Genomic DNA, 72,089 nt, shown 5'->3' with positions numbered 1-72,089 from the left:
CCATAGTTCACATCGATATGTGATCAACACCCAAAGGGTTTACTAGAGTCAGTAATCTAGTTCACATCGCTATGTGATTAACACCCAAAGAGTACTAATGTGTGATCATGTTTTGCTTGTGAGATATAATTTTAGTCAACGGGTCTGTCACATTCAGATCCGTAAGTATTTTGCGAATTTCTATGTCAACAATGCTCTGCACGGAGCTACTCTAGCTTATTGCTCCCACTTTCAATATGTATCTAGATCGAGACTTAGAGTCATCCAGATCTGTGTCAAAACTTGCATCGACGTAACCTTTTACGACGAACCTCTTTGTCACCTCCATAATTGAGAAATATTTCCTTATTCCACTAAGGATAATTTTGACCGCTGTTCAGTGATCTATTCTTAGATCACTATTGTACTCCCTTGCTTAACACAGTGTAGGGTATACAATAGATCTGGTACACAGCATGGCATACTTTATAGAACCTATGGCTAAGGCATAGGGAATGACTTTCATTCTATTTCTATCTTCTGCCGTGGTCGGGCTTTGAGTCTTACTCAATTTCACACCTTGCAACACAGGAAAGAACTCTTTCTTTGATTGTTCCATTTTGAACTACTTCAAAATCTTGTCAAGGTATGTACTCATTGAAAAATTTATCAAGCGTCTTGATCTATCTCTATAGATCTTGATCCTCAATATGTAAGCAGCTTTACCGAGGTCTTTCTTTGAAAAACTCCTTTCAAATATTCCTTTATGCTTTCCAGAAAATTATACATTATTTCCGATCAACAATATGTTGTTCACATATACTTATCAGAAATGTTGTAGTGCTCCCACTCACTTTCTTGTAAATACAGGCTTCACCGTAAGTCTGTATAAAACTATATGCTTTTATCAACTTATCAAAGCGTATATTCCATCTCCGAGATGCTTGCACCAGTCCATAGATGGATCGTTGGAGCTTGCATTTTTGTTAACACCTTTAGGATTGACAAAACCTTCTGGTTGCATCATATACAACTCTTCTTTAAGAAATCCATTAAGGAATGCAGTTTTGTTTATCCATTTGCCAGATTTCATAAAATGCGACAATTGCTAACATGATTCGGACAGACTTAAGCATATATACAAGTGAGAAAATCCCATCGTAGTCAACACCTTGAACTTGTCGAAAACCTTTTGCGACAATTCTAGCTTTGTAGATAGTAACACTACTATTAGCGTCCGTCTTCCTCTTGAAGATCCATTTATTTTCTATGGCTTGCCGATCATCGGGCAAATCCTTCAAAGTCCATACTTTGTTCTCATACATGGATCATATCTCAGATTTTTATGGCCTCAAACCATTTCGCGGAATCTGAGCTCATCATCGCTTCCTCATAGTTCGCAAGTTCGTCATGGTCTAGTAACATGACTTCCAGAACAGGATTACTGTACCACTCTGGTGCGGATCTCACTCTGGTTTACCTACGAGATTCGGTAGTAACTTGATCTGAAGTTACATGATCATCATCATTAGCTTCCTCACTAATTGGTGTAGTAGTCATAGGAACAGATTTCTGTGATGAACTACTTTCCAATAAGGGAGCAGGTACAGTTACCTCATCAAGTTCTACTTTCCTCCCACTCACTTCTTTCGAGAGAAACTCCTTCTCTAGAAAAACTCCGAATTTAACAACAAAAGTCTTGCCTTCGGATTTGTGATAGAAGGTGTACCCAACAGTCTCCTTTGGGTATCCAATGAAGACATATTTCTCCAATTTGGGTTTGAGCTTATCAGGATGAAGAATTTTCATATAAGCATCACAATCCCAAATTTTAAGAAACGACAACTTTGGTTTCTTGCCAAACCACAGTTCAGATTGTGTCATCTCAACGGACTTAGATGGTGCCTTTTTAAACGTGAATGCAGCTGTCTTTAATGCATAGCCCCAAAACGATAGTGGTAGATCGAAAAGAGACATCATAGATCGCACCATATCTAATAAAGTACGGTTATAATGTTCAGACACACCATTATGCTGTGGTGTTCCAGGTGGCGTGAGTAGTAAAACTATTTCAGATTGTTTTAATTGAAGACCAAACTCGTAACTCAAATATTTTACCTCTGCGATCATATCGTAGAAACTTTTATTTTCTTGTCACGATGATTTTCCACTTCACTCTGAAATTCTTTGAATTGTTCAAATGTTTCAGACTTATGTTTCATCAACTAGATATCCCCATATCTGCTCAAATCATCTATGAAGATCAGAAAATAATGATACCTATCGTGAGCCTCAATATTCATCGGACCACATACATCAGTATGTATGATTTCCAACAAATCTGTTGCTCGCTCCATTGTTCCGAAAAACAGAGTTTTAGTCATCTTGCCCATGAGGCATGGTTCGCAAGCATCAACTGATTCATAATCAAGTGATTCCAAAAGCCCATCAGCATGGAGTTTCTTCATGCGCTTTACACCAATATGACCTAAACGACAGTGCTACAAATAAGTTGCACTATCATTATTAACTTTACATCTTTTGGTTTCAATATTATGATTATGTGTATCACTACGATCGAGATCCAACGAACTATTTTCATTGGGTGTGTAACCATATAAGGTTTTATTTATGTAAACAGAACAACAATTTATTCTCTTACTTAAATGAATAACCGTATTACAATAAACATGATCAAATCATATTCATGCTCAACGTAAACACCAAATAACACTTATTTAGGTTCAACACTAATCCCGAATTTATAGGGAGTATGCGATGATGATCATATCAATCTTGGAACCACTTCCAACACACATCGTCACTTCACCCTTAACTAGTCTCTGTTTATTCTGCAACTCCCGTTTCGAGTTACTAATCTTAGCAACTGAACTAGTATCAAATACTAAGGGGTTGCTATAAACACTAGTAAAGTACACATCAATAACATGTATATCAAATATACTTATGTTCACTTTGCCATCCTTCTTATCCGCCAATCACTTGGGGTAGTTCCGCTTCCAGTGACCAGTCCCTTTGCAGTAGAAACACTTAGTCTCAGGCTTAGGACCAGACTTGGGCTTCTTCACTTGAGTAGCAACTTGCTTGCTGTTCTTCTTGAAGTTCCCCTTCTTCCCTCTGCCCTTTTCTTGAAACTAGTGGTCTTGTCTACCATCAACACTTGATGTTTTTCTCGATTTCTACCTTCGTCAATTTCCGCATTACGAAGAGCTTGGGAATCGTTTCCATTATCCCTTGCGTATCATAGTTCATCATGAAGTTCTACTAACTTGGTGATGCTGACTAGAGAATTCTGTCAATCACTATCTTATCTGGAAGATTAACTCCCAGTTGATTCAAGCGATTGTAGTACTCAGACAATCTGAGCACATGCTCACTAGTTGAGCGATTCTCCTCCATCTTTTAGCTATAGAACTTGTTGGAGACTTCATATCTCTCAACTCGGGTATTTGCTTGAAATATTAACTTCAACTCTTGGAACATCTCATATGCTCCATGACGTTCAAAACGTCTTTGAAGTTCCGATTCTAAGCCATTAAGCATGGTGCAGTAAACTATCAAGTAGTCATCATATTGAGCTAGCCAAACGTTCATAACGTCTGCATCTGCTCCTGCAATAGGTCCGTCACCTAGCGGTGCATCAAGGACATAATTCTTCTGTGCAGCAATGAGGATAAACCTTAGATCACGGATCCAATCCGCATCATTGCTACTAACATCTTTCAACACAATTTTCTCGAGGAACATATCAAAATAAACACAGGGAAGCAACAACACGAGCTATTGATCTACAACATAATTTGCAAAATACTACCAGGACTAAGTTCATGATAAATTTAAGTTCAATTAATCATATTACTTAAGAACTCCCACTTAGATAGACATCCCTCTAATCCTCTAAGTGATTACGTGATCCAAATCAACTAAACCATGTCCGATCATCACGTGAGATGGAGTAGTTTCATTGGTGAACATCGCTATGTTGATCATATCTGCTATATGATTCACGCTCGACCTTTCGGTCTCCGTGTTCCGAGGCCATATCTGTATATGCTTGGCTCATCAAGTATAACCTGAGTATTCTGCGTGTGCAACTGTTTTGCACCCGTTGTATTTGAATGTAGAGCCTATCACACCCGATCATCACGTGGTGTCTCAGCACGAAGAACTTTCGCAACGGTGCATACTCAGGGAGAACACTTCTTGATAACTAGTGAGAGATCATCTTATAATGCTACCGTCAATCAAAGCAAGATAAGATGCATAAAAGATAAACATCACATGCAATCAATATAAGTGATATGATATGGCCATCATCATCTTGTGCTTGTGATCTCCATCTCCGAAGCACCGTCGTGATTACCATCGTCACCGGCGTGACACCTTGATCTCCATCGTAGCATCGTTGTCGTCTCGCCAAGCTTGTGCTTCCACGACTATCGCTACCGTTTAGTGACAAAGTAAAGCATTACAGCGCGATTGCATTGCATACAATAAAGCGACAACCATATGGCTCCTGCCAGTTGCCGATAACTCGGTTACAAAACATGATCATCTCATACAATAAAATTTAGCATCATGTCTTGACCATATCACATCACAACATGCCCTGCAAAAACAAGTTAGACGTCCTCTACTTTGTTGTTGCAAGTTTTACGTGGCTACTACGGGCTTAAGCAAGAACCAATCTTACCTACGCATCAAAACCACAACGATAGTTTGTCAAGTTGGTGCTGTTTTAACCTTCGCAAGGACCGGGCGTAGCCACACTCGATTCAACTAAAGTTGGAGAAACTGTCACCCGCAAACCACCTATGTGCAAAGCACGTCGGGAGAACCGGTCTCGCGTAAGCGTACGCGTAATGTCGGTCCGGGCCGCTTCGTCCAACAATACCGCCGAACCAAAGTATGACATGCTGGTAAGCAGTATGACTTATATCGCCCACAACTCACTTGTGTTCTACTTGTGCATATAACATCATCATATAAAACCTAGGCTCGGATGCCACTGTTGGGTTTCGTAGTAATTTCAAAAAATTTCCTACGCACACGCAAGATCATGGTGATGCATAGCAACGAGGGGAGAGTGTGATCTACGTACCTTGTAGATCGACAACGGAAGCGTTTGGTTGATGTAGTCGTACGTCTCCGCGGCCCAACCGATCAAGCACGGAAACTACGGCACCTCCGAGTTCTAGCACACGTTCAGCTCGATGACGATCCCCGGACTCTGATCCAGCAAAGCGTCGGGGAAGAGTTCCGTCAGCACGACGGCGTGGTGACGATCTTGACGTACTACTGCTGCAGGGCTTCGCCTAAGCACCGCTACAATATTATCGAGGACTATGGTGGCTGGGGGCGCCGCACACGGCTAAGGAATAGATCACGTGGATCAACTTGTGTCTCTGGGTTGCCCCTTGCCTCAGTATATAAAGAATGAAGGAGGAGGAGGCTGGCCAAGGCAATTGGTGCGGCCAGGATGTGGAGTCCTACTAGGACTCCAAGTCCTAGTAGGAGTCCACCAAGAGGGGAGGAAGGGAGAAGTAAGTGGAGGAGAAGGAGAGGTGGCCGGCCCCCTTTTCCCTAGTCCAATTCGGACCATAGGGGAGGGGGGGCGCAGCAGCCCCTTGGCCCTTTCTCCTCTTCCCACTAAAGCCCATCAAGGCCCATTGCTTCTCCCGTAACTACCCGGTACTCCAAAAAATACCCGAATCACTCGGAACCTTTCCGATGTCCGAATATAGTCGTCCAATATATCAATCTTTACGTCTCGACCATTTCGAGACTCCTCGTCATGTCCCCGATCTCATCCGGGACTCCGAACTCCTTCGGTACATCAAAACTCATAAACTCATAATATAACTGTCATCGAAACCTTAAGCGTGCGGACCCTACGGGTTCGAGAACAATGTAGACATGACCGAGACACGTCTCCGGTCAATAACCAATAGCGGGACCTGGATGCCCATATTGGCTCCTACATATTCTACGAAGATCTTTATCAGTCAGACCGCATAACAACATACGTTGTTCCCTTTGTTATCGGTATGTTACTTGCCCGAGATTCGATCGTCGGTATCCAATACCTAGTTCAATCTCGTTACCGGCAAGTCTCTTTACTCGTTCTGTAATACATCATTCCGCAACTAACTCATTAGTTGCAATGCTTGCAAGGCTTAAGTGATGTGCATTACCGAGAGGGCCCAGAGATACCTCTCCGACAATCGGAGTGACAAATTCTAATCTCGAAATACGCCAACCCAACATGTACCTTTGGAGACACCTGTAGAGCTCCTTTATAATCACCCAGTTACGTTGTGACGTTTGGTAGCACACAAAGTGTTCCTCCGGCAAACGGGAGTTGCATAATCTCATAGTCATAGGAACATGTATAAGTCATGAAGAAAGCAATAGCAACATACTAAACGATCGGGTGCTAAGCTAATGGAATGGGTCATGTCAATCACATCATTCTCCTAATGATGTGATCCCATTAATCAAATAACAACTCTTTTGTTTATGGTTAGGAAACATAACCATCTTCGATTAACGTGCTAGTCAAGTAGAGGCATACTAGTGACACTTTATTTGTCTATGTATTCACACAAGTATTATGTTTCCGGTTAATACAATTCTAGCATGAATAATAAACATTTATCATGCTATAAGGAAATAAATAATAACTTTATTATTGCCTCTAGGGCATATTTCCTTCACCACAAGCTATTATGGGCTCTAGCATAGTTGATTAAGTCGTGTGAACTCTTACAGTGGTAGACTAGCAGATGTAGGGGTTGTAGGTGGTACGGTCTACCCATCGTAAGGTGCAAACGCTTCTGAAAGACTATGTCTCGGTCATCCGTTTCTCAAACACCATGTAGTGCGAGAAATCCAACAGAGGAGATCGAGTCTTGTGGGGAAAAGTACGCAAACCTCTGCAGAGTGTATAAACTAATCATGATTAGCCGTGTCCCCGGTTATGGACATTTTGAGTATCTAGTACTTGGATTATCATGTGAATCTCATCATGTTACTTTAAATTAAGTTGTTGGGTTTAATGATGTTACTTAATTAGGATTGAGAATGCTGTAAACCATTCTCAATGTTCAACAACCACCATGATAGTTAAATAAAATTTATTCCTTTGCAGTAGGGAAAAATTGGCTTTTCGCAAAAACCTTATAACCATAGAGCTTTTCCACCAGCCATATATGCATGTAGTGATAGCCATTGTTCATCATTTCTCTCTATGGTGTGAATTTGCCAGTACATTCAATGTACTGACCCTTTGTGGCTGCAACGTCTCATGTTGCAGGAATCTTACGACGAGTACGTGATACGTTAGGGTTACTATTTCTACACTCAAATTTGCCGTTGGTGTTGATGGGAATCCACAACCTTGTTACTTCCGCTATTTGGATTGAGGTAATAGTATTTACGCTACTTTTTACATGTGATTTACCTCTGTTATAAATCCTCGAGTACTGTGTGTTTCAGCATACCGATCCAAGGATGACACTTAAGCACAGAGACTTGACCGTCTGAGGTCGAGTCGCTACAAATAGGGGTTAATCATAAGTGGGATGCTTGTACAAGGAAGGGCAGTACCCAAGCACCGGTCCACCCACATATCAAATTATCAAAGTACCAAATGTGAATCATATGAACGTGATGAAAACTAGCTTGACGATAATTCCCATGTGTCCTTGGGAGCGCTGTCCTTTATATAAGAGTTTGTCCAGTCTTGTCCTTTGCTACAAAAAGGATTGGGCCATCTTGTTGCACCCTATTTACTTTTATTACGTGTTACCCATTACAAATTACCTTATCACAAAACTATCTATTACCGATAATTTCAGTGCTTGCAGAGAATACCTTACTGAAAACTGCTTATCATTTCCTTCTGCTCCTCGTTGGGTTGGACACTCTTACTTATCAAAAGGACTACGCTAGATCCCCTACACTTGTGGGTCATCAAGACTCTTTTCTGGCATCGTTGCCGGGGAGTGAAGCGCCTTTGGTAGGTGGAATTTGGTAAGGAAAAATTTATATAGTGTGCTGAAATTCTGTCACTTGTTACTATGGAACATAATCCTTTGAGGGGCTTGTTCGGGGTATCTTCACCCCGACTAGTAGAGCAAAGAGTTGCTCCTCAACCTACTGAACCTACTGAAAATGTTTACTTTGAAATTCCTTCGGGTAAGATAGAGAAACTGCTAGCTAATCCTTTTACAGGAGATGGAACATTACATCCCGATTTGCACCTAATCTATGTGGATGAAGTTTGTGGATTATTTAAGCTTGCAGGTATGCCCGAGGATGTTATCAAGAAGAAGGTCTTCCCTTTATCTTTGAAGGGAAAGGCATTGACATGGTTTAGGCTATGTGATGATATGGGATCATGGAACTACAACCAATTGAAATTGGAATTTCACCAGAAGTTTTATCCGATGCATCTTGTTCATCGTGATCGTGATTATATATATAATTTTTGGCCTCGCGAAGGAGAAAGCATCGCTCAAGCTTGGGGGAGGCTTAAGTCAATGTTATATTCATGCCCCAATCATGAGCTCTCAAGAGAAATTATTATTCAAAATTTTTATGCTTGGTTTTCTCTTGATAATCGCTCCATGCTCGATACTTCTTCTACTAGCTCATTTATGATGAAGACTATTGAATTCAAATGGGATTTATTGGAAAGAATTAAACACAACTCTGAAGATTGGGATCTCGACGAAGGTAAGGAGTCAGGTATAACACCTAAGTTTGATTGTGTTAAGTCTTTTATGGAGACCGATGCTTTTCGTGAATTTAGCACTAAATATGGACTTAACTCTGAGATAGTAGCTTATTTCTGTGAATCCTTTGCTACTCATGTTGATCTCCCTAAGGAGAAGTGGTTTAAATATAATCCTCCCATTGAAGTAAAAGTAGTTGCACCTATTAAAGTTGAAGAAAAGACTATCACTTATAATGATTCTGTTGTTCCTACTGCTTATATTGAGAAACCACCTTTCCCTGTTAGAATAAAGGATCATGCTAAAGCTTCATCTGTTGTTCGTAAGAGTAATACTAGAACACCTACTCCCTCTAAGAAAATTAAAGTTGAACCTAGTGTTGCTATGGTTAAAGATCTCTTGGCCACTAATATTGATGGGCGTGTTATTTACTTTTCTGATGAGCTGCTATAATTGCTAGACCCGATACTAAAAATATACATAGACCTGTTGTAGGCATCCCTGTTATTTCTATTAAAATAGGAGATCATTGCTATCATGGCTTATGTAATATGGGTGCTAGTGCAAGTGCAATACCTCATTCCTTATACAAAGAAATTATGCATGATATTGCACCTGCTCAGATAGAGGAAATTGATGTTACAATTAAGTTTGCCAATAGAGACACTATTTCATCAGTTGGGATTGTCATAGATGTTGAAGTCTTGTTTGCGGAAGTTAAATATCCTGCTGATTTTCTTGTCCTTGGTTCCCCACAAGATGACTTTTGTCCCATTATATTTGGTAGACCCTTCTTGAATACTGTTAATGCTAAGATAGATTGCAAAATGGATGTTGTTACTATTGGTTTGGGGGATATGTCCCATGAGTTTAATTTTGCTAAATTTCGCAGACAACCCCATGATAAAGAATTGCCTAGTAAAGATGAAATTATTGGTCTTGCTTCTATTGCCGTGCCTCCTAATGATCCTTTAGAACAATATTTGCTCGACCATGAAAATGATATGTGAATGAAATAAGGGAAATAGATGAAGTATTCTTTAAACAGGGACCTATTTTGAAACACAACTTGCCTGTTGAAATTCTAGGGGATCCTCCTCCACCCAAGGGTGACCCCGCGTTTGGGCTTAAACCTTTACCTGATACTCTTAAATATGCTTATCTTGATGAGAAAGAGATATATCCTGTTATTATTAGTGTTGACCTTTCAGAGCATGAAGAAAATAAACTATTGAAAACTCTGAAGAAGCATCGTGCTGCTATTGGATATACTCTTGATGATCTTAAGGGAATTAGTCCCACTCTATGCCAGCACAAAATAAAATTGGAGAAAGACGCGAAACCGTTTGTTGATCACCAACGACGGTTAAATCCTAAGATGAAAGAAGTGGTAAGAAAAGAAACATTAAAGCTTCTGGAGGCAGTTATAATTTATCCCGTTGCTGATAGTCAGTGGGTAAGTATTGTCCATTGTGTCCCTAAGAAGGGAGGTATTACTGTTGTTCCTAATGATAAAGATGAACTGATCCCACAAAGAATTGTTACAGGTTATAGAATGGTAATTGATTTCCGCAAATTAAATAAAGCTACTAAAAAGGATCATTACCCTTTACCTTCTATTGATCAAATGCTAGAAAGATTATCCAAACATACACATTTTTGCTTTCTAGATGGTTATTCTGGTTTCTCTCAAATACCTGTGTCAAAAGAGGATAAAGAAAAGACAACTTTTACTTGCCCTTTCGGTACCTTTGCTTATAGACGTATGCCTTTTGGTTTATGCAATGCACCTGCTACCTTTCAAACATGTATGACTGCTATATTCTCTGACTTTTGTGAAAAGATTGTTAAGGTTTTCATGGATGAATTTTCTGTATATGGAACTTCTTTTGATGATTGCTTAAGCAACCTTGATCGAGTTTTGCAGAGATGTGAAGAAACTAATCTTGTCTTGAATTTAGAGAAGTGCCACTTTATGGTTAATGAAGGTATTGTCTTGGGGCATAAAATTTATGAAAGAGGTATTGAAGTGGATAAAGCTAAGGTCGATGCTATTGAAAAGATGTCGTGTCCTAAGGACATTAAAGGTATAAGAAGTTTCCTTGGTCATGCTAGTTTTTATAGGAGATTCATTAAGGACTTCTCTAAAATTTCTAGGCCTCTAACTAATCTCTTGCAAAAAGATGTTCCTTTTTCTTTGATGATGATTGTGTAGAAGCATTTGAAATACTTAAGAAAGCTTTGATTTCTGCACCTATTGTTCAACCTCCTGATTGGAATTTACCATTTGAAATTATGTGTGATGCTAGTGATTATGCTGTAGGGGCTGTTCTAGGACAAAGGGTTGATAAGAAATTAAATGTTATCCAGTATGCTAGTAAGACTCTGGATAGTGCCTAGAGAAATTATGCTACTACTGAAAAAGAATTTTTAGCAGTTGTATTTGCTTGTGATAAGTTCAGATCTTATATAGTTGATTCTAAAGTAACTGTTTACACTGATCACGCTGCTATTAAATATCTTATGGAAAATAAAGATGCTAAACCTAGACTTATTAGATGGGTTCTCTTGCTATAAGAATTTGATTTGCATATTATTGATTGAAAGGGAGTTGAGAACCCCGTTGCAGACAACTTGTCTAGGTTAGAAAATGTTCTTGATGACCCACTACCTATTGATGATAGCTTTCCTGATGAACAATTAGCTGTCATAAATGCCTCTCGTACTGCTCCATGGTATGCTGATTATGCGAATTACATTGTTGCTAAATTTATACCACCTAGTTTCACATGCCAACAAAAGAAAAAGTTTTTCTATGATTTAAGACATTACTTTTGGGATGACCCACACCTTTATAAAGAAGGAGTAGATGGTGTTATTAGACGTTGTGTACCTGAGCATGAACAGGAACATATCCTATGCAAGTGTCACTCCGAGGCTTATGGAGGACACCATGCTGGAGATAGAACTGCACATAAGGTATTGCAATCCAGTTTTTATTGGCCTACTCTCTTCAAAGATGCCCGTAAGTTTGTCTTGTCTTGTGATGAATGTCAAAGAATTGGTAATATTAGTAGACGTCAAGAAATGCCTATGAATTATTCACTTGTTATTGAACCATTTGATGTCTGGGGCTTTGATTATATGGGACCGTTTCCTTCCTCTAATGGGTATACACATATTTTAGTTGCTGTTGATTATGTTACTAAGTGGGTAGAAGCTATTCCAACTAGTAGTGTTGATCATAACACCTCTATTAAGATGCTTAAATAAGTTATTTTTTCGAGGTTTGGAGTCCCTAGATACTTAATGGCTGATGGTGGTTCACATTTTATTCATGGTGCCTTTCATAATATGCTTGCTAAGTATGATGTTAATCATAGAATTGCATCTCCTTATCACCCACAGTATAGTGGTCAAGTAGAATTGAGAAATAGAGAGCTTAAATTAATTTTGCAAAAGACTATTAATAGATCTAGAAAGAATTGGTCCAAGAAACTTGATGATGCACTATGGGCTTATAGAACTGCATACAAGAATCCTATGGGTATGTCTCCATATAAAATGGTTTATGGAAAAGCATGTCACTTACCTCTTGAACTAGAACATAAGGCATATTGGGCCATTAAAGAGCTCAATTATGATTTCAAACTTGCCGGTGAGAAGGGGCTTTTTGACATTAGCTCACTTGATGAATGGAGAACCCAGGCTTATGAGAATGCCAAACTATTTAAAGATAAGGTTAAAAGATGGCATGACAAAAGGATACAAAAATGTGAGTTTAATGTAGGTTATTATGTATTGTTATACTTCTCTCTAAATGGGAAGGTCCTTATGTTATCGAGGAGGTTTATCATTCCGGTGCCATAAAAATCAAAAACTTCGAAGGCACACATCTGAGGGTGGTGAACGGTCAAAGAATCAAACATTATATCTTAGGAAATCCCATAAATGTTGAAACTAATGTTATTGAAACCGTAACCTCGGTGGAATACATAAAGGACACTTTCCAGAACCTTTCGGACTCCCAAAAGGAATAGGTATGAGATACGGTAAGTAAACCGATTCCAAAACAGTTCTAATAGCAATTTTTCTCCGTTTTGGAATATTTAAGAAAGTAGGAAAATAAGAAGCAGTCCAGGAAGGACACGAGGCGTCCACAAGGGTGGAGGGCGCGCCCCCTGCCTCGTGGGCACCTCGTGTGCTCTCCGGACTCCGTTTTCTTGCACGATACTTCTTTTGGTCAGTAAAAAATCATTATATAATCTCCCGAATGTTTTGATCACCGTACCACACAAATATCTCCTATTTTTGTTTCGAGCTATTTTCTGCCAGGGTTGTCGAGGCCAGGCATCATGTCGTCTCCCTCCTCCTCCAACAATGAGGGCAATGATGCCTGGCTAATGAAGACAGAGCTGAAGAGAGATGAGCCCAGAGAGATCAACAAGGATGATGGGATCAAGAAGGCCATGGGGGATTAAGTTCCAGCAGTAGTAGACGAAGACATCCTTCATCCTCATCATAATCTCTTTACCCAAATGGAGAGTGATGCTTTCAAGATGATTGAGTTAGCTCGCTTTCAAAACAAGTATCTCACAAGTGAAATTTTTTTGTTGAAGGAGCATATCATCGCACTCAAGGGCATTATCCGCAAATTGGAGGATCTCCTACGCTCGATGTGCGATTATCCATCATCACCAACACCTTCTTCACCAACAAAGAAGAACTGAGTATCGGGTATGTGCACTCCCCTTGGCAACTGCCAAGCTTGGGGGAGTGCCCCGATATCGTATCACCATCACACTTTTATATTTACCGTTTTTCTAAGTTCGACCCTTTTGATAATATCTTGATCTAGTAGAATAATATTTTAGTATGATCTAGTTTTGAGTTTTGCTTTATGATCCTTCTATGTAATCAAGTCCGTGAGCTATATATAATAAAGATTAGTGTTGAGTCAAGGGCTTGATTATCTTGCTATGATCTTGAGGGAATAAAAGAAAAGAGATAGAATAAAAAGAAATAAAGAGATCATATGGATCTTATGGGGAGTAATGACTTCACATATAAAGAGTATGATGAATAAAAATTGTTGAGCGTTGACAAGCATAGTTTTGGTCATCGTTGCAATTAATAGGAAGTAATAAAGAAATAGAGGTTTTCACATATAAATATACTATCTTGGACATCTTTTATGATTGTGAGCACTCATTAAAATATGACATGCTAAAAGGCTGAGGTTGGACAAGGAAGACAATGTAATGGGTTATGTTTTCTTACATCTGAAATAAATTATATTGTCATGGATCATCCAACATGTTGAGCTTGCGTTTCCCTCTCATGCTAGCCAAATTCTTTGCACCAAGTAGAGATACTACTTGTGCTTCCAAATATCCTCAAACCCAGTTTTGCCATGAGAGTCCACCATATCTACCTATGGATTGAGTAAGATCCTTTAAGTAAGTTGTCATTGTTGCAAGCAATAAAAATTGCTCTCTAAATATGTATGATTTATTAGTGTGGAGATAATAAGCTTTATACGATCTTGTGATGTGGAAGAAAAAACCGACGGACTGCATAATAAAGGTCCATATCACAAGTGGCTATATAAAGTGACGTTCTTTCGCATTAAGATTTTGTGCATCCAACCATAAAAGCACATGACAACCTCTGCTTCCCTCTGCGAAGGGCCTGTCTTTTATTCTTGTCTTATACTTCATGCAAGAGTCACAGTGATCTTCACCTTTCCTTTTTACATTTTATCCTTTGGCAAGCACAATGTGTTGGAAAGATCCTGATATATATGGCTAATTGGATGTGAGTTTCCATGAACTATTATTGTTGACATTACCCTTGAGGTAAAAGGTTGGGAGGCAAAACTATATAAGCCCCTATCTTTGTATGTGTCAGACTAAAACTTCATAACCATAAATATTGTGTGAGTGTTAGCAATTATGAAAGACTAAATGATGGTTGAGTATGTGGACTTGCTGAAAAGCTCTTATATTGACTCTTTCCTATGTCACGATAAATTGCAATTGCTTCAGTGACTGATATTATAGTTTGTTAGTTTTCAATGAAGTTTCTGATTCATACTTGAAATTGTGAATGAATTGTTACTTTAGCATAAGAAATCATATGGAACTAACCCGGACTGACGCTGTTGTCAGCAGAATTGCCATGGTGTTATTTTTGTGCAGAAATAAAAGTTCTCGGAATGACCTAAAAATCAACGGAGAATTATTTTGGAATATATAAAAAATACTGGAAGAAAGATCCACGTCAGGGGGACCACACCCTGTCCATGAGGGTGGGGGGAGCGCCCTACCACCTGGGCGTGCCCCCTGCCTTGTGGGCCCCTTGACGCTCCACCGACCTTAACCTTGACTCCATATATTCACTTTCGAGGAGAAAAAAAATCAGAGAGAAGGATTCATCGCGTTTTACGATACGGAGCCGCCGCCAAGCCCTAAACTCTTTAGGGAGGGCCGGTATGGAGTCCGTTCGGGGCTCCGGAGAGGGGAATCCATCGCCATCGTCATCATTAACCTTCCTCCATCACCAATTTCATGATGCTCACCGCCGTGCGTGAGTAATTCCATCGTAGGCTTGCTGGACGGTGATGGGTTGGATGGGATTTATCATGTAATTGAGTTAGTTTTGTTAGGGTTTGATCCCTAGTATCCACTATGTTCTGAGATTGATGTTGCTATGACTTTGCTATGCTTAATGCTTGTCACTAGGGCCCGAGTGCCATGATTTCAGATCTGAAGCTATTATGTTTTCATCAATATATGAGAGTTCTTGATCCTATCTTGCAAGTCTATAGTCACCTATTATGTGTTATGATCCATTAACCCTGAAGTGACAATAATCGGGATACTTACCGGTGATGACTATAGTTTGAGGAGTTCATGTATTCACTATGTGTTAATGCTTTGGTCCGGTACTCTATTAAAAGGAGGCCTTAATATCCCTTAGTTTCCAATAGGACCCTGCTGCCACGGGAGGGTAGGATAAAAGATGTCATGCAAGTTCTTTTTCATAAGCACGTATGACTATATTCAGAATACATGCCTACATTACATTGATGAACTGGAGGTAGTTCTGTGTCACCCTAGGTTATGACTGTTACATGACCGATCGCATCCGGCATAATTCTCCATCACCGATCCAATGCCTACGAGCTTTTCCTATATTGTTCTTCGCTTATTTACTTTTCCGCTGCTACTGTTACAATCACTATAAAACCCAAAAATATTACTTTTGCTACCGTTACCTTTTGCCACTGTTACCACTACTATCATATTACTTTGGTACTAAATACCTTGCTGCAGATATTAAGTTTCTAAGTGTGGTTGAATTGACAACTCAGCTGCTAATACTTGAGAATATTCTTTGGCTCCCCTTGTGTCGAATCAATAAATTTGGGTTGAATACTCTACCCTCAAAAACTGTTGCGATCCCCTATACTTGTGGGTTATCAAGAACATTTTCTGGCGCCGTTGCCGGGGAGCATAGCTCTATTCTTTGAGTCACTTGGGATTTATATCTGCTTATCATTATGAAGAACTTGAAAGATCAAAGAACCAAGATTTTTCCCTCAACTACGAGGGGAGGTAAGGAACTGCCATCTAGCTCTACACTTGATTCACCTTCTGTTATGAGTAAACTTGCGACACCTACACATGCTATTGATTCTGATAGGTCGCATGTTATTGATGATGCCACTTCTGCTTTGCATGATACTTATGATGAAACTACTTCTATGCTTGAGACTATTGTGCCACTTGGTGAATTTCTTGATGAACAACTTGCTAGGGCTAGGGAGAATGAATTTATTGAAACTGATAATATTGATGAAAGTGGTGATGAAGATTCTCCCCTAGATATGAATTGCCTGTTGTTCCTGAGGGTTATGTTATGGATGAAGAAACCGCTAGAGACTTTCTTGCTTGCAATGATAGAAGTGATCTTAAGAAACTATTAGCTAAGCTTAAAGAAAAATCTCTAAATGCTAGAATGAAATATGATCCTGCTTATGCTACTTCACCTATCTTTATTACTGATAAGGATTATGATTCCTCAGTTGATCCTGAGTTAATTACTTTGGTTGAATCTGATCCTTTCTATGGCTATGAATCTGAAACTGTTGTGGCACATCTTACTAAATTAAATGATATAGCTACCCTGTTCACTAATGATGAGAAAACTCTCTACTATTATATCCTTAAATTATTTCCGTTCTCATTAAAGGGTGATGCTAAGATATGGTTTAATTCTCTTGATCCTGGTTGTGTGCGTAGTCCCCAGGATATGATTTACTACTTTTCTGCTAAATATTTCCCCGCTCATAAGAAACAAGCTGCTTTAAGGGAAATATATAATTTTGTGCAAATTGAAGAAGAGAGTCTCCCACAAGCTTGGGGGAGGCATCTCCAATTTCTTAATGCTTTGCCTGATCATCCTCTCAAGAAAAATGAAATACTTGATATCTTTTATAATGGACTAACCGATGCTTCCAGAGATTACCTGGATAGTTGTGCTGGTTGTGTTTTCAGGGAAAGAACAGTTGATCAAGCTGAAATTATATTGAATAATATGTTGACTAATGAAAATAATTGGACACTTTCTGAACCAACTCCTAAGCCAACTCCGAAGAAAAGGGGTATTCTATTTCTCAGTCCTGAAGATATGCAAGAGGCAAAGAAATCCATGAAAGGAAAAGGTGTAAAAGCTGAAGATGTTAAGAATTTACCTCCCGTTGAAGAAATACATGGTCTTAATTCATCACCTATTGAAGAAACACGTGGTCTTGATAACCCAACACATGTAGTAAAGGTAAATTATCTCTATAGATATGATAAAGCTGAAATCCCTCATGCTAAGTTTGCTAGCCAATGTTTGGATGAATTTGATAACTTTATGGTTAAGCAAGAAGATTTTAATGCTTATGTTGGCAGACAATTGAAACATAATGCTTATATGATTGAACACTTGAGTGATTATATGGCTAGTGTTAAAGGTGAACTTAAACTTATTAGTAAACATGCTTCTATGGTTACCACTCAAGTAGAACAAGTACTTAAAGCTCAGAATGATTTGCTCAATGAATTAAACAATAAGAATGATAATGCTGTTAGAGTTATGACTAGAGGTGGTAAAATGACTCAGGAAACTTTGTATCCTGAGGGCCATCCTAAGAGAATTGAGCAAGATTCTTAGATAATTAATATAGATGCACCTAGTCCTTCTAAAATGCACCTAGTCCTTCTAAAAGGAAGAGAAAGAAAAATGATAGGACTTTGCATGCTTCTAGTGAACCTGTTGTAGACACACCTGAGAATCCCAATGATATTTCTATTTCTGATGCTGAAACACAATCTGGTAATGAACATGAACCTAGTGATAATGTTAATGATGATGTTCATGTTGATGCTCAACCTAGCAATAATAATGATGTAGATATTGAACCTGCTGTTGATCTTGATAACCCACAATCAAAGAATCAACGTTATGATAAGAGAGACTTTGTTGCTAGGAAGCACGGTAAAGAAAGAGAACCATGGGTTCAGAAACCTATGCCTTTTCCTCCTAAACCATCCAAGAAAAAGGATGATGAGTATTTTGAGCGCTTTGCTGAAATGATTAGACCTATCTTTTTGCGTATGCTTTTGACTGATATGCTTAAAATGAATCCTTATGCTAAATATATGAAGGAAATTGTTACTAATAAAAGAAAGATACCGGAAGCTAAAATTTCCACCATGCTTGCTAATTATACTTTTAAGGGTGGAATACCAAAGAAACTTGGAGATCCAGGAGTACCAACTATACCATGCTCCATTAAAATAAACTATGTTAAAACTGCTTTATGTGATCTTGGAGCCGGTGTTAGTGTTATGCATCTCTCTTTATATCGTAGACTTGATTTGAATAAGTTGACACCTACTGAAATATCTTTGCAAATGGCTGATAAATCAACTGCTATACCTGTTGGTATTTGTGAGGATGTGCCTGTTGTGGTTGCAAATGTTACTATTTTAACGGACTTTGTTATTCTTGATATTCCCGAGGACGATAGTATGTCTATTATTCTTGGAAGAACCTTTTTGAATACTGCAGGGGCTGTTATTGATTGCACCAAAGGCAATGTCACTTTTCATGTTAATGGTAATGAGCATACGATACACTTTCCGAGGAAACAACCTCAAGTCCACAGTATTAATTCTATTGGAAAAATTTCAAGAATCACTATTGGAGGTTTTGAATTTCCTCTTCCTACTGTCAAGAAGAAATATGATGTTCTTATTCTTGGGGACATGCATATCCCCGTTGAGGTAACCTAGTGTTATCCGAAATTTCTCCGGTTCCATGTTATTCGGAATGAGTTTGTTAACAAGACTTGATCAACCTTGTTAGTGGATTCCTTTTGATGAGCATGAGATGGATGAATTTAGAAAACACAACTCTCTGTACCCCCTTTCACTTTCTGTTATTTATATTAAATAAAGAAAAAATAGTATTTTTCTTTCAGTTTTCTGAATTATCCATGCAATAAAAAATACCCCGAAAATAAAAGTTCTCCAAATGCCCTGAAAATTAAATATGATTTTTTCTAGAATATTTGAGAATATCTGGCACTGAGAACACAAGAGGGGGAGCAAGCACTTGGCCATGAGGGTCCAGGGCGCGCCCACCCCCCTAGGCGTGCCCCTGCCTCGTGGGCCCATGGTGGATCCCCTCCACTTATTCCAGCTACCACACACTCCTTCTTCCTCCCAAAAAATCACCAACCAGCTCAAGCACGAGTTCTAGCTCATCTTGCTGCCATTTTCGATCTCCTAGCTCAAAGCTCCATTCACAAAACTGCTTTGGGGGATTGTTCTTCGGTATGTGAATCCTCCAATGGTCAATTAGTTTTTGTTCTAGTGCTTTATTCATTGCAATTTTTTTGCTGCTTAGGTGACCCTATTCTTGAGCTTGCATGTAAAATTTATATGGTCAAAAGTAGTTTTAATGCATGATATTGCCTCTAGGCACTTGTAGGAGTAGTTGCTATCAATTTTGTTGAGTTTGGTTCACTTTTATTTTGAGTTACTAAAAATTTCAGAAATTTTTCAAAGGAAGAAATATGTTTAGGAAAATGTACCAAGGTGGTTCTTCAAGGAAGCAAGGACCCAGACCCGCAATACGCGATGCGGACGAGGAACCACCAAGGGATGCTCAAGTGCGGCCTTGTGAATGGTCGTCAGAGGACTTCATGGTTCAAGCAGGAATCAAGGAGTAATTTGAAGCATATGTGCGTAATGCTGATCTTGAGAGCTTCGAGGCAGATAAGTGTCGTCAATACCTCTATTTAACTGATTCATCTGAGAGAAGGTTTAAATTTTCATCATCACGCAATTCTCAAACTGTCCTATTCGATCTTTATGATAAATCTTATACCATGGACTTAGAAGATTTTAACACTGCTTGTAAACTCCCACAGTGGGGTAATGTTAGTGAACCTCGCAAATCTGAATCTAGAGATTTTCTTTCTAGTATTACAGTGGGGGAATCTAGAGGTGTAACACAAGCCACCATAGGGAGCATTCATTTTCCTGCTATACATTATTTTGCTCTCTTCATAGGTAGATGCATAAATGGTAAAGATGAGGCTTTTCACATGTGTGTACCTGATCTTAGCGTTCTCAGGACCGTTGTTTTAGGAGATAAACAATACAACTTGGGAGCTATTGTTGCATGTATGTTGCATAATAATCGTATTCATGGAGATTTCTTTGGTGGAATTTATGAAACCTGTATAGCTAACTTTCTTGAGATACCCATATGTGGAGATGATATTGAGTTGCATCCTTCTTATCTAGATTATGATGCTATGGTTCGTCATCAGTTTGTTGAGAGGAACGATTAGTTCCTCCAGTACCGACTAATCTTTGACAGACGACGAACCTATCATGTTGCTCTCCCTGCTCCTACTTTCTTTGACTTTTAGGCAAAGGGGAGATATGTTATAACCAGGGAAGAGGCGGTTGAGTACGAGAGGAGGGCAGAGACAGCTCGCCTCCAAGCTGCAGCTCATCAGGCAATTGCCGCTGCATCTCAGTACGACCCCAGCTACAACTTTGGATATCCGCCAGGCCAGCCGTGGCCATAGACCAACTTAGGCCAAAAGCCTAAGCTTGGGGGAGTATGTATCTCTCACCGACATTACATTCATGCTCACACACTCATGCTAGTTGTCGGTGCTCATACTTTTTCATTGTAATATCCATGCTAGTTTATTTTCCTTTTTATGCTTTCTTCTTGTGTGTTGAAAAACCTTAAGAAAAACAAAAAAATTAGTTGTAGCTTTTAGTTAGTTTACTTTCCATGCCTGTAGTAGTAGTAATTAAAGAGAAAACCCAAAAATATTTCTTATTCTTCTTTTGCTTGTTGGGAGCTTTCCCATGTAAATAGTTTTATTTCTTTTCTTGTTCCTTGGGGGTCGAGAGGAGAAGACCATAATGAAAATGTTGAGTGGCTCTTATATGCATTATTGTTGATCTAACAAAGAGCCCATATTACCATGTCTTCTCTCTTGAATTAAATGCTTGCAGATTCCAGCTTAGTCCAATGCACGTGCACTATTATTATTATCCACACTATTCGGTCGTGCAAGTGAAAGGCAATAATGATGATTATATGATGAACTTATTGAGATGAGAAAAGCTGGTATGAATCGACCTCTCTTGTTTTTGTAAATATGATTAGTTCATCGTTCCTGATTCAGCCTATTATGAAAGAAACATATTTGCAATGACAATTAGAGATTGTAGTTGCTTATGCCATGCTTAATTAGCTAGGAGCTTATAATGGTTTACCTTGCGTGCCAACATGCTATTAAAATGGTTGTGATGTGGTGTGATAGGGTGGTATCCTCTTTTGAACGATTCGAGTGGCTTGACTTGCACATGTTGACGCATGTAGTTGAAACAAAATCAACATAGCCTCTACGATATTTATGTTCATGGTGCATTATATCCTACTCATGCTTGCATTCGGTGTCGATTAATTTTAATGCATGTTCATGACTGTTGTCGCTCTCTAGTTGGTCGCTTCCCAATCTTTTTCTAGCCTTCACTTGTACTAAGCGGGAATACTGCTTGTGCATCCAATTCCATAAACCCCAAAGTTGTTCCATATGAGTCCACCACATGTACCTATATACAGTATCTACCTGCCGTTCCAAGTAAATTTGTATGTGCCAAAACTATAAACCTTCAAATAAACATTCTGTTTTGTATGCTCGAATAGCTCATGTATCAGCTAGGGCTGTCTGTATCTTCCATGCTAGGCGGGTTATTCTCAAGAGGAGTGGACTCCGCTCCTCACTCACAAGAAAATGGTTGGTCACCGGGATGCCCAGTCCCATGCTTTATGCAAATCAAATGAAAATAATTGCAAACAAAACTCCCCCGAGACTCTTGTTAGTTGGAGGCACTCGTTGTTTCGAGCAAGCCATGGATTTATGCTTGTTGGTGGAGGGGGAGTATAAACTTTACCATTCTGTGTGGGAACCGCCTATAATGTGTGTAGCATGGAAGATATCGAGATCTCTCGGTTGTTATGTTGACAATGAAAGTATACCGCTCAAAATATTATTCATATCTATTTCAAAACCGAGCTCTGGCACCTCTACAAATCCCTGTTTCCCTCTGCGAAGGGCCTATCTATTTACTTTTATGTTGAGTCATCATCCTCTTATTAAAAAGCACTAGTTGGAGAGCACCGCTGTCATTTGCATCCATTACTGTTACTTTACATTGAGTATGACTTGACTGGATCTCTTTTACCATGAATTACAATGTCTAGTCAGTCCTTGATCTTTAAAGGTGCTCTGCATTTATGTTTTGTGGTCTCAGAAAGGGCTAGCGAGATACCATCTTGTCCTATCATATCATGATTATTTTGAGAAAGTGTTGTCATCTGAGATTTATTATTATTGCTTGCTAGTTGATTATGTCATTGATATGAGTAAACATGAGACCTAAGTGTTACTGTGAATATGGTTAGTTCATAATCTTTGCTGAAAACGTGAATGCTGGCTTTACATATTTACAACAACAAGAGCAAACAGAGTTTGTAAAAGTTTTTCTTCATCACTTTCAGTTTATCAACTGAATTGCTTGAGGACAAGCAAAGGTTTAAGCTTGGGGGAGTTGATACGTCTCCGTCGTATCTACTTTTCCAAACACGTTTGCCCTTGTTTTGGACTCTAACTTGCATGATTTGAATGGAACTAACCCAGACTGACGCTGTTGTCAGCAGAATTTTCATGGTGTTATTTTTGTGTAGAAATAAAAGTTCTCGGAATGACCTGAAAATCAATGGAGAATTATTTTGGAATATATAAAAAATACTGGAAGAAAGATCCACGTCAGGGAGCCCACACCCTGTCCACGAGGGTGGGGGCGCACCCCCTGCCTCGTGGGCCCCCTGACGCTCCACCAACCTCAACCTTGACTCCACATATTCACTTTCGGGGAGAAAAAAATCAAAGAGAAGGATTCATCGCGTTTTACGATACGGAGCCACCGCCAAGCCCTAAACTCTCTGGGGAGGGCTGATCTGGAGTCCGTTCGGGGCTCCGGAGAGGGGAATCCGTTGCCATCGTCATCAACAACCTTCCTCCATCACCAATTTCATGATGCTCACCGCCGTGCATGAGTAATTCCATCATAGGCTTGCTGGACGATGATGGGTTGGATGAAATTTATCGTGTAATCGAGTTAGTTTTGTTAGGGTTTGATCCCTAGTATCCACTATGTTCTGAGATTGATGTTGCTATGACTTTGCTAAGCTTAATGCTTGTCACTAGGGCCCGAGTGCCATGATTTCGGATCTGAACCTATTATGTTTTCATCAATATATGAGAGTTCTTGATCCTATCTTGCAAGTATATTGTCACCTATTATGTGTTATGATTCGTTAACCCCGAAGTGACAATAATCGGGATACTTACCGGTGATGACCGTAGTTTGAGGAGTTCATGTATTCACTATGTGTTAATGCTTTGGTCCGGTACTCTATTAAAAGGAGGCCTTAATATCCCTTAGTTTCCAATAGGACCCCGCTACCATGGGAGGGTAGGACAAAAGATGTCATGCAAGTTCTTTTCCATAAGCACGTATGACTATATTCGGAATATATGCCTCCATTACATTGATGAACTGGAGCTAGTTCTGTGTCACCCTAGGTTATGACTGTTACATGATCGATCACATCCGGCATAATTCTCCATCACCGATCCAATGCCTATGAGCTTTTCCTATATTGTTCTTCGCTAATTTACTTTTCCGTTGCTACTATTAGAATCACTATAAAACCCAAAAATATTACTTTTGCTACCGTTACCTTTTGCCACTGTTACCACTACTATCACATTACTTTGCTACTAAATACCTTGCTGTAGATATTAAGTTTCCAGGTGTGGTTGAATTGACAACTCAGCTGCTAATACTTGAGAATATTCTTTGGCTCCCCTTGTGTTGAATCAATAAATTTGGGTTGAATACTCTACCCTCGAAAATTGTTGCGATCCCCTATACTTATGGGTTATCAAGGGGGGCCACCCACAATCCACGAGGGTGGGGGCGCGCCCTATCCCCCTAGGTGCGCCCCCTACCTCGTGGGCCCCCTGGCAGCCCTCTGATGCCCATCTTTGGAGTCTTTCATCAAGGAAAAAATCATAAGGTAGCTCACGGAACGAAACTCCGCCGCCACGAGGCGGAACCTTGGCCGAACCAATCTAAGGCTCCGATGGAGTTGTTCTACCGGGGAAACTTCCCTCCAGGAGGGGGAAATCATCACCAACGTCATCACCATCGATCCTCTCATCGGGAGGGGGTCAATCTCCATCAACATCTTCACCAGCACCATCTCATCTCAAACCCTAGTTCATCTCTTGTATCCAATCTTTGTCCCAAAGCCTCAGATTGGTACTTGTGGGTTGCTAGTAGCGTTGATTACTCCTTGTAGTTGATGCTAGTTGGTTTATTCGGTGGAAGATCATATGTTCAGATCCTTTGTGCATATTAATACCCCTCTGATTATGAACATGAATATGATTTGTGAGTACTTACATTTGTTCCTGGGGACATGGGAGAAGTCTTGCTATAAGTAGTCATGTGAATTTGGTATTTGTTAGATATTTTGATGAGATGTATGTTGTCTTTCCTCTAGTGGTGTCATGTGAACGTCGACTACATGACACTTCACCGTTGTTTGGGCCTAGAGGAAGGCATTGGGGAGGAATAAGTAGATGATGGGTTGCTAGAGTGACAGAAGTTTAAACCCTAGTTTATGAGTTGCTTCGTAAGGGGCTAATTTGGATCCATATGTTTCATGCTATGGTTAGGTTTACCTTAATACTTCTTTTGTAGTTGCGGATGCTTTCAATAGGGGTTAATCATAAGTGGGATGCTTGTCCAAGGAAGGGCAGTACCCAAGCACCGGTCCACCCACATATCAAATTATCAAAGTACGAAACGCGAATCATATGAACATGATGAAAACTAGCTTGACGATAATTCCCATGTGTCCTTGGGAGCGCTGTCCTTTACATAAGAGTTTGTCCAGGCTTGTCGTTTGCTACAAAAAGGATTGGGCCATCTTGCTGCACCTTATTTACTTTTATTACTTGTTACCTGTTACAAATTACCTTATCACAAAACTATCTGTTACCGATAATCTCAGTGCTTGCAGAGAATACCTTACTGAAAACTGCTTATCATTTCCTTCTGCTCCTCGTTGGGTTCGACACTCTTACTTATCGAAAGGACTAGATAGATCCCCTACACTTGTGGGTCATCAATGTGACAAAGATTGTTCTCAGAATTGTGAGATGGGAAGAGAGTCTGAAGTGCATCAATGATACTATCCTTGTTTTAATTCCAAAGGTGAAAAATCCGACTCTTCTCTCTCAGTTAAGACCAATTAGTTTATGCAATGTGCTCTATAAAATAGCCTCAAAGGTTGTAGCAAATAGGCTGAAGCTGGTACTACCAGACATAATCTTGGAGGAGCAGTCGGCCTTTGTGCCAGGTAGACTGATAACTGACAACATAATTTGTGCCTATGAGTGTCTCCATTTTATGAAACGAAATAGGTCGAAGAGCAATAGCTATTGTGCTTTAAAGCTGGATATGATGAAAGCTTATGACCGTTTGGACTGGCCATATCTGAAGGCAATTATGGGGAAGCTAGGGTTTGCACAATCATGGATTGATACAGTTATGACTATGGTTTCCTTAGTTAGTTTTCAGTTATTTTTAATGGTGAAAAACTAGAGAAGTTCACACCATCGAGAGGGATTCGGCAGGGAGATCCAACCTCCCCTTACCTTTTCTTGATAGAAACAAAGGGCCTTTCGTGCCTCCTAAAATCTAGTACTCATTCATCTTTGTCAGGTATCAAGGTGGCCATGACAGCTCTGGCTGTTAACGACCTTCTATTTGTAGATGACAGCCTGTTGCTTTTCAAGTCAAGTGTGGAGGGTGCAGAGCAAGTATCGTACCTACTGAACATTTATTGCAGTGCTTCGGGTCAAATAATTAATAATGAGAAACCATCAATTTTCTTCAGCAGAGGGTGTCCACAGGACATGAGAGAATGAGTAAAGTATAGAATACATGTTTAGAATGAGTCTCTCAGTGAGTGGTATTTGGGCATGCCAACTGATGTGGGTCACTCAAAGAATGGCACTTTTAAATACTTACGTGACAGAGTTTGGGAAAAGCTGAAGGGCTGGATGGAGAAACTTTTGTCAGTGGTGGGTGAGGGAGTCCTGGACTAAGGGGTCCTCAGGCGTTCGACCTGTTAACTATGGGCCGGACTGATAGGCTATGAAGATACGAAGACCGAAGACTGCACCCGTGTCTGGATGTGACTCTCCTTGGCATGGAAGGCAAGCTTGGCGACCAAATATGTAGATTCCTTTCTATGTAACCAACCATGTGTAACCCTAGATCCTCCCGGTGTCTATATAAACCGGAGGACTTAGTCCGGAGGGAAGATAGATTCATTACCATAGCCATACAAGCTAGACCTCTAGGGTTTAGCCATTACGATCTCGTGGTAGATCAACTCTTGTAATACTCGTATTCATCAAGATCAATCAAGCATGACGTAGGGTATTACCTCCATAGAGAGGGCCCGAACCTGGGTAAACATCGTGTTTCATGTCTCCTGTTACCATCGACCTTAGACGCACAGTTCGGGACCGCCTACCCGAGATCCGTCAGTTTTGACACCGACATTGGTGCTTTCATTGAGAGTTCCACTGTGACGTCGACGACAGGGTCGATGTCTCGCCTTGTTCTCAAGGATAATATCACTGCCGGAGGAGCACTGGCTCCAGGCCAAACCCTCCAGCTGGGCAGCTTTACCATGGCCGCCTGTTCGGTCATTAAACCAACAATGACCTCTCGGGTCATCGAAAACCCCCTTCGTATTGACTCCAAACACACCAGCAGATGGATCCATCGGAGCTTTCGTCCTTAAATGAGCTCCTAGATCGCATCGCCGCCCTGGGGGTCGCTACATACTACGAACGAATTGGGCTTAAACCCGATCAGAGAGAAATCAAATCTCCACCGATCACCCACCAGATAGCGGTAGTCGAGGAGCGAGACGACATCTCTGCCCCCATACTAAGGACGAACTATGTCCGGATCTCCGGTTTTGAAGAGCCGTACACCCACCTGTGAGGAGACGCATCCTGCCCTCTGAACATAGAATCGGACGACGGGCCTAAGAAATCAGTGGATATCTCGAAGCCTGATCTGTTAAGTTCGGAAATCCTTCAGACTCCGGATCCAAAATTGGGTCAGGGTTCAGATTTAAATCCACCCACCCACTCGAATACAAGCGCTCTCATGAGCATACAACAGCAGTCTCAGGAAACGATCCACCACTTCTGGACCAGATTCCTTGTCAAAAAACAAGATCAGAGAATACCGCAACGAGGAAGCGATCTTAGTATTCCGCAACAATTGCAGGGACGAGGGAATCCTCAACGCCATCAACCGCCGTCGCATACTACACTTCGCTGACTTGGCAACTATCGTACAGAAGTACAATGCAATGGAAAGCGCCTGGAAAACTCAAGCAGCCCGTTGGGAACCATCGGTCCCCACTCAACCCCTCATTCAGGCGAAAAGGGCCCACCCTTGCAACACGCCCAGTTCAATAGTAAAGAAATATAAGTCCAGTATGGGGCACAGAACCATTCTGGAAGGATGGCTCGATGGGCCATGCAAAATACACACAACACCGGATAACATACCAACACATAGCCTTAGAGCATGTTGGATACTCCGGCAAGTGGCCAAGAGCGGCGAGGATATCCTCACCAAGAATAACCCGGAACAACACCCCCAGAAGACGACGACCCCAAAGTACTGACGGTCTTCGAGACATTCCCCTCAAACAATAGGCACAAAAGAGCACTACACGGACTCGCCGAAGTCTGTCAAATAGCAGCAATAAACCCTTGGGATGACACGGCTATAACTTTTAATGCCGGTGACGAACCAACATACAGGACAGTCCGAGCACCAGCCGCCTTGGTCCTCAGTCCAATCATGGACGGCTTTCGGCTCACCAAGGTTCTCATGGACGGCGGCAGCGGACTAAACCTCATCTACGAAGATACACTCCGCAAAATGGAAATAGACAGGAGCCGCATTGAGCAAAGCAGCACGACCTTCCGAGGAATTATTCCTAGGCGAGAGGCGCGTTGTGCGGGAAAAATAACACTCGGCGTGGTATTCGGCACGTCGGAGAACTATCGGTCCGAAGAAATAACCTTCCAAGTGGCCCCTTTCAATAGCGGATATCACGCCCTCTTGGGACAGGAGGCCTTTACGTGCTTCCAAGCTATACCTCATTACGGGTACATGAAGCTTAAGATGCCCGGGTCCAACGGCATAATCACTCTCACCAGTGATCCGGACATAGCACTCCGCGCCGAAAATAAAACCGCATCCCTGTTCCTTGAGGCATTATCTGAAGCCCTCGCGGCCGAAGAATTATCCGCACTGCGCTCCACAGTGGACAGAGACGATGTAATCTTAGACAAACGCCCCAAATCCACCTCCTTCAAGCCAGCGGAATAAATAGTCAAATTCCAGGTCCATCCAACGGACCCCAAGAAGACAACATCTATTGGGGCACAGCTAGACCCAACGGTCGATGCTGCGCTACGGGATTTTCTTCGCAAAAATTGGGATATATTTGCCTGGCATCCTTCTATCATGCCAGGAATCCCACGCGAGCTGGCCGAACACAGCCTCAACATATTAAAGGGATACAAACCAGTCAAACAAACACTGTGGTGCTTTTCCGAACCCAAATGTCAAGCCATGGGAGAGGAGCTAGCCAAGCTAATAGAGGCCGGATTCATTAGAGAAATAAAACATTCGGACTGGCTGGAAAACCTGGTGATGGTACCAAAGAAGGATAAATCCTAGCGCGCCTGTGCGTCGATTTTAAAGACCTCAATAAGGCATGCCCTAAGGATCCCTTCCCCTCCCCCGCATTGATAAAATCATTGATGCTACCGCAGGACACGACTCACTATGTTTCCTCGATGCATATTTCGGATACCATCAAATCAAAATGAAGGAATCTGATCAAGCTGCAACATCATTCATCACCCCATATGGGCCATTCTGCTTCAACACCATGCCCTTCGCGCTCAAGAACACCGACGCCACTTACCAACGCATGATCCAAACATGCCTGGAGAAACAGATCGGAAAGACAGTTGAAGCCTATGTGGATGACTTCGTAATCAAAACAAGGCACGTCGAAACACTAATAGACGACCTACGTCTAACATTTGACAACCTCCGCGCATATGACATTAAGCTCAATCCAGAAAAGTGTGTTTTCGGCGTCCCGGCGAGAAAGCTGCTGGGCTTCATCGTTTCCAATAAAGGAATTGAAGCAAATCCAGCCAAAATCCAAGCTCTATCACAATTGGCTATGCCAACAGACCTTAAACAACTCCAAAAACTCATGGGTTGCGTGGCAGCTCTAAGCCGCTTTATCTCCAGATTGGGAGAAAAGGCACTGCCACTCTATCGCCTTCCACGACGAACCGATCACTTCGAGTGGATGGACGTGGCAACAGCCGGACTGGAAGAAATAAAAACCCTTCTAGCAAGCAACCCAATCCTAGCCGCACAAAACGTCAGTGAACCCATGTTGCTATACATATCGGCAACACATCAAGTGGTGAGCGTCGTGCTCATTGTTGAACGAGAATAGGACGGACATAAATTCCCGCTTCAGAAGCCAGTATACTACGTATCCACTCTCCTTACACCATGCAAATCGCGGTACCCCCATTATCAAAAGATAGCATACGCAGTCTTCATGGCATCCTGAAAGCTACGACACTACTTCCAGGAGTGTTCGATCATGGTGGCTTCCTAAGTACCACTCAATGATATAATAAACAACCGCGATGCCACGGGCTGGATTGCCAAATGGGCGATTGAGCTCCTTCCATTTGATATTACATACAAACCACGTCGAGCTATTAAATCCCAAGTACCGGCTGACTTCGTCGCCGAATGGACAGAGGCCGAACTCCCTAAAGAGTATGGCACATATTCCAACTGGGTTATGTACTTCGCTGGCTCCAAAATGTTGGCAGGGCTAGGAGCGGGCGTCGTTTTGACGCCCCCACAGGAGATGTCGTTCAGTACATACTCCAAATACTATACACAGACTCCAATAATGCATCCGAATACGAGGCCTTATTGCATGGTCTCCGGATGACTGTCTCCATGGGCATACAGCGCCTGGAAGTGTGCGGGGACTCAAACCTTGCAATATCTCAAATAAATGGAGACTTCGATGCCAAAGATCCGAAGATGGCGGCTTATTGTAATGTCGTCCTAAAAATGTCGGCTCGGTTCAAGGGACTCGAGTTTCATCACGTGGCCCGAGAAAGTAATCAAGCGGTGGACGTTCTTGCTCGTATCGGCACCAAGTGCGACCCAGTCCCACCTAACATCTTTCTGGAAAGGCTTTTCAAGCCATCCATGGTGTGGCAGGGGGAAAGCGGCAACACTAGTCCGGATCCGAACACAACCGATATCATCGGAGGCTCAGCCACCGAAATAACACTGTCGGCCCATCTCATTATGGCAGTCATTGCCCCATGGACCGAACCCTTCTTGGCCTACCTTAATAAGAAGGAACTTCCTAAGGATCAGAATGAGGCCCGCCGCATTTTCCGGCGTTCGAAGGCCTACAAGGTTCATGACGGAGAACTCTATAAGAAAAGCACTACCGGAGTCCTTCAAAGATGCATCTCCGAGGAGGAGGGGCAGCAGCTCCTGGCTGAGATTCATGTCGGTCTCGGCGGGCACCACGCTGCAGCTCGGGCCCTTGTTAGCAAGGCCTTCCGTACAGGGTTTTATTGGCCGACGGCCCGAACAGATGCACAGGACCTTGTCCAACGTTGTGTCGGATGCCAACTCGCCAATCAAAGCCATATGCCCCCACTGCCCTACAAACAATCCCCACCACTTGGCCTTTTGCGGTCTGGGGACTGGACATGGTCGGACCCCTTAAAGGAGGAAACCATAAGAAAAAAAATATCTGCTGGTCATGGTGGATAAATTCACTAAGTGGATAGAGGCCAAACCAGTTAAAACGGCCGAGTCCAGACCGGTGATAGAATTCATACCCGGCGTCGTACACCGTTATGGTGTCCCACATAGAATCATCACTGAGAACGGCTCTAATTTCATAGCCGACAAAGTGAAAACCTGGTGCGCTAATCTGGGCATCAAGCTCGATTATGCCTCTGTCTATCATCCGCAGACAAACGGTCAAGTCGAACGGGCCAACGGTCTTATAATGAGCAGCATCAAACCCAGGATGGTGCGGTCTTTGAAGGAATCATATGCACACTGGGTCGAGGAGCTTGACTCCGGACTCTGGAGGCTGCAGACCACGCCCAACCGAACTATCGGATACACACCCTTTTTCATGGTGTACGGCGCAGAGGTTGTGCTACCCTGCGACATTATACATGACTCACCTTGGGTGCGCATGTACGAAGAGAGAGAGAGAGAGAGGCCGAGCTCGATCAGTAGGACAACCTAGACACCCTGGAGGAGGAGCGTGACGTCGCAAAAGCCCGTTCCGCACTTTATCAACAACAGGCCCGCAAATATCAAAGCAGAGAATTATGGGCCAAGACTTATAACGTTGGCGAACTCGTTCTACGCTTGCCATAGAAGAAAAAGGAGAAACTAAAGCCCAAATGGGAGGGTCCCTTCATCATTGACAAAGTTCTCACCGGAGGAGCGTACCGCCTGCGTGATGAGTCAGACAATCGCCTCGAGCCAAACCCCTGGAACGCGGCCAGACTCCGAAGATTCTATGCCTAAGCGCCGAACTCTTTGTTCGTCTCCTTCTCCCTGCTGTTTCCATAATACTTTTTTTCTTCCTTTCTCCCTCTTTTAGTTTTTCTCTTTAGCCTTAAAGCTTTCGTGCGGTTAGACGGCGCACCCCGGACGCACACATATGCCTTCAAATATGTACGTCCATTATTCCTGGGGGCTTCTTGTACAGAAGCTTGCTATTATTCTTCGGGCATCAAGCTCATCTCATACACATTTTCCCATATGTACCTTTGCTTCGCCATTATATGCATTGATATGACTTCAGTTTTGGCCAAGATGGGTTGTCTGGCTCCTGTGCTTATGCCCTACATTCCCGTTAGTTCGGCTAGGGCATAAAGTGAGCACCTCTGCGATTGTTACTGCCGGGTCATCCGGATGTGTACCTCAGACTGGGTGAAGCCGAAAGCTAGTGTTCTTAAGGGAATATCCGGTCGGTGAATTAAAGAAGTTTTTGCATTCGCTGAAGGAAATATGCCCTAGAGGCAATAATAAAGTTGTTATTTATATTTCCTTATATCATGATAAATGTTTATTATTCGTGCTAGAATTGTATTAACCAGAAACATAATACATGTGTGAATACATAGACAAACAAAGTGTCACTAGTATGCCTCTACTTAAATAGCTCGTTAATTAAAGATGGTTATGCTTCCTAACCATAGACATGAGTTGTCATTTGATAAACGGACCACATCATTAGGAGAGTGATGTGATTGACTTGACCCATTCCGTTAGCTTAGCACATGATCATTTTAGTTTACTGCTATTGCTTTCTTCATGACTTATACATGTTCCTATGACTATGAGATTATGCAACTCCCGATTACTGGAGGAACACTTTGTGTGCTACCAAACGTCACAACGTAATTGGGTGATTATAAAGGTGCTCTATAGGTGTCTTCGATGGTACTTGTTGAGTTGGCATAAATCGAGATTAGGATTTGTCACTCCGATTATCGGAGAGGTACCTTGGGGCCCTCTTGGTAATGCACATCACTATAAGCCTTGCAAGCAATGCAGCTAATGAGTTAGTTGCGAGATAGTGCATTACGAAATGAGTAAAGAGACTTGTCGGTAACGAGATTGAACTAGGTATTGAGATACCGACGATCGAATCTCGGGCAAGTAACATACCGATGACAAATGGAACAACGTATGTTGTTATGTGGTTTGACCGATAAAGATCTTCGTAGAATATGTAGGAGCCAATATGAACATCCAGGTTCTGCTATTGGTTATTGACCGGAGACGTGTCTCGGTCATGTCTACATAGTTCTCGAACCCGTAGGGTCCGCACGCTTAATGTTCGGTATTATGAGTTTATGTGATTTGATGTACCGAAGGTAGTTTGGAGTCCCGGATGAGGTCGGGGACATTATGAGGAGTCTCGAAATGGTCAAGACATAAAGATCGATATATTGGACGACTATATTCGGACATCGGAAAGGTTTCGAGTGATTCAGGTATTTTTCGGAGTACCGGGGAGTTACGGGAATACAGGGAAGAAGTATTGGGCCTCATGGGCCAAGTGGTGGAAGAGAGGAGGTAGGGCGCGTGGCCCACCTAGCCCAAACCGAATTGGACTAGGGGGCCGGCCCTCCTTTCCTCCTTTCCTCCCTCTCCTTCCTTCTCCCCTTCCCCCTTCCTTTCCTCCTCCTAGTAGGAGTAGGAAAGGGGAGTCCTACTCCTACTAGGAGGAGGACTCCTCCTCCTGGCACGCCCTAGGAGGGCCGGCCGTCCTCCCCCCTTGCTCCTTTATATTCGAGGGCAGGGGGTCACCCTAGAACACACAAGTTGATCATTGATCCCTTAGCCGTGTGCGGTGCCCCCCTCCACCATAATCCACCTCGATCATATCGTAGTGGTGCTTAGGTGAAGCCCTGCATCGATAGCAACATCATCACCGTCATCACGCCGTCGTGCTGATGGAACTCTCTCGTGAAGCTCTGCTGGATCAGAGTTTGTGGGACATCATCGAGCTGAACGTGTGCTGAACTCGTAGGTGCCGTGCGTACGGTACTTGGATCGGTAAGATCGTGAAGACGTTCGACTACATCAACCGCTTTCTCATAACGCTTCCGCTTACGGTCTATGAGGGTATGTGGACGATATTCTTCCCTCTCGTTGCTATGCATCACCATGATCTTGCATGTGCGTAGGAATTTTTTGAAATTACTACGTTCCCCAACAGTGGCATTCGAGCCATGTTTATGCATAGATGTTATATGCACGAGTAGAACACAAGTGAGTTGTGGGCGATACAAGTCATACTGCTTACCAGCATGTCATACTTTGGTTCGACGGTATTGTTGGATGAAGCGGCCCGGACCGACATTACGTGTACGCTTACACGAGACTGGTTCTACCGACGTGCTTCGCACATAGGTGGCTGGCGGGTGTTAGTTTCTCCAACTTTAGTTGAACCGAGTGTGACTACGCTCGGTCCTTGTTGAGGGTTAAAACAGCACTAACTTGACGAAATATCATTGTGGTTTTGATGCGTAGGTAAGAACGGTTCTTGCTCAGCCCGTAGCAGCCACGTAAAACTTGCAACAACAAAGTAGAGAATGTCTAACTTGTTTTTGTAGGGCATGTTGTGATGTGATATGGTCAAGACATGATGAGATATAAATTGTTGTCTGAGATAATCATGTTTTGTTAAAGTTATCGGCAACTGGCTGAAGCCTTATGGTTGTCTCTTTATTGCATAAGATGCAAGCGTCATACAATTGCTTTACTTTATCGCTATACGATAGCAATAGTTGCAAGAGCAATAGTTGGCGAGACGACCATGTGACGACACGTTGATAGAGATCAAGATGATGGAGATCATGGTGTCATGCCGGTAACAATAGAGATCATGACGGTACTTTGGAGATGGAGATCAAAGGCACAAGATGATGATGACCATATCATGTCACATATTTTTGATTGCATCTGATGTTTATCCTTTATGCATCTTATTCTACTTTGATTGATGGTAGCATTATAAGATGATCTCTCACTAAAAATTTCAAGATACAAGTGTTCTCCCTGAGTATGCACCGTTGCAAACGTTTGTCGTGCCGAGACACCACGTGATGATCGGGTGTGATAAGCTCAATGTTCTTATACAACAGGTGCAAGCCAGTTTTGCACACGCAGAATACTCGGGTTAAACTTGACGAGCCTAGCATATACAAATATGGCATCGGAACACTGAGACCAAAAGGTCGAGCGTGAATCATATAGTAGATATGATCAACATAGTGATGTTCACCATTGAAAACTACTCCATTTCATGTGATGATCGGTTATGGTTTAGTTGATTTGGAGCACGTGATCACTTAGATGATTAGAGGGATGTCTATCTAAGTGGGAGTTCTTAAGTAATATGATTAATTGAACTTTAATTTATCATGAACTTAGTCTTGGTAGTATTAGCATATCTATGTTGTAGATCAATAGCTTGCGTTTAGCTCCCCTATTTTATTTCTGATATGTTCCTAGAGAAAACTAAGTTGAAAGATGTTAGTAGCAATGATGCGGATTGGATCCGTGATCTGAGGATTATCCTCATTGCTGCACAGAAGTATTATGTCCTTGATGCACCGCTAGGTGACGGACCTATTGTACGAGCAGATTCAGACGTTATGAACGTTTGACAAAGCTCGGTATGATGACTACTTGATAGTTTAGTGCACCATGCTTTACGGCTTAAAACTGGGACGTCAAAAACGTTTTGAACGCCACGGAGCATATAAGTTGTTCCAAGAGCTGAAATTGGTATTTCAGACTCATGCCCAAGTTGAGAGGTATGAGACCTCTGACAAGAACTTTGCCTACAAGATGGAGGAGAATAGCTCAGCTAGTGAGCATGTGCTCGGAATGTCTGAGTACTACAATCACTTGAATCAAGTGGGAGTTAATCTTCTAGATAAGATAGTGATTGACAGAGTTCTCTAGTCACTATCACCAAGTTACTAGAACTTCGTGATAAACTATAATATGCAAGGGACAACGGAAACGATTCCCAAGCTCTTTGTGATGCTGAAATCGACGGAGGTAGAAATCAAGAAAAGCATCAAGTGTTGATGGTTGACAAGACCACTAGTTTCAAGAAAAGGGCAAAGGGAAGAAGGGGAACTTTAAGAACAACGGCAAGCAAGTTGCTGCTCAAGTGAAGAAGCCCAAATCTAGACCTAAGCCTAAGACTAAGTGCTTCTACTTCAAAGGGACTGATCACTGGAAGCAGAACTACCCCAAGTATTTGGCGGATAAGAAGGATGGCAAAGTGAACAAAGGTATATTTGATATACATGTTATTGATGTGTACTTTACTAGTGTTTATAGCAACCCCTTAGTATTTGATACTAGTTCAGTTGCTGAGATTAGTAACTCGAAACGGGAGTTGCAGAATGAACAGAGACTAGTTAAGGGTGAAGTGACGATGTGTGTTGGAAGTGGTTCCAAGATTGATATGATCATCATCGCACACTCCCTATACTTTCGGGATTAGTGTTGAACCTAAATAAATGTTATTTGGTGTTTGCGTTAAGCATGAATATGATTTGATCATGTTTATTGCAATAAGGTTATTCATTTAAAGTCAGAGAATAATTATTGTTCTATTTACATGAATAAAACCTTCAATGGTCTTACACCCAAGGTGAATGGTTTATTGAATCTCGATCATAGTGATACACATATTCATAATATGAAGCCAAAAGATGCAAAGTTAATAATGATAGTGCTACTTATTTGTGGCACTGCCGCTTAGGTCATATTGGTCTAAAGCGCATGAAGAAAATCCATGATGATGGGCTTTTGGAATCACTAGATTATGAATCAGTTGATGCTTGCGAACCATGCCTCATGGGCAAGATGACTAAGACTCCGTTCTCTGGAACAATATAGCGAGCAACAGACTTGTTGGAAATAATACATACTGATGTATGCAGTCCGATGAGTGTTGAGGCTCGCAGCAGGTATCGTTATTTTCTGACCTTCACAGATGATTTGAGTAAGATATGGGTATATCTTCTTGATGAAACATAATTCTGAAAACATTTGAAAAGTTCAAATAATTTCAGAGTGAAGTGGAAAATCATCGTAACAAGAAAATAAAGTTTCTATGATCTGATCGTGAAGGAGAATATTTGAGTTACGAGTTTGGTCTTCATTTGAAACAATGCGGAATAGTTTCGCAACTCACGCCACCTGGAACACCACAGCGTAATGGTGTGTCCGAACATTGTAACCGTACTTTATTAGATATGGTGCAATCTATGATGTCTCTTACCGATTTACCACTATCGTTTTGGGGTTATGCATTAGAGACAGTTGCATTCACGTTAAATAGGTCACCATCTAAATCCGTTGAGACGGCGCCATATGAATTGTGGTTTGGCAAGAAACCAAAGTTGTCATTTCTTAAAGTGGGGTTGCGATGCTTATGTGAAAAGTTTCATCCTGATAAGTGTTGACACATGAACACGTCCAGTGTACCCTCGACGCCGGGGGTGATGCACCGTAGCTCACGTCGAAGGAGACCCGACCGACAGCGCGATACACAGGACAGTCGGTGGGCGCTTTTGCAGACCCGAAACCCCGCGCACCAGGGAGGGACCCCGTCAGGGATTGCGGCGGCTATGGGCTGCCCTAGATCGATTTGCTCGCCCCTAGAGCCTCGTGGATTGCTGCCCTCCAATGCGAAGAATGAACGAAGAACGAGAAAGAAAGATACAAGGGTAAGGGATAACAGTAGATGAACACAAAAGTGTAATTGATAGATTGGTTCGATTGGTGTTGTTCAATCGGCCGTCACCCCCAACATATATAAGAGGCGGCTGGACTTCCCGTACAAGCAAAGGATTCATCTAGGCTTTCCTTACAAGAAAATTACATCAATTCATGACGTAGAGTCCTAGTTTTGGTCCCACTTGGATTCAGCCCGAATCTGATCCAATCTTCTGTCTTGCTCCTTGCGCGGGCCGTGGAATCTGCATATGACTTCCGATGGAGACGGTTCAAATATCAATTTTGTACGCTTCGATGAGGCCAACAATCCATATGTTGATCACTTTTCCAAATAAGGCCATCTTGAATACTCCACGGGGCCATCTTTAATTTTGAGTCGGACTCGGTCATGTAGCTGACTGGACCATCCGACTCTTGTAGCGTCTCTGCAGGTCGTATACTACGTCGGATGATGATGACTCCAAAAGCAAAGTTGACCGTTTCGACGTTACGAATAACTTTCATGTTGAACACTTCTTCATCCGAGTCCATCTAGATAATCATTTGAGCCCATCTTCAGCTTTTGGTCGGATTGGCCTTGACAGTTTCCACCCAGCAAGCTCTTTCCCGGCAAGCTTTCAGCCCCGGCAAGGTCTTCGCCCGGCAAGCTTTTTCCCCCGGCAAGCTTTCCTCCCCGGCAAGGTTTCACATCGGCAATATTTCCACGCCGGCAAGCTTTCCACACCGGCAAGCCCTCACATCGGCAAGGTTTTACCCCGGTAAGGTTTCATTCAGTCGGCAAAGGCCGAATACTTTCTCACTCAGGGCCGGCCCGCGAAGTGTTGCCTCTAACTTTTGCATATGAACTCGGATTGAGATGATTTATATATCAAAATCGATTGCCTCGGCGAGACGAAGACAATTCCTTAAGAGTGCTCCTTCATCCGAGGTCATCTTGAAGACGTGATTGGCCAAAAACCATTCGGAACATTGAATTATGCCACTCGGAGTATAGTTTTGGTCCATAAGATAAGGTCGAATGAATATTACCGAAACATCAAAGTTGTTCCACTCAGTGACATGAATCATTTCATGCTGAAAACCCATTCACTCGAGACCATCTTCATTGCAATCTGTATCTTTCCAAAATCAGATGTCAACAATAAGCTCAAACCCAAATTAGAGAAATGTGTCTTCATAGGATACTCAAAGGAGACATTTGGGTACAACTTCTATCACAAATCCTAAGGCAAGACATTCATTGCTAAGAATGGATCCTTTCTAGAGAAGGAGTTTCTCTCGAAAGAAGTGAGTGGGAGGAAAGTAGAACTTGATGAGGTAATTGTAGCCTCTCCCGAATTGGAAAGTAGTTCATCACAGAAATCAGTTCCAGTGATTCCTACACCAATTAGTGAGGAAGCTAATGATGATGATCATGAAACTTCAGATCAAGTTACTACCGAACCTCGTAGGTCAACCAAAGTACGGTCCGCACCAGAGTGGTACGGTAATCCTGTTCTGGAAGTCATCTTACTAGACCATGACGAACCTACGAACTATGAGGAAGCAATGATGAGCCCAGATTCCACGAAATGGCTTGAGGCCATGAAATCTGAGATGGGATCCATGTATGAGAACAAAGTATGGACTTTGATTGACTTGACTGATGATCGGTGAGTCATTAAGAATAAATGGATCTTCAAGAGGAAGACAGACGCTGATAGTAGTGTTACTATCTACAAAGCTTGAATTGTCGCAAAATGTTTTCGACAAGTTCAAGGTGTTGACTATGATGAGATTTTCTCACTCGTATTGATGCTTAAAAGTCTGTCCGGATCATGTTAGCTATTGCCGCATTTTATGAAATCTGGCAAATGGATGTCAAAATTGTATTCCTTAATGGATTTATTAAAGAAGAGTTGTATATGATGCAACCAGAAGGTTTTGTCAATCCTAGAGGTGCTAACAAAGTGAGCAAGCTCCAGCGATCTATCGTGGACTGGTGCAAGCATCTCGGAGTTGGAATATATGCTTTGATAAAGTGATCAAAGCATATGGTTTTATACAGACTTGCTGTGAAGCCTGTATTTACAAGAAAGTGAGTGAGAGCACTACATCATTTCTGATAAGTATATGTGAATGACATATTGTTGATCGAAAATAATGTAGAACTTTTTGGAAAGCATAAAGGAGTGTTTGAAAAGAGTTTTTTCAAAGAAAGACCTCGATGAAGCTGCTTACACATTGAGCATCAAGATCTATAGAGATAGATCAAGACGCTTGATAAGTTTTTTCAATGAGTACATACCTTGACAAGATTTTGAAGTAGTTCAAAATAGAACAGTCAAAGAAGGAGTTCTTGCCTGTGTTGCAAGGTGTGAAGTTGACTAAATACTCAAAACCCGACCACGACAGAAAATAGAAAGAGAATGGAAAGTCATTCCCTATGCCTCAGTCATAGGTTCTATAAAGTATGTCATGCTATGTACCAGACCTATTGTATACCCTGCCCTGAGTTTGGCAAAGGAGTACAATAGTGATCTAGGAGTAGATCACTGGACAGCGGTCAAAATTATCCTTAGAGGACCAAGGAAATATTTCTCGGTAATGGAGGTGATAAAAGAGTTCGTCGTAAAGAGTTACGTCGATGTAAGCTTTTTACATCAATCTAGATGACTCTAAGTCTCGATCTGGATACATGTTGAAAGTGGGAGCAACTATCTAGAGTAGCTCCGTGCAGAGCATTATAGACATAGAAATTTGCGAAATACATACAGATTTGAATGTTGCAGACTCGTAAACTAAACTTTTCTCACAAGCAAAACATGATCACTCTTTGGGTGTTAATCACATAGCGATGTGAACTAGATTGTTGACTCTAGTAAACCCTTTGGGTATTAGTCACATGGAGATGTGAACTAATCACATAAAGATGTGAACTAGATTATTGACTCTAGTGCAAGTGGGAGACTAAAGGAAATATGCCTAGAGGCAATAATAAAGTTGTTATTTATATTTCCTTATATCATGATAAATGTTTATTATTCGTGCTAGAATTGTATTAACCAGAAACATAATACATGTGTGAATACATAGACAAACAGAGTGTCACTAGTATGCCTCTACTTAACTAGCTCATTAATCAAAGATGGTTATATTTCCTAACCATAGACATGAGTTGTCATTTGATAAATGGGATCACATCATTAGAAGAATGATGTGATTAACTTGACCCATTCCGTTAGCTTAGCACTTGATCGTTTTAGTTTACTTCTATTGCTTTCTTCATGACTTATAAATGTTCCTATGACTATGAGATTATGCAACTCCTGATTACCGGAGGAACACTTTGTGTGCTATCAAACGTCACAACATAACTGGGTGATTATAAAGGTGCTCTATAGTTCGGACATGCGCTCTAACGCATGCACACCCAGGGAAAGGAACCCTTCATGGAACTATTCTCTCTGGAAGATGTTTCTTACGTAATGTAATATAACATAACTAGCCGGATACAACTTGTCTGTTCAAGCAACTAGGACCCCTACGCCTGGTTTCCACGCATACCCCAGTCTATTCGGCCGCACTGGTATTCGGAAACACTCCGCGCCTTCGGGCCCAGAGGGCAAAGCGAAAAGGTCTGCCATGACAATCGTTTTACAATTCAGCTAGACTGAAAAATACACAGTCATTCGACTCAAAAATTTCCTCCTCTATACCCTCTAGCAGGTTATCTAACTTACAATCCTGCTGGGAATATTTGGCAGCTACTGCTACTTGGTCATACACCAAATTAATGGGAACTTCCTTCCCGTCTGACCCTAGAGGTCCGACCCGAGCCATATGATTCGGGTCAAGCTTGGTGTACCGTGTCTTCACCATGGCCTAGGCTTCTCGAGCCCCTTCCCGGCAGGCCAATATTTTCCACAATCGAAAGCGTCGCTGCGCCCCCTTGAATAGCTCTAGGAGCTCCTCCATCTTTCCTGGAGGGGAGGCACCTGGCCACAAGGCTTTGGCAACGCTTCGCATCGCCTGCCGAGCTTGCTCATGAATACGCGACAACTCTTGTAGCATATCGCCTAAGAATCCGGACATCTCATCTTCGGGACGGCCGGTCAGCATACCTACAGATATAACTCTGTCAGTTTCTGATATCTTCGAACTATTATAAGGTAAATTCGGCCACATACTGAACATGCCGCCGCGCAGCCTTTTATTCTCCTTCACGGAGTCGGCTAGTTGGGCCCGTTCATCTTTCAGATCCTCGCCCAATCGGGTATTCAAATCCTAGAGCTTTTTCTTCTCTAGTACGACCTTTGTGAGCACACCCTCGCCCGCGGCTAGCAGCTTCTTGGCTTCTCGTTCTCCGTCTTGGGAAGCTTTCAGTTGTTCTTGCAGTTGACCTAGTGATCCTGACAGGAGGTGAGCAATCGTGTTTAACATTATTGGTATACCATTCTGTTTTCTTGATGGAGGGGAACATTACCAGGAGATGCCTTCTCGGATTTCTCCAGTTCGGCATGGGCAGCAGTTAGCTGCGTCTGGCACTTTTCTTGCTCTTGGGCTAACAGGTCGTTCTTCTCCGTAAGAACCTGGTTATACAACGATACTTAAATCAGTTGTACCAACTGCTTCATGTCTCGGGGGCTACTGGCATATGGTTATCATAGTCAGACAAAGTAAACTTACCCGCACATCTTTTAAATGCTGCCTTGTGGCTCTGTCCAGCCCATCTCGAGCAGCTCGGATGTATGCATCAGCCAAGCTGAAAGCGTTAAATGCCTCTTCTAAAAAGCTGGGGTCTTGTAAAACGGCCCTGCGGTGCTGATGATTCATGGCGCTCTCCACTTCCGAGTTAGTGACAGATACATCCTCCAAATCCTTGGCTGGAGGATAGACCGGCGTTACCCCGCATCAGCCCCCATATTTACGACATGATCTGGATCCTGGCTGTGGGAAGTATGACCAGCCAGACTCTCGGGTATAGTCCGGCCCACTTTTTTCCTGATACAAGGTAAACATAAAGGTCACAGTTGGATGCGACTGCCAAGGTGCATATTTGCAAATCCATACCTCTTTGATGAAGGCTCGGCCGTATCTTTGTTTGCCTTCCTCTTCGAAGGATTACCCGACGTAGGGGCCACTCTCTTCGAAGATGCCCCTGGGGCAGCATGACGCGCCGAGCACCTCCCCTTTTGAGCACAGGACAATGTGGTGGGTGAGGCAGTATGAGGAAACTTTTTTGGATGAAATATCTCCAGATTACTTATGCGTGAAGCGGGGAGAAGACCGGGATAATCAGCGATGATAGCCACTTCTGTGCCGTCATAGCTTGTTTGGTAAAACATCCCATTCGTGAGCACCATGAATATATCCGGATCCTCTTCGAATCTGGGGCCAAGGTCCCGATTGTGGCCCTCGAGCTACGGGGCAGGGTTGTAAAGCCCCTCGGAAATCTTTTGCCAGTGCAGTTGTAAATGGATGGGTTAATGTTCATTGAACATAGCTCAGGGAGTAGAATGAGTAGAGCAGAGGAGTTGGGAACTTACCCAGCTAGGAGGACTATACATGGAATATCCTTCCCTGTGCTTGATGCGCAGGAACTCCTCTTCCTCCCCTTTGAACAGTTCGGCCAATATTTTGGCCAGGGCGGCAGGGGTGTCTGGACCCTTCCTGCCGCAGCGGGAAGCGTCATCTTCCCCATTGTAGTGCCACATGGGAAGTCCTCTGTATTGGAGTGGCTAGACCCCCCGCACTATGGAGGTCGCCATTACTTCGACCATCGTATATCCGGACTGGGCGAGCATCCTTATCTTGCTCAAAAGTTGGCGAACCTCTGCACTATCTTCCTCCTCGAGGCTCCGAGGGCGCCGGCTGTGATGTTCCTTCAAGGGAACACTTGTGAACTCATGAAGGCCCCTCCGGGCCGGGTCTGGGAGTACGACGTCTTCGATGTAGAACCACTCGGAAGTCCACTCTTCAGACGCCTTCTTTGGTGTGCCGGATAGGTATCTGGTCTCGGCAATACGCCATATTTCGGCTCCGTCCACTTCAAATATCGATCCCTCATGATTACGCGAGACAAGGCAGAATAGCTTTCTCCATAGTTCAAAATGGGCCTCACAACCCAGGAATAGTTCACATAAAGCGACATAACCCGCAATGTGCAGGATGGAGGCTGGAGTAAAGTTATGCAGCTGGAGGCCATAATATTCCAGAAGCCCTCGGATGAATGGATGAATTGGAAATCCTACGCCCCTTAGCAGATAGGAGACGAAACACACTCGTTCCCCCCGGATGGATTGGGTAAATCCTCTGCCTGGGTTTTGCCATCAAAGGAGGCTAACCCTCTCGAACAGGGACCAGAACCGTAGGTGGGAGAAACCCCTGCGTTTGTAGCTCCACCAGCTCACGGTGGGATACAGAGCACTTCTCCCATTCGCCTTTTTCTGGGCCGAAGGGACGGGAGGAAGGGCTGGGGACGCTAGACATGTTGGAGTCTTCTTTCCTAGTGACCTTTGAGGATTTTCTCCGCAAGATGATTGAATGGATCTGGTATCCAATCTCGTTAAATAAACGTTGTCCCTCGTGTGTTCGGGGTGTTATGTGCAAAAATACCCCGACCTCTCGTATTCACTCGACACGTGGAAGCTGAAATTGTTGATACACAGAAGCCGAGGGGTACCACATCAAATGGAAGGTCGAATACACTACTTGGAGGTCATTGGTGGAGGAACCCGCCTTGCAATGCCGAAGACAATCTATGCACCGAAAACCTCGCCATTGAAGACTAGTTCGGGGGCTACGGAGGGAGTCCTGGACTAAGGGGTCCTCAGGAGTCCGGCCTGTTAACTATGGGCCGGACTGATGGTCTATGAAGATACGAAGACCGAAGACTGCACCCGTGTCTGGATGTGACTCTCCTTGGCGTGGAAGGCAAGCTTGGCTTCCAAATATGTAAATTCCTTTATTTGTAACTGACCTTGTGTAACCCTAGATCCTCCTGGTGTCTATATAAACCCGAGGACTTAGTCCGGAGGGAAGATAGATTCATTACTATAGCCATACAAGCTAGACCTCTAGGGTTTAGCCATTACGATCTCGTGGTAGATCAACTCTTGTAATACTCATATTCATCAAGATCAATCAAGAATGACATAGGGTATTACCTCCATAGAGAGGGCTTGAACCTGGGTAAACATCGTGTCCCCTGTCTCCTGTTACCATCTACCTTAGACGCATAGTTTGGGACCCCCTACCCGAGATCCGCCGGTTTTGACACCGACAGTGGGGAAGGAGGTTCTGATAAAATCTGTAGCTCAGGCGATCCTGGTTTACTCTATGTCTTGTTTTCAACTGCCAAGAGGGCTCTGTGAAAGTGTTACTTTGATTATTCGTCAGTTCTGGTGGGGGAGCAAGGGAGGTAGACGTAAGCCAGCATGGGTCGCATGGGATATCATGACCACACCGAAGTACATGGGGGGCTCAGTTTCCGTGATTTCGAGATCTTTAATCTAGCACTCCTGTCAAGACAAGCTTGGCGGTTACTAAATGAGACAGATTCATTGAGTGCAAGGATTCTAAAATCGGTATACTACCTTGATGTGTCACTACTGGATGCAGAGTTAGGGTCACACCCTTCCCAAATATGGAGAACAATCCTGGATGGTAGAGATGTGCTGGCACATGGTATAATTAGGAGGATAGGAGATGGTGAATCTACGAATATTTTGGCAAGCAACTGGTTACCGAGGGAAAGTTTTAAATGACCCATTACGTCCCTGATCCCAACACCACCACAACTTGTATCTTGTTTGGGAACACAGTAATTTCAAAAAAAATCCTACACACACGCAAGATCCATCTAGGTGATGCATAGCAACAAGAGGGAAGAGTGGTGTCCACGTACCCTCATAGACCGAAAGCGGAAGCATTATGACAACGTGGTTGATGTAGTCGTACGTCTTCACGATCCGACCAATCCTAGCACCGAAGGTACGGCACCTCCGCAATCTGCACACGTTCAGCTCGGTGATGTCCCACAAACTCTAGATCCACTTGAGTGTCAAGGGAGAGTTTCGTCAGCACGACGGCGTGATGACGGTGATGATGAAGTTATCGACGCAGGGCTTTTCCTAAGCTCTACAACGATATGACCAAGGTGGAAATCTGTGGAGGGGGGCACCGTACACGGCTAAACAATCAACTCGTGTGTCTACACTACAAAAAAAGACACTTCCGTGATGATTGATACGTCTCCAACGTATCTATAATTTTTGATTGTTCCATGCTATTATATTATCTGTTTTGCATGTTAATGGGCTTTATTTTACACTTTTATATTATTTTTGGGACTAACCTATTAACCCAAGGCCCAGTGCAAATTGCTATTTTTTTGCCTATTTCAGTGTTTCGCAGAAAAGGAATATCAAACGGAGTCCAAACGGAATGAAACATTCGGGAGCATGATTTTTGGAACAAACATGATCCAGAGGACTTGGAGTGGATGTCAAGAAACGAACGAGGTGTCCACGAGGCAAGGGGCGCGCCCTCCCCCTCGTGGGCCCCTCGTGGCTCAACCAACCTACTTCTTCCTCCTATATATGTTCACATACCCCGAAAACATCCAGGAGCACCACGAAACCCTATTTCCACCACCGCAACCTTCTGTACCCAAGAGATCCCATCTTGGGGCCTTTTCCGAAGCTCCGCCGGAGGGGGCGTCAATCACGGAGGGCCTCTACATCAACTCCATGGCCCCTCCGATGATGTGTGAGTAGTTTACTTCATACCTTTGGGTCCATAGTTATTAGCTAGATGGCAATACAAAGTTCTCCTCGATCTTCTTGGAGATCTATTTGATGTAACTCTTTTTGTGGTGTGTTTGTCGAGATCCGATAAATTGTGGGTTTATGATCAAGTCTATCTATGAACAATATTTGATTCTTCTCTGAAATCTTTTATGTGTGATTGGTTATCTTTGCAAGTATCTTTGAATTATCAGTTTGGTTTGGCCTACAAGATTGATCTTTCTTGCAATGGGAGAAGTGCTTAGCTTTGGGTTCAATCTTGCGGTGCTCGATCCCAGTGAAAGAAAGGGAAACGACACGTATTGTATTGTTGCCATCGAGGATAAAAAGATGGGGTTTATATCATATTGCTTGAGTTTATCCATCTACATCATGTCATCTTACCTAATGCGTTACTCTGTTCTTATGAATTTAATACTCTAGATGCATGCTGGATAGCGGTCGATGTGTGGAGTAATAGTAGTAGATGCAGGCAGGAGTCGGTCTACTTGTCACGGACGTGATGCCTATATACATGATCATGCCTAGATATTCTCATAATTATTCGCTTTTCTATCAATTGCTCGATAGTAATTTGTTCACCCACTGTAATACTTATGCTATCTTGAGAGAAGCCACTAGTGAAACCTATGGCCCCGGGGTCTATTTTCCATCATATAAGTTTCCAATCTATTTTATTTTGCAATCTTTACTTTCAATCTATATCATAAAAATACCAAAACTATTTATCTTATCAGTATTATCTCTATCAGATCTCACTCTCGTAAGTGACCATGAAGGGATTGACAAACCCTTTATCACATTGGTTGCGAGGTTCTTATTTGTTTGTGTAGGTACGAGGGACTTGCGTGTGGCCTCCTACTGGATTGATACCTTGGTTCTCAAAACACTGAGGGGAATACTTACGCAACGTTGGTGCATCACCCTTTCCTCTTCAAGGGAAAACCAACGCAGTGCTCAAGAGGTAGCAATGATACGTGTTTGTCACAGTAGGTCGCGTTTTCTGTCATGCATGTACATCCATGACAAATTTATGATAGAATCAAGATAGTCATACATGTGCTGTCGTAGAAGTGTTCCATGACATTACCAAAATTATCATCACGGAAGTGTCCACTTCCATGACGATAAATCACGCGTCATGGAAGTGCTTTCATCAAGGGTGACCAACACGTGGCATCCACCATAACGGAACGTCGTTAAGCTATCGGGTCTGGTTTTGGATCCGATAACCCGCTAATAGCCTGGACCAATGAGGATTTTCCACGTGTAAAATTCTCATTGGCCGGAGGAAACATGGGTTGGCTCACCGTTCGGATAGATGTCATCCATTCATTCGACAGGAGGCGCCTATGATACGTCGACACATGGCCCGGTCCAACAGAGGCCCATTCCGGTGAAAAGGCTAGCCCGTTTGACTTGGTCAAAAGGTAACGGGCCGGCCCACGGAAAGCCTGTTAACGGCATGTTCGTATATAGCCCATTTACGGCCCGCTAACTCACGGCCCGTTACGGCCTATCCAAATTAAGCCTAGTAGCTTCATCTGGGCCTCCCAATATGACTCCAGCCCATTGTAACTTCTGGCCCATGTATGGCCCATGATGTCTTTTGGCCCATACGAGACCATTTGTAACTCTTGGCCCATTAACGGCCCATGGTGAATATGGCCCGCAATGAACAGTGTACCCCTTTATACCCATTAATGGCCCATTATTCCATTGGGCCGTTTCCAACCCGTGTTATCTTTCGGCCTTCTCAGGGCCCATTTATCCTTGGGCTCATTTCTAGAATTCGGTTAGATACGGTCTGTTACTGGCCTGTTCCGTTTGTGGGCCAAATACAATCCGTGGTTACATTCGGACCGTTTGTGGCCCGTTAACCCGTTGGGCTGTTTTCATAGTGTTATCAAATATGGCCTATTAACGGCCCGTTATGGTCCATGAATAGTATGGCCCATGTCTGGCGAAATGATTATACGCCCCGTAGAAGGCCCATGGATCCTACGGCCCGTAGAAAACCAATGGATCCTACGACCCGTAGAAGTTCCATGGATCATACGGCCCATAGAAAGTCCATGGGTCCTACGGCCCGTAAAAGGCCCATGGATCCTACGGCCCGCAGGAGGCCCATGGTTACAACAGTCCATGTGTTGCCATGATTATTGTGGCCTAGTTACTGAAACTAGGTTATTGTGGCCACTAAAAAACATAGAAAAAGAACTGCAGGGACTACAAGCAAACAACTAAACAAGGCAATAAGGAAATAAATAAGCAAGCAACTAACGCTAGCCTATTACAGCTATTACACATATTACATCCACTAGGCATCAAAGTTCGCCACCAGTGCAAATATAGGGAACAAAGCAGCATATTACATACACTGGCCGTCAAAATTGGCCACCAGTGCAAATAAATGCAGCAGCAAAACAAGTCCATAATTGAAACAACTTCAGAAGAGCTCAAGAAACGTTATCCTGGGTATCCACCATGCTGGCAATAAGCTTAGCAAGCTTATTAGCTTTGTCATGTTTGGCGCTAAAATCCTCCAATGCTTGCTGTTGCACCAGAAAGTATGCATCTGAATGCTCTAGGGACTTCCACAGTCCTTCCGCTTCTTGTCGCAGCACAGCTGATCGATGTCTTTCAGCTTGTAGTTGAGACTCAAGAAACCGAACTGATTCAGACAGTGAGTTTGAATAGCTTGTGCAAGTGGTAGTGGCCAGTAACTCGAACAGTAAACCAACACAGGACTTTGGGGTTGCCTCACTGTCTTCAAGATAGTTTTCCTTAGCTGTTTTATCAGCTTTGTTGGAGACCAACAAGGATTTCTCACGATTGTAAACCTTATGTGCATTACTTCCTTTATCATTGCTTAATAAGGCACTCTCCGCCAATATTCTGTCAACATTCTAAAAGAAGAAACAAGCAGACACATAACAGGTTTAGCATGTACTAGTATATGAAACTCATTTCGGTGAACCAGTTCATTAGTAAGGTGGACAAGATTAAACTACCAAGTCGTCTATTGCCAAGTAGTACATTATAAAAGCATCAAACAAACATATATCTATATCCTATGGTCACCGCATTGTCTTGCCAAATCAAAATAGAGACACGGTTCAAATCATATCAGTTCAAGAGAAAGTAGCACCAAAATAATACAAAGCATGGGAAACTAAACGGCACAACAAGATTTCAGATGGGTACCACGGGTCTACATGTACAACAACACTATTGACCCTGTTATGATGCTAGTAATGTGCATGATATGAGAAGTCAACTGTATACACAATTGGAATTGAAATCAATAGAGCTATTTATAAGAGCAAACTTGTTAAAGAAACATGCATAAACATACCTGTTGTGCCATTGGAGTTTCCATTGGATAGTTCAATTTAAAAATAAGTTTGTATGAGTAAATACAGTGATACAAGAGCAAAGCAGTATGCACGATAGCAATGGAATCTTAAATGAGAATAGTTGTCGGTGTTAAAACCGGCGGATCTCGGGTAGGGGGTCCCGAACTGTGCGTCTAGGATTGATGGTAACAGGAGGCAGGGGACACGATGTTTACCTAGGTTCGGGCCCTCTTGATGGAGGTAATACCCTACGTCCTGCTTGATTTATTCTTGATGATATGAGTATTACAAGAGTTGATCTACCACGAGATCGGAGAGGCTAAACCCTAGAAGCTAGCCTATGGTATGATTGTATGTTGTCCTACGGACTAAAACCCTCCGGTTTATATAGACACCAGAGGGGGCTAGGGTTACACAAGGTCGGTTACAAAGGAGGAGATATACATATCCGTATTTCCTAGCTTGCCTTCCGCGCCAAGTAGAGTCCCATCCGGACACAAGACAAAGTCTTCACTCTTGTATCTTCATAGTCTAACAGTCCGGCTGTCCGGAGACCCCCTAATCCAGGACTCCCTCAACAGTTGTTCTTCAGGTTTAAGCACTTGTTCTACATGAACAGAGTACAATAAGACGCAAGCATATAGTACTTAAAATAAAATGAGCTCATAGACCTTACCACTTCTTGGTTCGGGACCAGTAAAGAACAAGGCGTTCCCAGTCATCGTCCAATAAATGTGTCTCAGGAGAACGTAAGGGAATTTGATGAGTTTCTTTTCCAGTGAAGTACGTTTTCTTCAGGTAATTCCGATACTGCCACCAAGCATTCTTGAAGATAGCAGAGGTATTAGCACATGTTACCTCATCCTGAGTTTCTGAATCGGTCCTTCTCTATAGAGAAAAATGGGAAAATTTGCTGTATTATAACCATCATGGGGGTAGATGTATGGGACAAAGCAAAGTAATTGCCATGAATAACATTACTTACATATAACTCCTGGACAAACACCTGCAATTGGCATTTTCCTTCATCTTCAGTATAATATTTCCATGATGGGAAGATACGCACATAGGATTTAACAACATCAAATGTGATAGATGCTAAACTATGAATGGCTGGTTGTGCTTCCTCCACAGGAATAGGTGTACTAACTGGTGGAGTTGGGGTTCGCCGTGATAGTACTGGCGCTTTGGGCACTAGAGTTGCCTTACTAACTGCTCTTGTTTGGGAGCTCTGTGGTGGAGATGGTGTTGTGTCAACACGAACTAGGTTACTATCTACTAGGGTTGGGGTTAGATTGGGTGAAGCTGGTTCTCTGTGCATCGCAGTAGGGGTAAAATCTGCGAGAGTCTGGGTTATGTGTGGTAGGGCTGGTTCTCGTGCATGTACAACCGGGGTGCTATCTGTTTTATTTGAAGACCGTGTTTTTACTCCGCTAGATATTGCCATCACCCGCTCCAATTCAAATGGCTTATAAACAGGAAACATAATTGAATGTACAGACATTGTATCAGAGACAGATGCAATAGATAGTGTGGAAAAAAGAGGGCATTAAATAATTGGCATGTATATTGTTTAACTAAAACAGATAGCATGACATAATTTCACATATATGATGTCTATCTAAACTGGATAGCATAGCATAGCATAATTTAAAGATATGATGACTAACTAAACAGGATCGCATGACGTAATTCACATACATGTTATCTAAGTAACCAGGATCGCATGATTTAATTCACATATGTGATTTATATGCTAAGCGGAGGGCATTCACATATATGATGTCTGAACTAAGAACATGGTATTGAATATTGTGTATATGATGTCTAAACTATGCAATGCAAGACACCATATGCATGATATGAGCAGTAGAACTGTGCCAAGTTAGAGCATATACCTTGGTGGGGGAATAGGATTGGTCATCTATCTCTGAGAAGCTATCAGGACCCAGCAAGAGATCTGCTTCGACAGGTAGCACTATCTGCTCTAAAGGCCTTGTTTTCACTCCAGATTTTTCCATCACCCACTCAAATGGCTGATTCACATGAAGAGTAGTTTAATGTACAAACATTGTCGACAAGTGGAAATTTAATGAAGAAAAGGATGGGCTAGATATCATTCAAATATATGATGCCTGGTTAAACAGGATGGCATTGCACATTTCACATATATTATGGCTGGCTAAAAGACATGAGACTGCATAATTCCCACATATGATATTGAAACTAAATAGGTGGCATTACAGAACATGTCTAAACTAAGCAGATGACATATATGATGTCGAAAGTAGGCACTACAAGGCAACATATGCATGATATGACAAAAATCATCATGCCAAGTTAGAGCAAACACCTTGGGGGGTAAATAGGAGTGGTCAACTGCGTCTGAATCCGCCTCAGAACAGATATCTTCCTCTGGATTACAATCTGGAGAGGGGTGTGGAGGGTTTGCCATTGAACCCACCATGGAGCGTTGTATGCATGACATTGTATTGCCACGCAAAACTCTTCTCTTTTTCTCTACATGTTCAGCATGACTGTGTACAATATCTAACATGCATACAAAAACATATAGTGAGATTATGTAAGGAGAGCATGCAGAAGTCTAGAGTAATGGTAACAACTAGTGGATGGATCCAAAAATAATGATAAACAAGGTAGGGGTTCAAATCCTGTCATCCCTACCTATTACTTCTCCTATGGGCAGTAATGAGGGATCAATTGAGATCGATTCAAATTGGACAAAATTCAGAGTTTCATTTTTCTATATGCATGTGGTATAAAAATCATCCTTTTCTTTACTGCTTTATCTCCCGGAAAGCGCTCTTAGTTCAGTTCGGTAGAACGTGTGTCTCCAAAACCCAATGTCGTAGGTTCAAATCCTACAGTGTGTGATTCTGTTCTTGTTATGTCGAAGTAGGTTGATGATTGCTTTAATTTAATAAAAACAGATGATGATTGCTTTACTATTTGTTTCCCACCCAAGATGAACAACATAGGCATACCCTAGGTGACCAGATATTAGACAGAGATACTATTCATTGCTGTCTCGATATGTGCCCCACAACTAATTTAGAACTCAAGTTTGAACATCAATTTGGACCTGACTTGGAGTCTAAGAGGTGAACAGGACAATAAAGTAGCAAGTAATATTAAGCAATGCATAACATAAGCAGAAACAAAAGAGTGTGACCTCTCTTGTGGACCTGTGTACTCCTCAGGTTCATCATCTGAGTCGATGATGGTGATGCCATTGCAGTGGGTGCCGGCGGCAGTGAAGGAGATCTGAGGCGGCGAAAGACGGTCAAGAGTCATGATGTCTGGTTTGGTGGATGCTTCTGACGATGGAGCAGCTCAGGTGAGGTGGACGACATCGTGGTAGGAGCAGGACAAACCACACAAAGTTTTCTTCGACACCTACCTGTAACTGAAGTAATTATGTAAGGGCTCATTTGGCTTGCATGATTCTAACAACACAGGGATAGGCGGAAAAACACCGGAATAGGATAGGAATGCACATGGGAAACAGAGCATTTGTGAACACATGATTTCTGTCAACTTAGGTGTTTGGTTCACAGGAAAAGGAGGAGCAGAGGAATGCAAAGAAACATGGCCAAAATAAAGTGAAACCATATGAAAGCGTGTACAGTTAGAATGTTATTCTGCCACTAATGCACTTGGTCTTGTTTTCATGCATGGGATTTTGAAAATTAGGTCCAAGTGGATGTTTTGCTCCATTCCTTTCAACAAAATGCATGAATAATTGAATAGTAGAGTGCCATGGGAAAATTTGCTATTGCTATGTTTTTCCGTTGAACCACAATAGCCCTAATGGATCGACATGAATGTAGAGTAATAAGTGTTGCGACAAGTGTACCACCTCTTTGTCGTAGCCATGTCAACCTCAGCATCGTTGGATTGGTCACTGAAGAAGTTGAGGCAGAGGTGGCTGTCAGAGGTGTGGAGGAAGATCTGAGAAATCTGTAAACGATGTCCAGGGCACTGCTCTATTGTGATGAAGCGTACGTAGCGTTGTCATTCTGGTCGCGAATGTGTACGTATATACGATCGGTCTGTCTGCGGGCTGCAGCGGTGAACCGTGGCCGTGCAAGGAAGGGCACGTGTTAGAGTAGAGGCACGCATGTGTCGTAGTAGAGGCGCACACGTAGCATGTACACATACGTACAACGGCCAGGGTGCAAGAGAGTAAATATGGCCACGTACATACATACGGGCGGGGTCTCGAATGCCTACTCGCGCATACGTACGGCCAGGACTCGTGTACATGGCTGGGTCGGAACGGAGAAACTGCGTCGTCGTCGTGTTCATGGGGAGGCAACAGAATGCGTCGTGTTCATCGGGAGGCAACGGAACGCGTGTTGTTCATCGGGAGCCAACCGGCTTGGACGGAACAGGCAATGGAAACGAGGCCTGGCATACCGCAGAATGGAGGAAACGGCCTTGTGTTCGACCGGCCACAGTGGAAACAGGATCCTGTTCATTGGGAGGGGCCTGGCGTACCGCAAAACGGAGGAAACAGACCTCCTACGGTGGAAACGGGGTCTTGTTGATCGGGAGGGGTGTGGCGTACCGCAAAACGGAGGAAACGGACTTGTGTTGGAGCACTCTGGTCGAAACGGGGGTCCAGTTCATCGGGAGGGGTGTGGCGTACTGCAAAATAAGACTCCGCGGGATACTGTTCATCTCCACCGTCGACCTCCTCCAGCCTCCACGGGCTCCTGTTCATCCACCGTCGACCTCCTCCAGCCTCCACCCACGACTGTTCATCCACGGGCTCCAGTTCTTCCAGCCTCCACCACGCGCTCCTGCACCGGCTATTGTTCAACCAGCCCTCCACACGGGGGTCCTGTTCAACCACCCCTCCACGGGCTACTGTTCATCCGGCCCTCCATCGGCTACTGTTCAACCAGCCCTCCACCGGCTACTGTTCATCTAGCCCTCCACGGGGTCCTGTTCATCCAGCCCTCGACGGGGTCATGTTCATCCACCGGCTCGATCGATCGGGGTACTGTTCATCCAGCGGTAACGGCCTCTACTACCACGGGTTCCTATTCATCCAACCCCTCATCGGGAACTATTCATCCAAACCCCCTCAACAACGCTCACTGTTCATCCATGGAAGGAGGCAGCAGTGTTCGATCGGCTTCAGTTAGCAGCAGTAGCGAAGGAATCACTCGGGTTCAGTTAACAGCTAGGGATCGATCGATCGCTCGGGTTCAGTACCGCGTAGCCTACAGTGCAATCGCTTGGGTTCAGTTAGAGCCCAATGCCTCGCTCGGATTCAGTTAGAGCATAATGCCTCGCACACACACGCGTACGTACAAGAGAAATGCGCATCGCTCGGCCCCCGACCACCCATCGTAACCGGGAACTCCCCTGATATTTTCCTCGCCCTCGCTTCTACCACAGTTTTCTCCGTCATGGACGGCCCAAAGAATGTCATGCAGCTGCGTCTCCGGCCCGCCGAGGACGAAAAACCCATTTTCTGTCATGATTTTTTGTAATAGAAGTAGGATCCCACCACATCTATGATGATACCGGGTTTTGTCACAATTATCGTCATAGAAGTGTCATAAGTATGATAGAAAAAAGTTCGCTCGGCCCAAAATGTCACGGATGTGTCTTTTTTTGTAGTGCTATGGGGTGCCCCCATCCCCCGTATATAAAGGAATTGAGGAGGGGGAGGGTCGGCCCTCTATGGCGCTCCCAAGGGGGGAGTCCTACTCCCGGTGGGAGTAGGATTCTCTATTTCCCTTGTTAGAGTAGGAGAGAAGGAAGGGGAGAGAGAGGGAAGAAAGGGGGGGGGCGACCCCCCACCTAATTCAGATTGGTCTAGGGGGCGCGCCCTCCACCTTGGCCTTCCTCTCCTCTTTTCCATGAAGGCCCAACAAGGCCCATATACTCCCTGGGGGGTTCCAGTAACCCCCAGGTACTACGATAAATGCCCGAACTCATCCAGAACCATTCTGATGTCCAAACATAGCCTTCCAATATATCGATCTTTATGTCTGGACCATTCCGAGTGTGACACCCACAATGCGGCTATATCTCCCATGTGTCGAGGCACGACTTAGAGGCATAGACGCATGGTAGGCATGTCACAAGAGGGGTAATCTTTACACATCCCATGTACTGAATAAGAAAGGGATAAAGAGTCGGCTTACAATCGCCACTTCATAAAATACATAAATATATCATACATCATCCATAATACAATCAAGGTCCGAATACGGAACCAAATAAAGAAAGACAACCCCAAATGGTAGATCCTCGATCATCCCAACTGGGCTCCTCTACTAATCATTCGGAAAAGAAACATAGTAACGGCCCGAATCCTCGTCGAACTCCCACTTGAGTTCAGTAGCATCCCCTGCACTAGCATCGTCGGCACCTGCATCTGTTTGGAAGTATTTGTGAGTCACGGGGACTCAGCAATCTCACAACCTCGCGATCAAAACTATTTAAGCTTATGGGTAGGAAAAGGTAGTGAGGTGGAGCTGCAGCAAGCACTAGCATATATGGTGGCTAACTTATGCAAAAGAGAGCAAGAAGAGAAGCAATGCACGATCGAGAAACCAAAAGTGACCAAGAAGTGATCCTAAAGCTACTTACGTTCAAGCATAACACGATACCGTGTTCTCTTCCCAGACTCCGCCGAAAAGAGACCATCACGGCTACACACGCGGTTGATTCATTTTAATTAAGTTAAGTGTCAAGTTCTCTACAACCGGACATTAACAAATTCCCATCTTCCCATAACCTCAGGCACGGCTTTCGAAAGTTCAAAACCCTGCAGGGGTGTCCCAACTTAGCCCATCACAAGCTCTCACGGTCAACGAAGGATATTCCTTCTCCCGGGAAGACCCTTCAGTCTCGGAATCCTGGTTACAAGACATTTCGACAATGGTAAAACAAGACCAGCAAAGCCGCCCGATGTGCCGACAAGTCCCGATAGGAGTCACACGTATCCCGTTCTCAGGGCACACCGGATGAGACATCCTACGAGTAAAACCAACCCTCAAGTTCCCCAAGGTGGCCCCATAGTCTACTCGGTTCGGACCAACACTCAGAGGAGCACTGGACCGGGGGGTTACAATAAAGATGACCCTTGAGTCTATAGAGCCCAAGGGAAAAGTATATGGTGGTAGGTAAGCAAATGGTAAAACCAAGGTTGGCCATTGCTGGAGGAGTTTTATTTAAAGTGAACTGTCAAGGGGTTCCCATAACACCCAAGCGTGTAAGGAATGCAAAATTAAGGAACATAACACCGGTATGACGGAAACTAGGGCGGCAAGAGTGGAACAAAACACCAGGCATAAGGCCTAGCATTCCACCCTTTACCAAGTATATAGATGCATTAAAGTGAAGCAAGATATAACAATGATATCCTAACAATATCCATGTTCCAACATGGAACAAACTCCATCTTCACCTGCAACTAGCAACGCTATAAGAGGGGCCGAGCAAAGCGGTAACATAGCCAAACAACGGTTTGCTAGGAAAGGTGGGTTAGAGGCTTGACAGGGCAATATGGGCATGATATAGCAAGTGGTAGGTAGCGCGGCATAGCAATAGAGCGAGCAACTAGCAAGCAAAGATAGAAGTGATTTCAAGGGTATGGTCATCTTGCCTGCAAAGTTCTCAGCGTTGACGAAAGCTTGATCCTCGTTAGCGTACTCAACAGGTTCCTCAATGATGTACTCGTCTCCCGGCTCTACCCAAAGCAATAACATAAGCAAAGGGTCAATAATCAATCACGGTGCAATGCACAAGCAACATGATGCAAGACATGGCATGATATGCAAGACATGATATGCAATGCATACGCGTGCTCCGAAGGTAAAGAATGATCAAGGCATCAACTTGGCAAACCAAGTGTGCCGCTAGAAAGATGAGATGATTTTGGTCGAAATCGATATAAAGATCACCGGAATCGGATGCACGGTTTGCAAATGGCAAGCAAAACAAGAATGACACAATTCTGCGATTAACAGCACGATGCCATCTAGAATGCAACAAGAAACTAAGCTACTGCACTCCAACATAGCAAAAAAGCGTATGGCAGTGATCTACTCAAGATGCTTGACAAAACATGAACACTGAGCTACGGCTAAATCACACCAGAACAGGTTCAAACAAGCATGGCAAAAGTGCAAAAGATATCAACTTCACAGACTTAGTAAAAATACTAACATGCCAGAAATAACATCAGGAAGCCATGTCTAGAACAAGCAAACAACATGCTATAGGAATATATCATAGCAAACAAAGGCATGGCATGATTCTACTAAATGCATAGAACAAAAGTCCCTTACTGATAATGAGCCAAAAAGGCACGGAAGATATGATGGCACCAATGTAAACATAGCAAGTTTTATAAAAAGTTTCAGACTTAGCAGAAAACTCAGCATGGCATAAACAAAATTATGAAGGCATCTTTGCAAGCTCAAATCACTCATCACAAAGCCTTTCATGACAAAACAAGCATACCTACATCAAGATGACATGTTCATGAAGCTAACCATGGCAAGAACAAGTTCATAGCATGCATGGATCACTAACAACAACCATGGCAAAATTGATTAACATGTAAACAATCTGCCAGGAACATTTTATAGCAAAAGTAGAGCAAGATTAAGACATGCTAGGGCACTCCATAATTGCAAACAGGGCCATGGATGGATAGATCATAACCATATGTCTAAAACATCCTTACTTAAGCAACTCAAAACAAGCATGGATCTCACTGTAGCATCAAGTTTACATGGAAGCAAGTCCCTGAAATCAGCAATATCACGAAGGCTACTTTGCATGCTTGTGCTACTCACCACATTTATCACAAAAATACATGGCAAGCACCCCCGTAAAGATGACATGGCATAGTTCAGAACACATGTAGAGTTCATGCCCATATGAAGCACACATCAAATGTGACAAAAATGACAAATCATCACAATCTGCTAAGTAACAGGTGCAAACATTTCATAGCACTCCTGCATCAGTGATTTTGGCATCAAGATGGAATCAAACAAGCATGACACAATGGAATGAAATGAAGAGCATCTCCCAATGAACATTTTGATATATCATGCGCATGAAACGGAGCTACGGTCACAGAGTTATGATGCAATGAACAGGGGCATAAAACATGAGGGCAAATGACTTAGAGGAAAAACGACCTCCCGGATGGATCTAGGGTTGACTTGCACACGAACCGAGGATCGTCGGAGTTCGACGCCGTGGTGGCCGGAGCTCGTCGGGACCTCGACGGAGAGCGCGGGGAGGCAGATCCGGCGAAGGGTCGTCCGGATCCGGCAAAGGGGGCGGCGCTTGGCGGTGGCGCGGGGGTCAACGCGGAAGCTGAGGTGGTGAGGGGGCGGCCGGACGGCGTGGGAGGTGGCTGATGGCGGCCGGACGCGAAGAGGATAGCGGCGGCGCATGGCGCTCACGGGTGCTACTACCCGCGGGCGGCGGCGGTGGCGGAATGAGCCCCGCGGGCCAGACGCGGCCCTCGTGGGCCGGTGGGGGGCGCGGAGTGGCGGCGCTGACGTGGCAGGCAGGGGTTGGTCCGGGCGGCGGCGGCGCGGGTGTTCGGCCTGGACGGACACGTTTGGCGGCGGAGTGGGAAAATTTTAGGGTTTCGTCTGCGCGAGAAAATGGAGGGGATCACATATTTATAGGTAGGAGGAGGTAGGAGTGTCCAAATGGAGTGTAGTTTTCGACCACGCGATCGTGATCCGACGACGGAGGACGTGGGAGTGGTTTGGAAGGGTTATTGGGCTGTTTTGGAGGGGTGTTGGGCTGCAACACACACGAGGCCTTTGCGGTTCCCCGGTTAACCGTTGGAGCATCAAATGGACTCCAAATGACACGAAATTTGACAGGCGGTCTACCGGTGCTGTACCAAGGCCACTTGGCAAGTCTCGGTCCATTCCGAGAACATTTAACACCCGCTCACGAAAAGAGACAAAAGGGGTATGCCGGTGCAAGTAGGAGTGTCGGATTGCAAAATGGACAACGGGGAAAATGCTCGGATGCATGAGACGAACACGTATGCAAAACGAAGACACGACAAAACCACGATGGGAAATCTCATAACTTAAAGCCGAAAATGGCAAAGTCAGAGTTACAAATATGGCAAGTTACATCCGGGGTGTTACAACACTCCACCACTACGAAAAGATCGCGTCCCGAGATCTAGGACTAAAAGAACTCGAGATATTCGGAACGGAGGTGTTCCTCGCGTTCCCAGGTGGCTTCTCGGTCGGAATGGTGTGACCACTTCACTTTCAAGAATTTGATAGACTTGTTGCGAGTCTTGCGCTCAGTTTCTTCAAGAATAGCAACGGGATGCTCATCATAAGACAGGTCTTCTTGGAGATCAATTTCTTTGAAGTTGATGGTGTGCTCAGGAGTCTTGAAGCACTTGCGAAGCTGTGACACATGAAACACGTCGTCCACGTTTGCGAAGTTGGACGGAAGCTCAAGTTGATAGGCGAGATCGCCTCTTTTGCCAATGATCTTGAAAGGACCCACGTATCTAGGGGCAAGCTTCCCTTTGATACCGAAGCGACGAGTGCCTTTCATTGGAGAGACGCGGAGGTAGACATGGTGTCCGATCTTGAAAGCCAAGTCACGGTACTTGCTATCATAGTAACTCTTCTGGCGCGATTGCGTGGCTTTGAGATTTTCACGGACAACTTTGCACATTTGTTCAGCTTCTGTGATTAAGTCATTGCCAAGAAGTTGGCGTTCACCAGTCTCTGACCAATTAAGAGGGGTACGACACTTTCTGCCATAGAGTATCTCGAATGGGGCCTTGCCCGAACTCGCTTGGAAACTGTTGTTGTAGGAGAACTCAACATATGGAAGACAATCTTCCCACTTCATACCGAAGGAAATGACACAAGCCCTGAGCATATCTTCAAGGATTTGATTGACTCGCTCGACTTCTCCACTAGTTTGAGGATGGAAGGTTGTGCTGAAGCAAATGTTGGTGCCCATGGCCTTCTGAAAGGAGTCCCAGAACTTAAAAGTGAAGATGCTTCCATGATCTGAAGATATCAACTATGGAATGTCGTGCAAGGAGACAATCATGGAGGTGTGTAGCTCTGCCAGCTGTGCTGCTATGATAGATTCTTTGATTGGAAGGAAATGAGCCACTTTAGTAAGCTTGTCGATGACGACGAAGATAGCATCATTTCCACGCTTGGACTTGGGAAATCCAGTTACAAAGTCCATCTCAATATGGTCAAACTTCCATTCTGGAATGTCAAGAGGTTGGAGGAGACCAACTGGCCGTTGGTGTTCTGCTTTCACCCTTCTGCAGACATCACATTCATTCACGAACTGAGCAATTTCTCGCTTCATTCGAGTCCACCAATACGACTGCTTGAGGTCATGGTACATCTTTGTACTTCCAGGATGAATGGATAGAAGGGAATTGTGCGCCTCGTTCATAATGACTTTCCTTAGATTGCCTTTAGGAACCACAATTCGATCCTCGAAGAATAGAGTGTCTTTGTCATAAATGTGATAGCACTTGTACTTGGGTTGGCTCTTGGCAATCCCATTTTTCACCTTCTTCACCATGGCATCAAGAAGTTGTGCCTCACGAATTAGATCTTCCAATGTAGGAAAGACTTGGAGGTTGGCAAGAAAGCCTTGAGGAACAACTTGGAGGTTCAGTTTGCGGAAAGCTTCACAAAGGTCCGGTTGGAAGGGCTTGAGAATTAGGCTGTTGCAGTAAGCCTTCCTGGTCAAAGCATCTACAATGACATTGGCCTTGCCTAGAGTATATTCAATACTCAGATTGTACTCTTGAATCATTTCGACCCAATGAGTCTGCCTGAGGTTGAGGTTGGGCTGAGTGAAGATGTACTTGAGGCTCTTATGATCTGTGAAGATGTCCACTTTCCTTCCCAACAAGAGATGTCTCCACATTAATAATGCATGGACAACTGCCGCCAACTCGAGGTTATGAGTGGGGTAGTTCTTTTCGTTGGGCTTCAATTGGCGCGAGGTATAGGCCACAACTTTCTTCTCTTGCATTAACACATCACCGAGACCTTGCAGGGAGGCATCACAGAAAACCTTGAATGGTTTGGATTCATCAGGAGGAGTCAAAACAGGCATTGTGACTAACTTCTCTTTGAGGGTGTTGAAAGCAACGTCACACTCAGGCGTCCAGACATACTTGGCATGCTTCTAGAGGAGGTTGGAAAGAGGCTTTGCAATATTATAGAAATTCTCAATGAATCTTCGACAATAGCTTGCAAGCCCAAGAAAACTGCGGAGCGACTTGACATTCTGAGGCGGTTCCCAATTCACAATTGCAGACACCTTCTCAGGATTAACAGTGATGCCCTTGGCGGAGATGATATGCCCAAGGTAAAGAACTTCGTCAAGCCAGAACTCACATTTGGAAAACTTCGCATAGAATTGATGCTCTCTGAGTTTGTCGAGTACCAATCTCAAATGCTTGGCATGATCCTCCTTATTCTTGGAAAATACCAAAATATCATTGAGATACACCAGGACGAAATCATTTGTGTAAGGGTTGAAGATGAAGTTCATCATGCGAGAGAACGTTGGAGGAGCATTGACAAGGCCGAAAGACATGACAGTATATTCATAAGAACCATAGCTTGTTCGGAATGTTGTCTTGGGGATATCTTGTTCACGAATGTGAATCTGATGATAACCCATACGGAGGTCAAGCTTGGAGAATACTTGAGCACCCTTAAGTTGCTCGAAAAGCTCATTGATGTTGGGAAGTAGGTACTTGTTCTTTATTGTTTTCTTGTTCAATGGACGGTAGTCGACACAGAGTCGTTCCGTTCCATCCTTCTTCTTGACAAAAAGAACACCACAACCCCATGGAGATGAACTCGGTCTAATCAGACCCATGCGCTCTTGTTCATCGAGTTGTTTCTTCAACTCCTTCAACTCTTCTGGTCCAAGCTTGTAAGGACGTTTGCAAATAGGTTCCGTGCCAGGCTCAAGACCGATAACGAATTCAACTAGCCGGAGAGGAGGCATTCCTGGAAGCTCTTCTGGAAAGATGTCTTGATATTCACAAACGACTGGAATCTGACAGATGGCATTCAACTTGCCCTTCTCATTGAGAGAAAACAGTCGAATGGTATCATCACGAGCGGCATAGATGATCACATCCTCAGAAGAGTGTGTCAATTAAATCAGCCTGGTAGCACAATCAAGCTGAGCCTTGTGCTTAGAAAGCCAGTCCATCCCGACAATTAGGTCAATATCAGAGTCACCAAGAACAATTGGAGAGGACAGAAATTTATAGTCTCCAAACTAGACAGAGACTGGAGGAAATATGCCCTAGAGGCAATAATAAAGTTATTATTTTATTTCCTTATATCATGATAAATGTTTATTATTCATGCTAGAATTGTATTATCCGGAAACATAATACTTGTGTGAATACATAGACAAACTAAATGTCACTAGTGTGCCTCTACTTGACTAGCTCGTTAATCAAAGATGGTTATGTTTCCTAACCATAGACATGTGTTGTCATTTGATTAACGGGATCACATCATTAGGAGCATGATGTGATTGACATGACCCATTCCATTAGCTTAGCACCCGATTGTTTAGTATGTTGCTATTGCTTTCTTCATGACTTATACATGTTCCTATGACTATGAGATTATGCAACTCCCGTTTTCCGGAGGAACACTTTGTGTGCTACCAAACGTCACAACGTAACTTGGTGATTATAAAGGATCTCTATAGGTGTCTCCAAAGGTACATGTTGGGTTGGCGTATTTCAAGATTAGGATTTGTCACTCTGATTATCAGAGAGGTATCTCTGGGCACTCTCGGTAATGCACATCACATAAGCCTTGCAAGCATTGCAACTAATGAGTTAGTTGCGAGATGATGTATTACGAAACGAGTAAAGAGACTTGCCGGTAACGAGATTGAACTAAGTATTGAGATACCGACGATCGAATCTCGGGCAAGTAACATACCGATGACAAAGGGAACAAAGTATGTTGTTATGCGGTCTGACCGATAAAGATCTTCATAGAATATGTGGGAGCCAATATGAGCATCCAGGTTCCGCTATTGGTTATTGACCGGAGACATGTCTCAGTCATGTCTACATTGTTCTCGAACCCGTAGGGTCTGCACGCTTAACGTTACGATGACAGTTTCATTATGAGTTTATATATTTTGATGAACCGAAGTTTGTTCGGAGTCCCGGATGTGATCACGGACATGACGAGGAGTCTCGAAATGGTCGAGACATAAAGATTGATATATTGGAAGCCTATGTTTGGACATCGGAAGTGTTCCGGGTGAAATCGGCATTTTACCGGAGTACCGGGAGATTACCGGAACCCCCCGGTAACCTAATGGGCCTTAATGGGCCTAGTGGAGGAAGAGGAGAGGAGGCCTAGGGGTTGCCGCACGCCCCTCCCCCCCCCCCCAAGTCCGAATTGGACAAGGAGGGGGGCGGCGCCCCCCTTTCCTTTCTTCCCTCTCCTCCTTCCCCCCCCCAAGTCCTAATCCAACTAGGGAAAGGTGGGGAGTCCTACTCCCGGTAGGAGTAGGACTCCTCCGGCGCGCCTCATCCTAGGGCCGACCGCACCCCCCCTTTGCTCCTTTATATACGGGGGCAGGGGGCACCTCTATACACACAAGTTGATCCTCGTGATCGTTTTCTTAGCCGTGTGCGGTGCCCCCTTCCACCATACTCCTCGATAATATTGTAGCGGTGCTTAGGCGAAGCCCTGTGACGGTAGAACATCAAGATTGTCACCACGCCGACGTGTTGACGGAACTCTTCCCCAACACTTTGCTGGATCGGAGTCCGGGGATCGTCATCGAGCTGAACGTGTGCTAAAACTCGGAAGTGTTGTAGTTTCGGTGCTTGATCGGTCAGGCTGTGAAGACGTACGACTACATCAACCGCGTTGTCATAACGCTTCCGCTGTCGGTCTACGAGGGTACGTAGACAACACTCTCCCCTCTTGTTGCTATGCATCACCATGATCTTGCGTGTGCGTAGGAATTTTTTTGAAATTACTACGTTCCCCAATAGTGGCATCTGAGCCTAGGTTTTATGTGTTGATGTTATATGCATGAGTAGAACACAAGTGAGTTGTGGGCGATATAAGTCATACTGCTTACCAGCATGTCATACTTTGGTTTGGCCGTATTGTTGGATGAAGCGGCCCGGACCGACATTACGCGTATGCTTACGCGAGACTGGTTCTACCGACGTGCTTTGCACATAGGTGGCTGGCGGGTGTCAGTTTCTCCAACTTTAGTTGAACCAAGTGTGGCTACGCCCGGTCCTTGCAAAGGTTAAAACAGCACCAACTTGACAAACTATCGTTGTGGTTTTGATGCGTAGGTAAGATTGGTTCTTGCTTAAGCCCATAGCAGCCACGTAAAACTTGCAACAAACAAAGTAGAGGACGTCTAACTTGTTTTTGCAGGGCATGTTGTGATGTGATATGGTCAAGACATGATGCTAAATTTTATTGTATGAGATGATCATGTTTTGTAACCGAGTTATCGGCAACTGGCAGGAGCCATATGGTTGTCGCTTTATTGTATGCAATGCAATTGCACTGTAATGCTTTACTTTATCACTAAGCGGTAGCGATAGTGGTGGAAGCATAAGATTGGTGAGACGACAACAATGCTACGATGGTGATCAAGGTGTCGCACCGGTGACGATGGTGATCATGACAGTGCTTCAAAGATGGAGATCGCAAGCACAAGATGATGATGGCCATATCATATCACTTATATTGATTGCATGTGATGTTTATCTTTTATGCATCTTATCTTGCTTTGATTGACGGTAGCATTTTAAGATGATCTCTCACTAATTATCAAGAAGTGTTCTCCCTGAGTATGCACCGTTGCGAAAGTTCTTCGTGCTGAGACACCACGTGATGATCGGGTGTGATAGGCTCTACGTTCAAATACAACGGGTGCAAAACAGTTGCACACGCGGAATACTTAGGTTATACTTGACGAGCCAAGCATATACAGATATGGCCTTGGAACACGGAGACCGAAAGGTCAAGCGTGAATCATATAGTAGATATGATCAACATAGTGATGTTCACCAATGAAACTACTCCATCTCACGTGATGATCGGACATGGTTTAGTTGATTTGGATCACGTGATCACTTAGAGGATTAGAGGGATGTCTATCCAAGTGGGAGTTCTTTAGTAATATGATTAATTGAACTTAAATTTATCATGAACTTAGTACCTGATAGTATCTTGCTTGTTTATGTTTGATTGTAGATAGATGGTCCGTGTTGTTGTTCCGTTGAATTTTAATGCGTTCCTTGAGAAAGCAAAGTTGAAAGATGATGGTAGCAATTACACGGACTAGGTCCATAACTTGAGGATTATCCTCATTGCTGCACAGAAGAATTACGTCCTGGAAGCACCGCTAGGTGCCAGGCCTGCTGCTGGAGCAACACCAGATGTTATGAACGTCTGGTAGAGCAAAGCTGATGACTACTCGATAGTTCAGTGTGCCATGCTTTACGGCTTAGAATCGGGACTTCAACGATGTTTTGAACGTCATGGAGCATATGAGATGTTCCAGGAGTTGAAGTTAATATTTCAAGCAAATGCCCGGATTAAGAGATATGAAGTCTCCAATAAGTTCTATAGCTGCAAGATGGAGGAGAACAGTTCTGTCAGTGAGCATATACTCAAAATGTCTGGGTATAATAATCACTTGATTCAATTGGGAGTTAATCTTCCAGATGATTGCGTCATTGACAGAATTCTCCAATCACTTTCACCTAGCTACAAGAGCTTCATGATGAACTATAATATGCAAGGGATGAATAAGACAATTCCCGAGCTCTTCGCAATGCTGAAAGCTGCAGAGGTAGAAATCAAAAAGGAGCATCAAGTGTTGATGGTCAACAAGACCACTAGTTTCAAGAAAAAGGGCAAAGGGAAGAAGAAGGGGAACTTCAAAAAGAACAGCAAGCAAGTTGCTGCTCAGGAGAAGAAACCCAAATCTGGACCTAAGCCTGAAACTGAGTGCTTCTACTGCAAGCAGACTGGTCACTGGAAGCGGAACTGCCCCAAGTATTTGGCGGATAAGAAGGATGGCAAGGTGAACAAAGGTATATGTGATATACATGTTATTGATGTGTACCTTACTAATGCTCGCAGTAGCACCTGGGTATTTGATACTGGTTCTGTTGCTAATATTTGCAACTCGAAACAGGGACTACGAATTAAGTGAAGATTGGCTAAGGACGAGGTGACGATGCCCGTGGGAAATGGTCCCAAAGTCGATGTGACCGCGGTCGGCACGCTACCTCTACATCTACCTTTGGGATTAGTATTAGACCTAAATAATTGTTATTTGGTGCCAGTGTTGAGCATGAACATTATATCTGGATCTTGTTTAATGCGAGACGGTTATTCATTTAAATCAGAGAATAATGGTTGTTCTATTTATATGAGTAATATCTTTTATGGTCATGCACCCTTGAAGATTGGTCTATTCTTATTAAATCTCGATAGTAGTGACACACATATTCATAATGTTGAAACCAAAAGATGCAGAGTTGATAATGATAGTGCAACTTATTTGTGGCACTGCTGTTTAGGTCATATCGGTATAAAGCGCATGAAGAAACTCCATACTGATGGACTTTTGGAACCACTTGATTATGAATCACTTGGTACTTGCGAACCGTGCCTTATGGGCAAGATGACCAAAACACCGTTCTCCGGTACTATGGAGAGAGCAACAGATTTGTTGGAAATCATACATACAGATGTATGTGGTCCGATGAATGTTGAGGCTAGTGGCGGATATTGTTATTTTCTCACCTTCACAGATGACTTAAGCAGATATGGGTATATCTACTTAATGAAACATAAGTCTGAAACATTTGAAAAGTTCAAAGAATTTCAGAGTGAAGTTGAAAATCATCGTAACAAGAAAATAAAATTCCTACGATCTGATCATGGAGGAGAATATTTGAGTTACGAGTTTGGTGTACATTTGAAACAATGCGGAATAGTTTCACAACTCACGCCACCCGGAACACCACAGCGTAATGGTGTGTCTGAACGTCATAATCGTACTTTACTAGATATGGTGTGATCTATGATGTCTCTTACTAATTTACCGCTATCGTTTTGGGGTTATGCTTTAGAGACAGACGCATTCACGTTAAATAGGGCACCATCAAAATCCGTTGAGACGACGCCTTATGAACTGTGGTTTGGCAAGAAACCAAAGTTGTCGTTTCTGAAAGTTTGGGGCTGTGATGCTTATGTGAAAAAGCTTCAACCTGATAAGCTCGAACCCAAATCGAAGAAATGTGTCTTCATAGGATATCCAAAGGAAACTATTGGATACACCTTCTATCACAGATCCGAAGGCAAGACTTTTATTGCTAAATTCGGAAACTTTCTAGAGAAGGAATTTATCTCGAAAGAAGTGAGTGGGAGGAAAGTAGAACTTGATGAGGTAATTGTACTTGCTCCCTTATTGGAAAGAAGTATATCACAGAAACCGGTTTCTGTGACACCTACACCAATTAGTGAGGAAGCTACTGATGATGATCATGAAACTTCAGAAAAAGATACTACTGAACCTCGTAGATCAACCAGAGTAAGATCCGCACCAAAGTGGTACGGTAATCCTGTTCTGGAAGTCATGCTACTAGATCATGATGAACCTACGAACTATGGAGAAGCGATGGTGAGCCCAGATTCCGCAAAATGGCTTGAAGCCATGAAATCTGAGATGGGATCCATGTATGAGAACAAAGTGTGGACTTTGGTTGACTTGCCCAATGATCGGAAAGCAATTGAGAATAAATGGATCTTCAAGAAGAAGATTGACGCTGACGTTAATGTTACTGTCTACAAAGCTCGACTTGTCGCAAAAGGTTTTCGACAAGTTCAAGGGATTGACTACGATGAGACCTTCTCACCCGTAGCGATGCTTAAGTCTGTCCGAATCATGTTAGCAATTGCCGCATTTTATGATTATGAAATTTGGCAGATGGATGTCAAAACTGCATTCCTGAATGGATTTCTGGAAGAAGAGTTGTATATGATGCAGCCAGAAGGTTTTGTCGATCCAAAGGGAGCTAACAAAGTGTGCAAGCTCCAGCGATCCATTTATGGACTGGTGCAAGCCTCTCGGAGTTGGAATAAACACTTTGATAGTGTGATCAAAGCATTTGGTTTTGTACAGACTTTTGGAGAAGCCTGTATTTACAAGAAAGTGAGTGGGAGCTCTGTAGCATTTCTGATATTATATGTAGATGACATATTACTAATCGGAAATGATATAGAATTTCTGGATAGCATAAAGGGATACTTGAATAAGATTTTTCAATGAAAGACCTCGGTGAAGCTGCTTACATATTGGGCATTAAGATCTATAGAGATAGATCAAGACGCTTAATTGGACTTTCACAAAGCACATACCTTGACAAAGTTTTGAAGAAGTTCAAAATGGATCAAGCAAAGAAAGGATTCTTGCCTGTGTTACAAGGTGTGAAATTGAGTAAGACTCAATGCCCGACCACTGCAGAAGATAGAGAGAAAATGAAAGATGTTCCCTATGCTTCAGCCATAGGCTCTATCATGTATGCAATGCTGTGTACCAGACCTGATGTGTGTTTTGCTATAAGTCTAGTAGGGAGGTACCAAAGTAATCCAGGAGTGGATCACTGGACAGCCGTCAAGAACATCCTGAAATACCTGAAAAGGACTAAGGATATGTTTCTCGTATATGGAGGTGACAAAGAGCTCATCGTAAATGGTTACATTGATGCAAGCTTTGACACTGATCCGGACGATTCTAAATCGCAAACCGGATACGTGTTTACATTAAACGGTGGAGCTGTCAGTTGGTGCAGTTCTAAACAAAGCGTTGTGGCGGGATCTACATGTGAAGCGGAGTACATAGCTGCTTCAGAAGCAGCAAACGAAGGAGTCTGGATGAAAGAGTTCATATCCGATCTAGGTGTCATACCTAGTGCATCGGGTCCAATGAAAATCTTTTGTGACAATACTGGTGCAATTGCCTTGGCAAAGGAATCCAGATTTCACAAGAGAACCAAGCACATCAAGAGACGCTTCAATTCCATCCGGGATCTAGTCTAGGTGGGAGACATAGAGATTTGCAAGATACATACGGATCTGAATGTAGCAGACCCGTTGACTAAGCCTCTTCCACGAGCAAAACATAATCAGCACCAAAGCTCCATGGGTGTTAGAATCATTACTGTGTAATCTAGATTATTGGCTCTAGTGCAAGTGGGAGACTGAAGGAAATATGCCCTAGAGGCAATAATAAAGTTATTATTTTATTTCCTTATATCATGATAAATGTTTATTATTCATGCTAGAATTGTATTATCCGGAAACATAATACTTGTGTGAATACATAGACAAACTAAACGTCACTAGTGTGCCTCTACTTGACTAGCTCGTTAATCAAAGATGGTTATGTTTCCTAACCATAGACATGTGTTGTCATTTGATTAACGGGATCACATCATTAGGAGAATGATGTGATTGACATGACCCATTCCATTAGCTTAGCACCCGATCGTTTAGTATGTTGCTATTGCTTTCTTCATGACTTATACATGTTCCTATGACTATGAGATTATGCAACTCCCGTTTGCCGGAGGAACACTTTGTGTGCTACCAAACGTCACAACGTAACTGGGTGATTATAAAGGAGCTCTACAGGTGTCTCCAAAGGTACATGTTGGGTTGGCGTATTTCGAGATTAGGATTTGTCACTCCGTTTGTCGGAGAGGTATCTCTGGGCCTGTTGGAGAACGTTGCAGAAAACAAAAATTTTCCTACGGTTTCACCAAGATCCATTTATGAGTTCATCTAGCAACGAGTGATTAGATGCATCTACATACCTTGTAGATCGCGAGCGGAAGGGTTCAAGGAACGGGGATGATGTAGTCGAACACGACGTGATTCAAATCACTGATGATCTTAGCACCGAACGGACGGTGCCTCCGTGTTCAACACACGTATGGAACAGCCACGTCTCCTCCTTCTTGATCCAGCAAGGGGGGGAGGATAGGTTGAGGGAGATGGAACCAGCAGCAGCACGACGGCGTGGTGTTGATGGAGCTGCAGTACTCCGGCAGGGCTACGCCAAGCACTATGGAGGAGGAGGTGTTGAAGAGGGAGAAGGAGGCAACCAAAGGCCAAGGTGTTCAGGTATGAAGTCCCGCCTCTCCCCCACTATATATAGGAGGGCCAAGGGGGTTGGTGCGCAGCCTAGGAGATCCAATCTCCTATGGCCGGCGGCCAAGGGGAGGTTTCCCTCCCCCCCAAGGCACCTAGGAGGTGCCTTCCCCTCCTAGGACTCTTCCCCCCTCAAACCCTAGGCGCATGGGCCTATGTGGGGCTGGTTCCCTTGGCCCATGTAGGCCAAGGCGCACCCCCTACAGCCCATGTGGCCCCCCGGGACAGGTGGACCCACCCGGTGGACCCCCGGGACCCTTCCGGTGGTCCCGGTACAATACCGATAACCCCGAAACTTGTCCCGATGCCCGAAACAGGACTTCCCATATATAAATCTTTACCTCCGGACCATTCCGGAACTCCTCGTGATGTCCGGGATCTCATCCGGGACTCCGAACAACATTCGGGTTACTGCATATACATATCCCTACAACCCTAGCGTCACTGAAACTTAAGTGTGTAGACCCTACGGGTTCGGGAGACATGTAGACATGACCGAGATCGCTCTCCGGTCAATAACCAACAGCGGGATCTGGATACCCATGTTGGCTCCCACATGCTCCACGATGATCTCATCGAATGAACCACGATGTCAAGGATTTAATCAACCCCGTATACAATTCCCTTTGTCAATCGGTATGTTACTTGCCCGAGACTCGATCGTCGGTATCCCAATACCTTGTTCAAT

General features: G+C 43.4%; 1 non-coding gene across 1 annotated transcript; it reads left to right on the top strand.

Moving 5' to 3' along the window:
* The first annotated feature begins 52,919 nt into the window (after window positions 1-52,919).
* On the top strand, window positions 52,920-52,993 carry TRNAW-CCA. The gene has a single exon. It is a non-coding gene; the product is annotated as a tRNA-Trp (tRNA).
* The last annotated feature ends 19,096 nt before the right edge of the window (window positions 52,994-72,089 follow it).

This window comes from Triticum dicoccoides, chromosome 2A (genome assembly GCF_002162155.2).
Source record: "Triticum dicoccoides isolate Atlit2015 ecotype Zavitan chromosome 2A, WEW_v2.0, whole genome shotgun sequence".
NCBI lineage: Eukaryota > Viridiplantae > Streptophyta > Magnoliopsida > Poales > Poaceae > Triticum > Triticum dicoccoides.
Note: the sequence above shows the minus strand (reverse complement) of the source record. Positions and strands in the feature narration are given on the sequence as shown.